This window comes from Urocitellus parryii, chromosome 2 (genome assembly GCF_045843805.1).
Source record: "Urocitellus parryii isolate mUroPar1 chromosome 2, mUroPar1.hap1, whole genome shotgun sequence".
Taxonomy (NCBI): domain Eukaryota; kingdom Metazoa; phylum Chordata; class Mammalia; order Rodentia; family Sciuridae; genus Urocitellus; species Urocitellus parryii.
The window spans coordinates 147,238,697-147,310,785 of record NC_135532.1 but is presented as its reverse complement, the minus strand read 5'-3'; the positions used below and the strand labels follow the sequence as shown (position 1 = coordinate 147,310,785).

Below are 72,089 nucleotides of genomic sequence, written 5' to 3'. Positions count from 1 at the left end.
AATGGGAAAGAAACATTAATAACCCTAGACTTACCACTTAGACCTTATTATGACAAATAGTGGGAAATAAATCAGATAAAATTCTAGAGTCCTTCTATCTCAATGAATTTTCTCATGATTTAGTGATATAAGATACATCAATATATTCCTTCTCAGGTGAAGCATAAGTTATTGCATCTGACTCCTAAACAAACAACCAAAAATATTCAAAAATTCTAATGAGGAATTTGGATTTTAACGTCATTAATTCCATTTGGGTGTATCACTCTGACCCACTTACAAAGAGACCCAAACAATTGCTACATTTAAGAGGAATTCAAACAGGAGAAGGCTGTGTTCTATCACTTGGGTCATATGATTTGGGGTCCAGTGGTGTTTCAATTGACAATGGCACTTAAGAAAGCTTGTTGAGCCTGTGGCAGGCCAATTTAGGTGAATTATAATGTGGAACCATAGGATGTTGAAGCAAACCCTGTTTCAGCAAATATTCACTCTCTTTATGAGAAACAGTCATTAGCATGTGATTGAACTTTAGTAGAGGAAATGATTAATCTTGAACCACCAAGTTACCTGTGACCTGAGATTCTTATCATGAAATGGATGCTATGTTACCTACCAAATCATATGTTGGGCACGCCATCATCAAATGAAAGTGGCACATATGTTTGGAACTAATTACAAACTGAAGGGACTATGAAGTTACTTGAGAATACCTAATTTCCACAGTCCCACTTTTGTAATACTGACTTCTCTCTTCCACCTTGAATGTATGGCAGAAAGTTTGTATGGTCAGTTGAAGAGAAAGAGAAGACTCAGACCTGGATAACAGAAGTTTTTGCCTGATAAACACACAGAAACTCAAAATGTAAATCTGTAGCACTGTCACTCTTTTATGAAACATTCATGAAAGATACTTTTGAAGGGAAATCCTTTCCACAAGCAAAAACTCAAACAGTATTCTTAGTTGTTTACTTGGTTTTCAAGGACACATGGCCTTGAAAATTATATACCAATTATATACCAATGAATTGAGTTATCACTAGTGGACTGTCTCAAATGGGGCCTGAATGGAACCTGATTGGAAAATTGCTGATAAGAAAATTTCAGGCAATGTGTGGGCTCACTTGGTCCAGCTGAAGCCCACCAAATAGCTAAGGAGGGTGTGGTGATGAAGTTGAAAAGAGACCTCTGGAGACCAATTTCAGAGAACTCAATATACTTTATTATTGCATAAGCAAACCTTTTATGCATAGCTTGTTACTGGGCAAAGTAGCTGAGAGTTGTAATAATCCATGAGCTAGCAACACATTTATGAGCAGCAATCAATGAGCTAATAGGTCAGTGGCAGAAAAGCAGAAGGGAAGGAACATGCCGTGCATCTGAGGGAGGCCAGGTTACCATGGTGATGGGGCTGAGCATGGTTAGTGTTCTAACCACAACATCTGAATTCATTGTGCTGAACCCTGAAAGCCCCTCACATAGGCAGCATAGACTGCTTCCAACTCATGGGCCCAACATTTCCCACTTTGAATTTGCTGCAAGTACCTCAGCAACCACGGACAGCTCTCTGTTCAGTGCTAGCTATTCTTTGGCATAATTATCTAATGATGCAATAAAACACAATGAGTAAGACAGCAAGCAGAACCAATATAATAACATTATAGGGGTAACCAATTTAAAAAGCATGTTTTCCCAGTGCTCAGTCAATCCCTGAAAGAAAGAGGAGGCTGTTATGATAGACACCTTGGTATCATTGATTTTGACAATGGCCTTAGTGAGATTATGCATAGTCAAAACATAGTTATGTCCAAGCATCCTTAATATACTGAGAAAAATTGGAGAAGTGTGAGGTTATGTTTTCCGACATAGCATAATGGGTGACACAAATACTATGAAATTCAGAGTCACAAGTGAGCCTTTGCAACATAAACAGTATATCTAGTTGTTTTTGGAGGAGATCTAGTTTTTGCTGGATTACTAAAATAGCAGTTCATGACAGTTTATTTAAGTCTTTTCGAATGACAAAGACTTCTGCTGAGGTAATAGACAAATTGTTTACAGCAGTGGCAGTCACCAGGGCAATAATCCCAGCAATGATGAGGCCAATTGCATGCCTTGTCTGGTGCAGAATCTTATTCAGAAGATTCTTCATCTCCATGTCCCATGGACTTCTCCATTCTCTGGACAGGTTCACTGGAAACAAGATTGTGGGGTCACGCTGAAGATAAATATATGTTTAGCTTTCATAGAAGGTGTTAGACAATTTGTGAGCCAGCAGAACTGTACAAGGGATCTCTGTGTGAATGATATTTATGTCATCAGTACCATTGATTATCAGCATAGCAAAGGGTAGTATAACTATCTGCACATAGTAGGTATGGGTATAATTTTGGATAAAGGTAAATCCATGGTTAGGGCCTTTTCTCAAAATTGACCCATTCATCTAGCTGGCTGTGGCCTATTTTATGGGCCTAGTGGCCAGCAATATTGGCATGACATATTGATTTCTTGCATAATGGTTGGTAACAGATTATCCCATGTAGCAGTTACTGCAGTAGCCTATATGATTTTGGGACACATCATGTTGGGGATGCAAATCAAGTCAAGATGGTGCCTGGCACTTTGCCAGAAGGAGTGGTTTGTGAAGCAATTAAGCCATTAAGATGATGAGGACTCCTTATTGGCTGAGTACTGTATCTAGATGATGTTAATTAAGTTAAGCTGTGTGTAATTAGTTAAGTATATATACCTCTGCTGTCCGGCAGAGAAGCGGCTCCTGCTACCTTGGGTGCCCGCTGCTACTTTGAGTTCTCACTCAGTTCCCGCTGAGTTCACTCGCAAAAAAGGAGTTCCCGCTTTCAACCTTCAAGTTGCTTGTCACCTCTCGGTTATTTTGCCCAGCCGGACTTCGGCAATATCAGAGGTATTCCAGGGAGCTGTGCCTACCCAGGTGCATAGGTATTGTTCTTCCCTGGAGATAGTCCTTTTATCAAGGAGATAAGGTCTAGATGTGATGCACTGATTCCAGGGAATGTTATCATTATCTGAGGGGGGCTTTCCAAAAAGAGTCTTAGAGCATGTCAGCAGCAAGGTTTTTGGGGGTTTTTTGCATTTGCCATTGGGGGGGGGTATCTATGGCTATTGGCAGCATTAACTATAACTCTAAGGTCAATGAGAGATAGCCCAACATATGACTTGTTATATTTATCTACAATAGTTTCACTAGCAAGAGCAAAACAAAGGGGGTTGTCTCATTATCAACTATTGAGAAACAAATTGGCAGAGTAGGCATGGGGATACTCATATTCCACTGTACGGCTGTTACTTGACAGATAACTCAGGATCAATAAGTTAGAATTATTGGAAAAGTGTTTAGGTAGGGCTCCTTCCCAATTGGCCACTGCTAAAAGTAGTGGCCTAGTGACCAAAGCCTAATTTACCTGATAGGAAACTTCACTGCTAGCAGTGAGTGCCACACACAATTGGATCACCATCATAGGCCCAGGGATGAGGTTGCCACCAAGTGATGGGGCCAATCTGGTAGTTTGGTCAAAAGACTTTAATATCACCCCAGGTTACTTTATGTGAGGTCTCTATGCCTTGTTGAGTCCTTTGTTTGTGAGGGTTTTCCTCCACAATTAGTTTCTTCCTCTTGACTGGTGGTTCTGGGGGTCCAGGGCTTGACTTTTCTGGCAGGCACCCAGATGGGGTGAGGCTCCTGTTAACAAATGCAAACCCTTGTCCCATTGTTAGGAGGGGGTCCAGACTATTTCATGCATTTGTTATAGGATCCTTTCATGAGACCATAGGTAGATGGGAGAGCCTTGTAAGGGGGACCCAATGCTTATGGGCTGTTGTTTCCATAGAAAAATTTTAAATTTAAAGAAGATACAGCTACATCGATGTTCATAGCAGCACAATTCACAATAGCTAGACTGTGGAACCAACCTACCTATTGCCCTTCAATAGATGAATAGATAAAAAAAATGTGGCATTTATACACAATGGAGTATTACTCTGCATTAAAAAATGACAAAATCATAGAATTTGGAGGGAAATGGATGGCATTAGAGCAGATTATGCTAAGTGAAGCCAGCCAATCCCTAAAAAACAAATGCCAAATGTCTTCTTTGATATAAGGAGAGTAACTAAGAACAGAGTAGGGATGAAGAGCATGAGAAGAAGATTAACATTAAACAGGGATGAGAGGTGGGAGGGAAAGCAAGAGAGAAGGGAAATTGCATGGAAATGGAAGGAGACCCTCAGGGTTATACAAAATTACATACAAGAGGAAGTGAGGGGAAAGGGAAAAATAATACAAGGGGGAGAAATGAATTACAGTAGAGGGGGTGGAGAGAGAAGAGAGGAGGGGAGGGGAGGGGAGGGGGGATAGTAGAGGATAGGACAGGCAGCAGAATACAACAGACACTAGTATGGCAATGTGTAAATCAAAGGAAGTGTAACTGATGTGATTCTGCAATCTGTATAAGGGGTAAAAATGGGAGTTCATAACCCACTTGAATCAAAGTGTGAAATATGATATGTCAAGAACTATGTAATGTTTTGAACCAACAATAAAAAAATAAAAAAAAATTTAAAAAAGAAGATTTTAATGTAAATAAGGTTTTGTTCATTGGTATAGTTTTTCCTCCTCTGTTTTTGTAGCATGGTCTTTAATTCCTTGTGTATTCTTTCTATGATACCACGAGCCTGAGGGTATAGGGCATGCCAGTTAAGTGCTTATATGCCAATTGGTGCAAACTACCTGAAATGTCTTGCTAGTATAGATTGGCCCATTGTCAGTTTTAATAGACACAGGAACACCCATGTTTCCAAAAGATTTAAGGAGATGGAAGAGGACCTCTTGTGGTTTCTTCTGTGGAGGCTGTGGCCATTACACAGCCTGAATAGGTATCGATGACTATGTGAATGTATTTTAAATTTCCAAAAGATGCATAATGAATGACATTCATTTGCCATAAAGCATTAGATTTTAATCCTTGGGCTTCACTCAAGCAGGTTATAAAGGGCCAATGGGGAGAAAGGGTGCACATTTTTTTTTGTAGTCTTTGACTCTTTGCAAGCCTCCTTAGTCAGTTCTAGAAATAATTTGTGGAAGCTCTAGGCATTCTTGCCAGAACTGTCCTGTTCCTCCTCACCCCAATAAGTGGAGCTCCTTCTTCCTCTATTATTACCTTGTTCCTGTTTTAGTAGAACTGCCATGGCTGAGGCCAGAAGAGAGGCTTGAGTTGCTTGTGTCTCTATATCCTATGTGGCCAAAATCCAGTCATCAAGGGTATCATTACCACTGGTGCAACAGTAGCCCTATGCTCCCTATTTAATCCTTCCCAGATTAACTCCTTGGTTAGGGCTTCCCTAGCTTCTACATGGCATACTTTCCCTTCCACTGCCTTGTTTACTCTATCAATAAACTGCAACAAGTCTTTAGTGGATTTGTGCCTTAGGCCCTGTATAGAAACTGTACCTCCCCTAGCTGGTAATTTCCTTCAGACTCTTAAAGCATAGAGCTGCACCTGATCAAAATAACTTGATGGACCACTAGGGGAACTGTAGATTCCCTCTCCCTGGAAGAATTCATCTGGGAGGTTAACATTTGCAGTGTGGTTGCAATCCCCCTGTTGTTCACATGCATCATAGAAAAATGCCTTCCACGTTAGTTATGTCAAGGGTTCAAGGGAAGCTCTTGCCAAGTCTTTCCAATCTTGTGAGAAGTTTAAATTTAGACTAAGTGTCTCAAGAACTTGTTCATCAAAGGGATCTATATGACCATCCTCCTTTATTGCCTTCTTAAACTCCTTTAATGTAGCTATGTCATGAGAATACCAGTGCAGTGGCCTCTCGGTGGGGTTGATTTTGACTAAGCACGCAGTTGGCATTTCCTGTTCATAGGTACCCCATGCTTGGTCCCTTGTTCAACATAAGTCTGAGAATGGATTAAGTTCTGACCATGGAGGTCCTAGTCAAGGTCCAGGGGGCCTACAAGTCTCTCCCTTTAATCTTTTACTTGTAATTGTTCCATTACATTTGACAAACAGGGGTAAATTTTCTTTGGCTTAATTGTATCTGTCCCTTTTCTGTTTCTTGTGGTTCAAAAGGTTTTGTATCAGAATTTATCTGTGATTCTTTCTCCCTTTTTTTCTGTTCTCCCTCTTGTTCCTCTATCTCTGATGATGAGTGACCATAACCAGGCAGGGTATTGACCCTTTATACCCCAGAGATTGCTGTATTGCTGTGATAATTGGGGAAAAAAATGAAGAGGCAGGGTATACCCCTGCCTAATTTATCCTTGCCTTGTGTTAACCATAACTTTTTCCCATATACTTGGGTCAAACACATCAGCTGTTCTCATCCAGGAATTGGTATCAACTACTACATCACAAAATTTATGTGCATCCCTTTTATTTAATGTTAGTCCTCTTGCACTAAGGAGAGTACCCAGCAGCTGTAGCTGCGAGTCCTTAGTAGAGTTTGGCAAATTGCCCAACCTTTTTCTATTTCCTCAAGGTCCAACACCTGAATTTACTGGCTTACCTTAGGTCCCTGTTTGGGCACTAGATGTGGGCTCACTCATTCCAGCTAGAGGAGTGTATGGCAATGAAGTAAAAAAGAGACCTCTGAAGACCAGTTTCAGAGAACTCAATCCACTTTATTGTTGCATAGGCAAGCCTTTTATGCATGGCTTGTTACCGGGCAAAGTAGCTGAGGGTCTAATAATCCATGAGCTAGCAGCACACTTATGAGCGGCAACCAGTGGGCTAATAGGCAGAAAAGCAGAAGGGAAGGAACATGCTGTGCACCTGAGGGAGGCCAGGTTGCCATGGTGATGGAGTTGAGCATGGTTAGTGTGCTAATCACAACATCTGGATTCAGTGTGCTGAACCCTGAGAGCCCTTCATATAGGCAGCATAGGCTGCTTTCCAACTCATGGGCCCCAAAGCAATGTATATGGATAGATGTATATGAATGTGCAAAGATGCTGAGACACTTGTATCCCATATGAATGGACATAAAAAATAATAACAATAGAGGAGCTGAATCAGATACTATTATAATGAAATACCTGAGGTTGTACACTGATAAAGAAACAGATTACAATTTTGGAGACTGAATCCAAATAACATAGAGTGATGAGAGCATCCCCTGTCTGCATGAGGTCATTATGAATGTCATCATCATGGCATAATGGGTGAAAAGGCAAGATCATATTCCAGATCAGAAATCAGAGAGAGACAGAGAGGGCCTGGTAACAATTTCTGACATGCTCCACCTCTTAAAAGTGCCACCAACCCTTAATATCACTACACTACATACCAAGTGTTCAACACAGAAATACTTTAGGGAAGCAACCTATTTATCTCTGCCATAGCTTTATGCCCCTCACCACATGGTTCAGATCTTTCTTAAAAGTAAAAACAAATTTATTCTACCTCTAATTATCCCAAAGTCATAAATCATTCTATCATCATTCAACAGTCCACATCCAAACTCAGATGATCCTCAAGGTAAATTCCTGTCTGCTGAGAGCCCCTGTAAAATCAATAAGTTGTACAATAATATGATACAAAGGAAACACTGAGTTAAAGCAAGCACCCCTTTTCCAACAGAGAGAAATAAAGCAAGTAGAGATGAAGAATCATTTAAGCTGCACTGAAAACAAACAGAACAAACATTATATCATCAAGCTCCAAATATGGTATGAACACTGAAGTAAGTGATGGGGAGCCCATCCCTATGGCTTTGCTGGTCTTCTGACTCATGGCTATTCTGTATCTGGTGCTTGTGACAGACTAGTTTGACACAATCCTGACGGCTCTACCTTTCTGAATTACCACCGTAGTTCCTATTCCACAATTCAGACATCAACCCATCTGAAGGCCTATGTTGGGACTTCAACTCTGTATAAAGTTGCTGCATAATCTCCTATATTTTCATCTGAAATCTTGGTATAATCCACCATCTCCCAATATCTCTTATATTCTGCAGACCTGAACAATGAGCTCCACATGGACGTGGCCAAGGCCTACCACTGACACAAGCAATATTTTGGTCTGTTTGAATCAAATTTGCCATAGCTGTGTAGTGTTTAATTGGAAAACCAGAATCCAAAAGTTGGGAAACAGAATCACTCAGAGTATCCCAGGACTCTTTCCCCCAAACATTCTGCTTTGGAAGATTTCTGAACCTGTGATTGAAGATGAGACCTTAGTCATTTGAGATGTCCACAAGGCATCTTTTCAATTGACCCAGTGCAAAGCGAATGAGCTCTTTTTATCTGTTATAGGATCTTTAGCATGCAACCACTGACTTTATCCTTACAAGTTCTTTCTTCACTCTTTCCATGGACAGCATGAGAATTTTCCAATGTATTCATTCTGCTTCTGTTTCCTTCAAATCAGGATGAAAGCACCCAAAAACATTCTGATAGACACTCCTGTTTTTGCTCAGAAATTTCCTTTGAACTTCCACAAAGTCTTAAGGCATAGACATAGTTAAACCATGTTCTTTGAAATAAGATATGTGCTCTCAGGGATAATTTTTGTAAATCTCCAGTATTAACAGTGGTGGCTGTGAAGAGAAAGCTGTGCTCTATTCTGAGGTACTCATTACATATGGAATAATAGTTTTCAGGCTTTGCCTAACTCCCACTCCATTTATCTATTTTTTATTTATTTATTTATTTATTTATGTATGTATGTATGTATGTATGTCAGTTATACATGACAGTAGAAAGATCTTCAATTAATTGTACACAAATGGAGCACAATTTTTAACTTCTCTGGTTGTGCTTGAAGTATAGTCACACCATTTGTGCAGTCATACTTGTACATAGGTAAATGATATCTGTCTCATTCCACCATCTTTCCTATCCATTTGCTCCCACCCTCACTCCTCTTTTGCCCCATCCAAAATTTCTCCACTTACCCTACTCTCCCCCCCCACTACAATATGGATAAGCATTCACTTCCCAGAGAAAACATTCAGCCCCTGTTTTTTTGAGATTAGTTTATTTTGCTTAGCATAATATTCTCCAACTCCATCAATTTACCTGCAAATGCCATAATTTTATTGTCTTTTAATGATGAGTAATATTTCATTGTGTATATATACCACAGTTTCTTTATCCACTCATCTATTGAAGGCATCTAGGTTTCTTCCACAGTTTAGTAATTGTGAATTGTGCTGCTATAAACATTGAAATAGCTATGTAACTGTAGTATGCTGTTTTTAAGCCTATCAGGGATAGACCAATGAGTGGGATAGCTGGGTCAAATGACAGTTCCTTTCCAAGTTTTCTAAGGAATCTTCATATGGCTTTCCAGATTGGTTGCACAAATTTGCAGTCCCACTAGCAATGTATGAGTGTGCATTTACCCTGACATCCTTGCCAACACCTATTGTTGTTTGTATTCTTGATAACTGCCATTCTGACTGATGTGAGATGAAATTTGCATTGCTCTAATTACTAGAGATGTTGAACATTTTTTCATGTATTTGTTGATTGATTGTATTTCTTCTTCTGAAAAGTGTCTGTTCAGCTCCTTAGCCTATTTATTGATTGGGTCATTTGTCTTCTTAGTGTTAAGATTTTTGAGTTCTTTATTTATCCTAGAGATTATTGCTTCATCTGACATGTGTGAGGCAAAAATTTTGTTCTAAAATATGGGCTCTCTCTTCATCTCATTGTTTCTTTTGCTGGGAAGAAGCTTTTTAGTTTGAATCCATCCTGTTTGTTAATGTTTTATTTTATTTCTTGCACTTTAGGAGACTTGTTAAGGAAGTCAAGGCCTCATCCAACATGATGAAGATTTGGGCCTACTTTTTCTTCTATTAGGTCTAGGGACTCTGGTCTAATTCCAAGGTTGAGTTTTGTGCATGGGGAGTGGTAGGAGTTTAGTTTCATTTTGGTGCATATGGATTCCCAGTTTTCATAGTACCATTTGTTGACAAGACTATCTTTTCTTCAATGTATGTTTTGGGTACATTTGTATAGTATGAGATAACTGTATTTATGTGGGATTGTCTCTGTGTCTTCTATTCTGTACTATTGGTCTACAAGCTTTTTCTTGTGCCAATACCATGCTATTTGTGTTACTATAGATTTGTAGTATAGTTTCAGTTCTGGTATAGTGATGCCACCTGCTTCACTCTTCTTGATAAGGATTGCTTTGTCTATGCTGTGTTTCTTATTTTTCCAAATGAATTTCAAGATTGTTTTTTCTACATTTATAAGGAATGACAATGGGATTACATTGGTGAATAGGTGTTCCCCTCCATGCAGGTGTGGTATTCCTCTCCATAAGGTGGGTCAGGTCTCTCTGGGGCCTCAATTACTCTATTTTATAAAGCAGTAGTTTGCCACAAGTGACTAAATGACTATAAGTGTTAAGGTAGAATAACTCAATATCTTGTTTGTACCAGTAAATAACTACAATCTTCTTAGCATAGCCATAAGATCAAACTGATAAATTAATCATGCCAATAAAAGACACCACCAATGAACCTATCAAATCAGAAGCACACAGATACATAGGCACATCAAATTAATCTCAGGAAAAACAGGGCTATGTGCTCATTGAACATATCAGACCACTAAGTGAATCAAACTCCATACCAAAGGCCCATAAAAAGAGAAGTATCTCAAGACTTGACAGGGCAGAACACTGACCCTGTTTCCTGGTCACTTATTAGGAACCTTGCCCAAAAAGTTAACCACAGTGATGAAACTCAGATCCTCTTTCCTCATGAATATTTCAATTCATTATGATTTCTCCTACCCATAATGACTACACAGGCCCACTTCAAACTGACATCTCACCTGACACTCTGAAACTGTCATCCTTCGGGACCCTGGCCTATAATTAGTTCTTGTGCTTTGAGAGTTCTGAGCTTCAAACAAGTTATTAGGCAGTTCTTAAATTTTGCCTGACCACCTACAGTGGTAGTTTTACTTTGCATTTGCTCTCTACCTTTGCTCTCAGTTCATCCTCCTGAGGACCTATGATTTCCTTAACACTTTTTTAGTATGTTTAGTGTGTGTGTGTGGGGGGGTGTTGCATAATTTGAGTGCTATAGATAATAATAGTTAAGATTAGAACAAAAGAATCTATGATTGTCCATCTTACAACCATTTAGAGATACAGGAGTATTCAGTGAAATGTCACCACTGAAAGTTGTCTTGCTTATAAATTTATTGTTATTCAATAAGTTCTAACTTTGTCTAAAGACATAAACATATTTGGTCTATGTTAATGAAATAGCTCTCTCACAATGCATCTGTATTTTATAGTTATCTTTAAAAGATATAGTAATATTATGCTCAAAATGTGATCTTAGCAAATTATATATTCTATCTCTTTCTCAATATTGCAAACAATAAAAATGATGGATATAAAAATGCATAGGAATGAATTTATAACAGAAGTGAGAGTGGGATCAAACAACTTGTGTTGACATTTTAGTAAGTTTCAATAAAGTTTAAAATATTGTGTTTGTTCTGAAGAATAAAACAGAATAGATTAATTCATAGACCAAGAATATATAGGAGAAGGAGCAGAGGAATTTAGACTTATTGGGAGGCACCCCAAATGCCTGTTCCATACTTACTCAAACAAAATTGAACCTTTATGGGTTGGATATCTTGCCTATGTACTCATAGCTTGATGAGTACTTTCTTGTTCAAGAAAAGCTCAATTAGAAAAATAGCTCTTTCAAAATGTAGACGAAATGAAAACCATTGTCTTACACTACTAATATAATCTCTAGGTCATAAAAATGGAAAACAAATAGTAAAACTCCATATAATTGGCAGTCAACCCCAATACATGGAAAAATTACTCAGTGACAAAAAATAAATAAAATTTTAAAATTACTTAAACATAAGCAGCAACTGAATTCATGATTCTTGCCTATGTTCAACTAAAAACAAGCCTGCAAACCACTCTGGAGCAACTGTGATCTGAGTCTCCAGCTTATACACCTGTATTTGTATCAAAGATATACTCAAGTTCTTTTCAGAGTATCTACATGAATATAGCACTTAGCCTATTTATGAATCCTCATTAAAGGACATACAAATATTAAAATATTTTTATTTGTTTTCTCTTTAAATATCATAGTATGCTTTGAACACTCACCTACATTTTCTTATGTTATTAAATTACATTCAAAGAGTTTGCCAGATACTAATGACTAAGTTGTTAAAAAAAATCAACATGGACCAAAAAAAGAAAAAATACACTTCCAAATATGACTTTTGTGAATTGTTTTGGTAACAAGAAAGTGCACTCTATGATGAGAACTAAACATTTCTTTTCAATGTTTTCATCAATGAATCTATGACTTGCTTGTTTCTCAAGCTGTAGATAATGGGATTTAACATAGGAATTATAACCATGTAAAATAGAGAGAAGATCATATCTTGATCATTTGCTTGTGAAGATGCAGGATGCACATACATGAAGAGAAGGGGGCCATAGTATAAAGACACAATAAAGAGATGAACTCCACAGGCGGAAAATGCTTTTCTAAGGCCCTTTTCAGACTTCTTTTAAAAAATTGTATAGAGAACAAATGTATAAGAAACAAATATTGTTATAATGCTGAATACCTGAATTGACCCAGAGAAAATAAAAATTAATAAGTAATTAATAGAAGGATCAGTACAGGAAATCTTTAACAATGCTACAATGTCACAGTAAAAGTGATGTATTATGTTGGATTTACAGAAGGTTAATCTGAATAGAAAGCTTTCGTGAATTAAGGCATGAAGAAGCCACCTACAAATGATAAAACGATTAGCCAGATGCATAATCTATTGGTCATAATCACAGGATAATGTAAAGGGTGGCAGATGGCTACATAGCGATCATAAGCCATTGCTGCCAGGAGAAAACATTCTGTGGTTACACTGACTCCAAAGGAAAAAAAAATGTATCTTGCATTCAGTGAGAGAGATCATCTTGCTCTTGATTAACAAATTGACCAGCATATTTGGGGTCACTGTTAATGTTATCCAAGCATCCAGAAAGGCTAAATTCCCAAGGAAAAAGTACATAGGTATATGAAGGTGAGGATCCCTGCAGATGAGGGCAATCAGGTCAAGGTTACCCATCATAGTGATGAGGTAGATCACCAAGAACACCAAGAAGAAGAGGAGTCTCCACTGTGGTTGGTGTGTAAGTCCTGTGAGAACAAACTCTGTCAACAAGGTTACATTTTCCTTTTCTATTTCCTCACTTGTTGTTACCTGAAATGAAATGAAGTGGATGTAAAACGAACATAACAGTTAGTTGACAAAGTGAAAATATTAGATAGAGTTGAAATGAAACATACACTTGGAAGATTTCCTTTACATTTGTTTGCTATGTTATGATTTTTAAAAATTGGAGATAATTGAAGAAATGGCAAAATGCAATGATTTTGATTCATGGAATATTCAGAAATTAATCGGTCTAGGAAATAAGGAAGACATTCTAAGCATGTGATGAATTTATGTGGACACTGGACTGTGCTAGAAAAATCCTGAGTCTGATATATGATGCGAGGTCAACAGAAAAGACCTTTCCCAGTCCAGGACTATGTAATGACTTGAAGCCTGTGAAAAACCTTAAACTTAGATTATCAGGCAAAAATTATATACTGAAAACTTTTAAGACAATTAGGAGCAATATAAGTTGTCTGTAAAATAATTTTTTCTGAACGAAAAAAGGCTACAAGAAGAAATTGAAGTGGGGATCCAAAATGGCGAGCCAGAGAGAGGCAGCATTCTGTGTCGCTCCGTGACCCGGGTCTCAACTATTGGGAATACTGCTTCTCTGAGAGTGATAGAGGACCACTCCACAGCTCTCCCATGCAGGAATCATGGCAACCATGCCTGTACAGTGCACCAGGACTCAGCATAAGAGCAGGACTCCAGACTCCCAATTACTTGCCCACAAAGGTCTCATGGGTACATTAGCAGAACCACTGACATTAGCACCGATGCAGAATTTCCAGATGCCTCTCCCATACAGAACACTCAGCCACTACACAGGTGCAGGAACTCCTGCCACCACTTCTGAGTGGACCCCCATCTACAAACGTGGGGCTCCCCTGGTTGCCTTCATCTTGGGACTCAGCAGCTACTGCCATAGTCCCCTATGCACACAGTAGCCTACCTGCACCTGGGGACATTGCACAGGCTCTGAAGACAGCTGACAGCTGCAACACTGCACAGCACAGAGCTAATCTCTGAACACGTTGCACAATGCCATCGCCCGGCTTCCCCCACTCAACCCAACATCCCATCGCTGAAAGCAGCCACCTCCATCTTGGGTCACCTCTATCACCATCTTTAATTGGGGCAACTACCAGTTTGGAACACTGAATATTCAGGTACCCATAGTTTCAAATTCCTCTCAATCCCCAGGAGCTGCTAACCTGGCATAGTGACTGCTCAATACAAAACAGCCTTCTACAACAGATGCACAGCAACCAGACCTCCAGAGAGAAAGGCTCCTGGTTAGGAAGTAGAAAGGGAGCGGGTTCAGGAGATACACTTTAGAGACTAATTTAGAGGGCAGGAACTGTGAGGTCTACAGGCGAAATGAGGAGATAAGACCCAGAATCCATATCACAGAAGAGGAACACAAAGGAGATCCTTGAGGTGCAGTATTCCATCAGGACCCGCAGGTGCCATACCCCACCTTCAGGTGCTGCTCCCAAGACCAACCCTCACACCCTGGTAAACCCCCACCATCCTGAGGGCAGAGATACTGGCTAAGAACAGACAACCTCACCTATTGGATGAGAAGGGAAGCAGGAAAGATACTGACATACAAACAACATTAAAAGACAAGGTAAGAACATGCCCCAAACAAATCAAGGTACTACATTATTAGAATCTATGGCCAGCACACCAGAAGAAATTATAGAGAAGGAGTTCAGCATGTACATAATTAAAATATTCTGTGAATAAAAGGAAGATATCAGAGAGCAAAAACAGGCAGCAAAAGATAATTTTGATAATAATAGTGTAGACCACACAATGAAGACAGTAAGAAACCATGAGCAGAACGTTTAAGAAATATGGGATAGCATAATAAGATCAAATTTAAGAGTTATTGGGATAGAGGAAGTCATAGATTTCCAAATCAAAGGAATGAACAATGAAATAATATCAGAAAATTTCCCAAATATGAAGAATGAATTGGAAAACCAAATACAAGAGGCTTACCTAATGCCAAATGTACAAACTCACAACAGATATACACTAAGCCACATTATAATAAAAATGCCTAGCATACAGAATAAGGAGCCACAAGAGAAAGGAATCAGATTACATATGGGGGAAAGCCAATTAGGTTATGTGTAGATCTTTCAACCCAGACCCTGAAAGCAAGAAATCTTGAAACAACATATATCAAGCTCTGAAAGGAAATGGATGTCAACCAAGAATATTTTTTTTAAGAGAGAGAGAGAGAGAGAAGAGAGAGAGAGAGAGAGAGAGAGAGAATTTTTAATATTTATTTTTCAGTTTTCAGTGAACACAACATCTTTATTTTATTTTTATGTGGTGCTGAGGATGGAACCCAGCACCCCACACATGCCAGGTGAGCGCATTACCGCTTGAGCCACATCCCCAGCCCAACCAAGAGTCTTAATCTAGCAAAATTAAGCTTTAGATTTTATAATAAAATAAAAACTTTTCATGATAAATAAAAGTTAAAAGAAAGCCTGCACTATAGAACATACTCGGCAAAATATTCCAAGAAGAGAAAATGAAAAACAATGATGAAAATCAGCAGAAGGAGTTATTATCCTAAAGGAAAAACTAATCAAAGGAGAAACCAAGTCAAGTTAAATACCAAAAATAAACAAAAAGGGCTGGGAATACAAATCACGTCTCAATAATAACCCTGAATGTTAATGGCCTAAACTCACCAATCAAGACCTATGCAAATTAGATTAAAAAATATGCTGCTTCCAAGATACTCATCTCATAGGAAAAGTCAGACACAGACTAAAGGTGAAAGGTTGGGAAAAATCATACCACTCACATGGACTTTGGAAGCAACCAAGGGTTTTCATCTTCATATCAAATAAAGTAGATTTCAAGCTAAAGTTAATAAAAAGGGATAAAGAAGGTTATTTCATACTGCTCAAGGGACCCATACACCAACAAGACATAACAATTATAAATATATATGCCCTGAACAATGAAGCATCTACGTTCATCAAACAAACTATTCTCAAGTTCAAAAGTCAAATAGACCACAACACAATAATTTAGGGGGACTTTAACACATCTCTTTCACCACAGGATAGATCTTTCAAACAAAAGCTGAACAAAGAATCTATAGAACTCAATAATAAAATCAATAACTTAGACTTAACTGACATATATAAAATACTTCATCCTTTGACAATCTAATACACTTTCTTCTCAGCAGCACATGGATCCTTCTCTAAAATAGACCATATATTATGCCACAAAGCAACTCTTAGCAAATACCAAAATGAAGAGATACTACCCTGCATTCCATCAGATCATAATAAAATAAATTTAGAAATCAATGATGAGATAAAACATTAAAAATACTCCAAAATCTGGAGACTAAGTAATATGCTACTTAACAAATAAGGGGTTGCAAAAGACATCAAGGAGAAGATTAAAAAAATTCTTAGAGGTAAATGAGAACACTGATACAAAATATTGAAATCTCTGGGACACTAGGAAGGCAATACTAAGGAGAAAGTTCATTGCATGGAATTCATTTCTTAAAAGAAGAAAAAGTCAATAAATAAATCACCTAACATTACATCTCAAAACCTAGAAAAAGAAGAACAAACCAACACCAAAAGCTGTAGAAGACAGGAAATAATTAAAATCAGAGGGGCTGGGGATGTGGCTCAAGCAGTAGCGCGCTCGCCTGGCATGCGTGCAGCCCGGGTTCGATCCTCAGCACCACATACAAACAAAGATGTTGTGTCGGCCGAAAACTAAAAAAAATAAATATTAAAAATTCTCTCTCTCTCTCTCAAAAAAAAAAATCAGAGCTGAAGTCAATGAAATTGAATCAAAAGAAACAATTGAAAAATTTGACAAAACAAAAGTTGGTTCTTTAAAACATAAATAAAATTGACAAACCCTTAGCTACACTAACAAAGAGAAGGATGGAGAAAACTAAAATTACTAACATATGCGATGAAAAAGGAAATATCACAACAGACACTACAGAAATACAGAAAATAATTACAAATTATTTTGAAAACTTACACTCCAACAATATAGAAAATATCAAAGGCATCAACAAATTTCTAGAAGCATATGAGTTGCCCAAATTGAATCAGGATGATATACACAATTTAAACAGAACATTTTTAAGCAAGGAAATAGAAGACTCCATCAGAAGCCAACCAACCAAGAAAAGTCCAGGACCAGATGGATACTCAGCTGAGTTCTACAAGACCTATATAAAAGAACTAATACCTATACTCTACAAATTATTTTGTGAAATAGAAAAAGAGGGAGCACTTCCAAACTCATTGTATGAGGCCAGTATCACCCTGATTCCAAAACTAGGTAAAGGCACATCAAAGAAAGAAAATTTCAGACCAATATCTTTAATGAACATAGATGCAAAAATTATTAATAAAATTCTGGCAAATTGAATACAAAAATATAGTGCATCACAATCAAGTGAGGTTCATCCCAGGGATGCAAGGTTGATTCAACATATGGAAATCTATAAACATAATTCACCACATCAATAGACTTAAAGATAAAAATCATATCATCTCAATTGATGCAGAAAAAGCATTCAACAAAATATAGCTCCCATACATGTTCAAAATACTGGAAAAACTAGGAATAACAGGAACATCACAGAAGCTATCTATGCTAAGCGCCAGGCCAACATTATTCCAAATAGAGAAAAATTGAAAGAATTCCCTCTAAAAATTAGAAGAAGACAGGGCTGCCCTTTTTTCACCACTTCTATTAACTTAGTTCTTGAAACACTGGCCAGAGCAATTAGACAAATGAAGAAAATTAAAGGGATATGGATAGGAAAAGAAGAACTCAAATTAGCACTATTTGCTGAGGATGTGTTTCTATAACTAGAAGACCCAAAAAATTCCACCAGAAAACTTCTAGAACTAGTAAATGAATTCAGCAAAGTAGCCAGATATAAAATCAACACCCATAAGTCAAAGGCATTTCTGTATATCAGTGACAAATCCTCTGGAAGGGAAATGAGGAAAACTGCCCCCATTTACAATAGCCTCAAAAAAAAAAAAAGAAGGAAAAGAAAATACTTGGGAATCAATGAAAGAGGTGAAAGACCTCTACAATGAAAACTACAGAATGCTAACAAAAGAAACCAAAGAAGACCTTAGAAAATGGAAAGATCTACCCTGTTCTTAGATAGGGAGACTTAATATTGTCAATATGAAGATACTACCAAAAGCACTATACAGATTTAATGCAATTCTAATCAAAATCCCAATGGCATTCCTTATAGAAATAGAAAAGGTAGTCATGAAATTCATCTGGAAAAATAAGAGACCCAGAATAGCTAAAGCAATACTCAACAAGAAGAGTGAAGCAGGTGGCATTACTATACCAAAACTTAAACTATAGTTCAGAGCAATAGTAACAAAATAGCATAATATTGGTACCAAAATAAAGTTGTAGACCAATGGTTCAGAATAGAGGACACAGAGACAAAATACACATAATTACAGTAATCATATATTAGACAACTGTACCAAAAAATATATTGGAGAAAGGATAACCTCTTCAAAAATGGTTCTGGGAAAACTGAAGATTCATATGCAACAAAATGAAATTAAAACGCTGTCTCTCAACATGAGTAAACTCAGCTGAAAGTGGATCACGGACCTAGGAATTAAACTAAAGACACTGTTCCTAATAGAAGAAAAAATAGAATAGGCTAAATCTCCACTATGTCAAGAATGTGGGGGGAAAAGGCAAACTCATATATTGTTGGTGGGACTGCAAATTGGTGTATCCAATATGGAAAGGAGTATGTAAATTCCTTGGAAAACTGGGAGTGGAAACACCATTGACCCAGTTATCTCACTCCTTTGTCTATACCCAAAGGACTTAAAAACAGCACACTACGGTGATGCAGCCACATCAATGTTTATAGCAGCACAATTTACAATAACTAAGTTATGGAATCAACCTAGATACCCTTAGTAGATGAATGGATAAAGAAAATGTGGTATATGTACTCAATGGAATATTACTCAGCATTAAAAGAGAATAAAATCATGGCATTTGCAGGTAAATGGATGGAGTTGGAGAATATAATGCTAAGTGAAATAAGCCAATTCAAACAAACCAAATGCTGAATGTTTTCTCTGATATAAGGATGCTGATTCATAATGGGGATGAGGGAGCAGCGTGGGAGGAATAGAGAAACTTTAAATAGCACATAGGAGAGGAAGGGGAAGGGTGGGAACATGGGGATAGGAAAGGCAGTGAAATGAGATGGATATCATTACCCTAAGTACATATATGAAGACATGAATGGTGTAACTCTACTTTGTGTACAATCAGAGATGTGAAAAATTGTGCTCTATTTGTGTAATCTGAATTGTAATGCATTCTGCTGTCATATATAACAAAATAGAATAAATTTTAAAACAAGAAGAAACTGAAGTTTGAGTTGTTAATAATGTAGTTGTTTCTAACATTGAAGGATCCCAAGACAGATTACTTATCAGAATTGTCTGGGCATCTTTACTACCAAATATGAAGAATAAGAGGTTACTGTAGCAATAGACTTACAATTTAAGAATGAGATTTGGAATGCATACTTTTAAAGGCTATTGAGATGTTTCACATGCATGAAAAATGCTTCACCTTTATGATAAGACTTTAGAGTAAAAAAGGCAAAGATACATTAATTCAAAACATTAAGAATGCCCTATCAGTAGGACTCCATGAATATTAGATGAGAGGCAGATAGTGAAAGAGTGTAGTCACACAGTAACTTAAAATGAGGTTGAGAACTGAGATTCTTTGGCAGTAAGTGCAAGGAATGTCCTCTGAAAATCCAGGTGGCACATAATCAGTACTATTACAAATCCATCTTTTAAAAATAATGATATATAAGTCATTGGGAGTAATTTAAGATGTAGCTGTGTATGTGCCACACATCTAAGAGTTTCAAATGTAAAAGAGAAATAGAAAAGGGATTTGAGAAAGTTATAGTAAACCAGTTATGAAGTGCACATTTGTCATTCATGAGAAGGATTGCAGTTGATCCCTTTTTCTACCACATAAATTTTGATGATGAAGAGACTATTACTCCTCTACAGCTAGAAACTCACATTTCTAACCCTACTGAACCTAGAGTGAGGGGATTTAATTGAGATTGGGACAGTTAAAGTGGCACACCAGACATTTAGAATTTGGAGAGTGAGAGACAAAGGAAGAGGGATTAAAGGGAATTTTGGAAATGCAGGCAAGGCATAAAAAGACTCCAGCAAATGTGTCCCACACTCAAAAATGAAATTGATAGTGTGGGATGTGACATTCCAATGATCAACAGCAACATCAGCCAGCTGCATTAAGATAGTATAGGGAAATGATTTTGGCTGCACAACTTTATTCTATTCATGACTATTTTTTCAGGTTATTCCTACCATCTCCCTAGCCTTTCTCTATTAGAATCAATATCCATTCAATAAAAATCCCTTTGTGTTGTACCTAAGAGTCCTGTTGTACCCAAGGTCCAAACAAAGAAAAGACAAGAGAGAGATCAGAAGGAAGACACTGATCAGAGTGATGAGAGAAGAAGAAAAACTGAAAAACTGAGTGAGAGAACGTGGGCATAAAGAAGGGACAATGATCAGGCAACAAAGTGAAGTACTGTGACAAATGCCAGAGCAAATATTCTGCTCGGACAGTAAGTGAACAGAGATCACTGACTATGAAAATAAGAGATTTGTGGTGGAATTAATGAGAGTCCTTTCCATTTAGTTATAGATTAAGGTCAGAGAATTAGAAGAGTGGGAAGCAATTGGCAGTATAGTGAGAACTTCAAGTGATGTGGAGAAGAGCTAGAATTTGTCTTCTGCTGTAGGTAAATGAAAGATAAATTTCTTCTACGAATTTTAGAACAAACTATTCCAAGCAGGAAAAAGGGGGAAAATGAGGAGAGGAATAAAGGGGGACAGGAGAAGTGGGGAAAAAATCGAGTTCTGGAAAGGAAAAACAATAGGAAGAAAATGAAAGGGACATATATGGGCAAGTGTGGAAAAGACAAGCCAAAAAAGACTGGGACATTTTTTTAAAAGGCTGGAAAGGGTTGAAAAGAAAGTCTCAGAGGCTTGAAGGTAAATATAGGTCTTAACTGGGCAGTTCATCAAGAAATGTGGATTCTTCATCATTAATCAAAATCCAAATTTTAATTTTCTATGGAATTTGCATATGAGAGATTTGATTTTAAATTTTACACACAAAATTTCTCTTGTTCATAAATATATCTAATATGTATTTTGGATCATAAACATGATCTAGAATGCTTTCCATATTTAGAAGTTGGTTTGTCTTCAATATTATAGTGATTAGAACTGAATCACATGAGAATTTCTGTTCAAGTGATCAAAGAAAGGGAAACATTATTATCAAGCCTTAGAGATTTGCTGACAAAGGTTGGGTTATCTCACAGACATCATGTGGGGAACTAAAACTGCTAAGTGAAAAATTCTCCTCCTGTACCTAGTTAAGCCTAAGAGGTATCAGAGTGGCCAGTTTGCCTCTGACCCAGACATTTCAAAGGATTTATAAATTTTCTGGTCACCTAATCGGTGCCATTTTCCAAAGTGCAGGACTCGGACTTTCTTATCTCAAGGAATGATGCAGTCAGATCTTCCCTTTGCCATTTAAATTTTATAAAAAATATTGTCCCTTTGTCTCAAGTGGAAAACTGGTTTGGTTTTGGAATTGATCCTGCATCTCCCAATTTGAAAATCAACTATGCCTTAATAGAAACATCTCTACCTGTATTTTAACATAGTGTGTAATTTACTTGAATGGAATTTCATCTCTAATAAATTAGCCTTGTTTAGCAGATAGTTTTGAGATAAACATTAAAACTGAAATTATCTGTATAAATAATCACACCAATAATTTTACTGGTTATATGTGTTTTAATTGGGGATGGTGTTCATTCCATAAGTCACAAATCAAAAAATAATTTAAAATTTTCAAATTTTGTTTGTGTGTAGATACTTTTTAATACATAAATGCTAGAGAGAGAAGTAGAGAAAGATTTTAAGTATGTGTCCTGATTTTATATATACATATAAAATATGTTTATGTATATGGGGATGTTAATATACATATTTAATAAAATTATGTTTGGAAGTGAGTAAAAGAAGAGAAGCTAATATTTGATTGACACCCTGAAAGTTTTAAGCACCATATGTATTTAATTAAACAATTAATCTTATCAGAAACATAAAGTGGCATATTTTTTTTTTGTACCAGGGGTTGAATTTGATCACTAAGCCACATCCCCAGCACTATTTCATATTTTATTTTAGACACAAGGTCTCACTGAGTTGCTTAGCACCTCACAATTTGCTGAGGCTGGCTATGAAGTCACGATTCTCCTGCCTCAGCCTCCGGAGCAGCTGGGATTACATCAGTGCTCCATGTCTCCCGGCACAAAGTGATATCTTTAAGAAAGAAATATCTGTAAGAAACATAATTGAATTTTTAAACCCAGTTTTAAATTATTGCTCTGGTTCACCAAAATGTTTCTCCTATGTCCTTATAGTTAGGTTAACAACATAATAAAAGATGATTAAAGGAAACAAATCAGTTTTCCAGCTAATTCTTTTGTTTATCCATATTTTAGTCATGAAAATAGCATTTACAGAAAATTCAAGAGTAGTTTTCCATTTCTACTTGTTTTCTTTACATCTTCTAAACCCAATTATAAATTATTATAAATTAACAAAATTTTAAACTTTTTATATAGAGAACAATGAATATTATAGAAACCATTTATCTTACCCATCCTTTGAAAGAAACTGTGGAGATCCTTAAATGCTTTGGGCTTTGTAATGTAGAAAAAATACAATTAGAGTGCAAGAAGAATGAAAATATAGAAAGAAATTCTGAGCAGACTGATTCATTTTAGAATTTTCATTTCCCAAGCTAAGGAATGTTTTGTATATAAATTTGTCATTTAAAAAAAAGAGAGAGAGCCAACTAATTGTACATTCTATGATTTTTGGCCCAAGAGAAAGGGGAAGGGACCAATTCCCCAAGAAAGCCAGAGGATTCCCTGTAGGATACAGTGAAATTGTTCTATGGAGTATTGTGTATTTGGACACTCTACAGAGTAGTTCATTCAAATTGTTCCACAAGGTATTACAAACTTTGAAGTTGAAAATATTAAGTCACTATAGATAGTTCTAGATTTAACACATGGTATTATTATTTATGCCACCACTTTGCCCCACAGGTGGCACTTCTGGCATATTGAGGTAAATTTTAGTTTGTATATAAAATGTAGTGTTCTGAATTCTTTGATTGTATGTGCTTCTTTTAGTCAGCTTTTTACCACTGTAACCCAAAGACCTGATGCAAACAATTAGAGAATGAAAAGTGTATTTGTGAGTTCACAGTTTCAGAGGTCTCAGTCCATAGATGGTCAACTCCATAGCTCTGGGCCAGAGGTGAGGAAGAACATCATGGCAGAAGGATATTGTTGAGGAAAGCAACTCAGAACATGGCACCAGGAAGAAGACAAAGGATTTCACTCAGCAGGACAATATATACACCCCAAAAGCATGCCCCCATCCAACTACACTTTACCTGCCTACAGTTACCACCCAGTTAATCCCTATTAGGGGACTAATGTATTGATTAGGTTAAGGATATCATAATCTTATCTCTAAGCCCTCTTGCATTGTCCTGTACCTGAGCTTTTGGGGGACACCTCATATTTAAATCCTAACAATTCTCATTACAACATGAATTTTCTAAAGGTAAAGATCTAGATTCTATCTAAAACAAAATAATCATCAAAAAAAACCTATAGCTCAATAGTCAAACATATATTTAAGACTACCAGTTTAAGCCGAAATCTAATGAGACATTATAGTAGGCCAAGGTCAGAGGGAGGAGCAAAGGAAGGGAAAAGTAAAATGATCTCTATAGGAAGTGATACACAGCTCTACTTCCCAAACTTCAATGCCTATACATTTCATGGAGATTTTGTTAAAATGCAGATTCTAATTTAATAATTACAGACTGAGGCTCAGGAGAGTTTATTTATATAAGGGAAATTCTTGTAGACCCTTGGAACATGAGCTGATTATTAAGTAGTCTAGATCACTGGAGAAATCAAAACATGTAAATGTGATTGATCTGAAAAGTGAGAAGCAGGTAAGAGCCAAAAATGGCCAGGAAGGCAGTAGAGGAAAGATTATACAAGGCTTAGAAGGATAGGCCAGCCTTTTTGTTGTTTAACCTAACTTAGTAGAAAACTTTTGATGAATTTTTAACATGGTATTTGCATCCTCAAATGTTCTCTTTGGGTATTAACAGTGGTCTTTAATAAACATTCATTAAGTAAAGAAAATAATTTACTTATTTTAACACTTAGATATGAATAGTAGTATATAAATACCTACACAGTAAAAGTTTGTTGTTATTGTTTTGACATTGCCTCCATGTGAAAAAAAAAGGGGGCAAAAGGAAAGACCATATAATTCATTAATCAATTAGTTAACTTAGAACATTGCTAGTGAAAAGGAAATACGTGGGGGAAAAACAGCCTATATAAGTATATAAGTATAGTCACTGAATAATTTGAAGAAACTTGAAATAAACTATATTACAGGCAGACATAGCTATTAACTTAAAATTTGACTTGACTCCCCTTTAAAAATTATTTAATTATGTCTTCACAAAACATATTATAATTTTTGACTACAAAGTTCTACACTAGTATTTTAGGATAAATAATATTTTTAACTGTATTTATTTTAATAAGTAAACTATGATCTGTCCTTGAGGATTTAATTTGCATTTACCAAATGATTAATGATGTCCAGCATATCTTTGTGTTCTTATTTGAGATGAATATGTATCTTTAGTGAGTTGTCTCTTCAAGTGTTTTTCCATTTATAATTGAGTTATTAAATTCATTTTATATAATTTGAGAGCTTATCATAGATCCTATGTATATGCAATTTTTTAATTAAATATTTAACTTGCTAACATCTGGAAATTTGATTGCCTTTGCCTTGTAGAACATATTACACTAGACACTTGTACCAATGCATTTTGATAGTTCTAGTAAGAATTACCAACTATCCTTCTAGATATATGGAAAAATTTCATTGAAAACACTGTCAGTTTTATTATATATTATTCCTAGATCAGTTTAAGAGAAACAACTATTTTCAGGGAAGGAGTACATTTGAGATAGTCTTTGGGAAATAATACCTTTACAATTTTAAATGAATTAATGATGCTATTAGTAGTTTCTGGAGAGAACTTTATGAACTAAAGCATATGGTGAAGAGAGTAATGTGTATCCAGAAGACTTAATATAAATTAAAAAATATATGCTTACATGCAATCTGTACAGTCCCAATAATATACATCTATATTCATTCATATATATTTACAATTATATTTATGTACTGAGATCTGGACATATATACCACACATGTATATAATTTGGTAGCAAGGTAACATTAAAAGCTGTTTAAGAATTATATGACTTAGTCATAGTTTTGTATGAAAGAATCATCTGACAGCGATGTTTGGGAAATAAGATTATAAGCAGGATGGTAGAGGAAATAAGTAACTAGAATTTTGTAGAACACACGTGAGTAATTTTTAGAGTGACATCCTGACTGTCATAAGTAGTATGAGTATGGAATTTTAATATTAAAAGAAAGGCAGTTCCTGGTGTTATAACTAAAAATAATTATTTTAAAAAATAAAGGCAGAGTATGAATAAAAATGTCTAGTTGAAATGTAAAGAGTATGGAGTATGAGGAAATCTAGTATTTATATGAACCCAAAAAAAGCCCAAGCATGCTCATTTTTATGTCTTTCCCAGAAACCCACTAGAAATTAGCACATCCTATCTTAAATTATTTGACCTTAGGTAATAATCATTTAAAATTACTTATCTTTCATAATATATTCTAATAACTATTGAGATGTTACTCCATTCCATTTTTTACTGGATTTATTTTTAAAATTTTTTTCTAAAGAATGAGATAATTTCCTTCCTATGCAATCAGCTTTCTTTTTTTCTCTACATCTATGCTAACTTAATTTTTCAGTCTTATTTCTTAGCTTTCTAAATTAGTGAAGCTTTTCACATTGACTGATATCATACAAATAGTTGTAAAAGCCCTTTAAAAACCTCATAAATAAAGAGAGGCAACTCACTTCCTCTTGTTACTAGGAAACAAACTGAGCTAAGAGCATCCTCTTGGAGATTAGGAACTGCCTCAACACCCTGTTATTTTATTACTACATTCTTATTTCAGTTTGTTTGGTTTTTTTCGCCCTGTGATTCATCAGTTGAAATTCTAAAGGAAGTAAAATTCATAATTTCCCAATACAGTGGAGATAAGGAAGTTCAAAGAGTAGTAGTTTTGCTGTGATTTTTCATCTTCTCAGCAAACCACAAACGTACTAACACAAAGGGGTAGAGTCTCCAGCCTATGGTATATGGTTAGGTATGTATATTATTATTCTAAGTCATTTTGGAAACATTTACACTACTTTAGCATTTAGTGCCTTAATAAATTCACATTGAAGAATGCTTAAGTAAAACGTTATTTTTCTGCTTTATTTATTATGGTGTGAACATGATTAAAGTTTTTGAACATTTTCAAATTAAAGATACCAATACTTTAAGAATTTAGGGGGAGATATATCACTTTAAGTCATTTAAATGCTTGAAAGATTGATTTAGTCAGAATGAAAAGGGGGCAAGACAGTCATGATTGTCAAAAACTTTGAACACTTAAATATTTTCTTCCACTTTGTAGGTTGTCTGTGCACATACACCATTGATTAATTTCTTTGCTGTGAAGATGCTCTTTTTTTTATGTATACATAACAGTGGAATACATTGCAATTCTTATTACACATATAGAGCACAATTTTTCATAGCTCTGGTTCTATACAAAGTATATTCACACCAATTTGTGTCTTCATACCTGTACTTTGGATAATAATGATAATTACATTCCACCATCAATAATAACCCCATGCCCCCTCCCTTCCCCTCCAACTCCTCTGCCCTATCTAGAGTTCCTCTTATTTTGATGTAATTTGTTTGTCTGTTTTTAATTTTATTTCCTGTGCTTTTGAGGTCTTCTCAAAATAAGTTTTGCCAATTCCAATCTTCTGGTGTATTGTTTTCTTCCAGTAGTTCCATAGCTTCAAATCTTATTTTTAAGATGCACATTGGATCATTTCTTTACTTCTATTTTAGATAAACAACTATTGGTGAATTGTAATGCTACTGATTTTTCATGCTGGATTTGTATCTCAAAATTTTACTAGATTCTTTTATTGGTTCTAATAGTTTTCTGGTAGAGTGTTTGAGGTTTCTTATATATCAGATCATGTCATATGTCAGTAGTGCCAACTTGAATTCCTCTTTTTTTCAATTTGTATGCCTTTTGTTTCTTTCTCTTACCCAACTACTCTGGCTAGGATTTCAACACTGTGTTGAATAAAAGTAGTGAAGGTGGGCCTTCTTGTGTTGTTCCTAATCTTACAGAGAAAGTTCTCAGCATTTCCCCATTTAGTATAATGTTAGCTCTTGGGTTATTATAAATGGACTTTATTATATTGAGGTCCGTTTCTTATGGTTTAGTCAGCTTTTTGTGTCTGTGACCCAAAGACATGACAAGAAGAGGAGGAAAAGTTATTTGGAGCTCACTCTTTCAAAGGTCTCAGTCCATAGAAAGCTGAATCCACAGCTCTGGGCCTGAGTGAGGCAGAACATCATGGCAAAGGAAAGCAGCTCAGGACGTGGCAATCAGGAAGGGGGAAGAGACAGGGGTGGGGGTGGAGAGAGAGAGAGAGAGAGAGAGAGAGAGAGAGAGAGAGAGAGAGAGAGCGCTCTGCTAAGAACAAAATATAAACCCCAGAAGCAAGTCCCCAGTAACCCATCTCTTCCAGCCTCATTCTATACATCTTCAATTAGCCCAATTAATCCCTATCAGTGGATTAATCTACTGGTTGAGTAAAGACTCATAATCCAATCATTTACATCTGCAAATTTGTACACTGTCTAAAACATAAGCTTTTGGTGGACACCTCACATCTAAACCATAATACCTTCAATACCTATCTTGTTCCGAGTTTTTTTTTTTTTTTTAATCATGGAAGAATTTTGAATTGTTTGAAATGACTTTTCTGAATTCATTGTGATGGAAATGTAATTTTTACTCTTCATTCTATAGATGCAATATATGACAATCATTGGTATGCATGTGTTGAGCCATTCTGACATCTCTGGGATGAATCCCATTTGTTCATGTGGAGTGTGCTGTTTCACTTGGTTTGCTAGTATTTTGTTGAGGATAATTATGTCTGTATTCATAAAGTGTATTGGTTTGCTGTGTTCTTTTTTGCTTATATCCTTATCTGGTTTGGGTATCAGTTTTATTCTGGCCTCAGATAATGAGTTTGGAAGAATTCCTTTCTCTTCCATATTGAAGCAGAACTTAAGGAGAATTGGTATTAGAACTTCTTTAAATGTGTGAAGGGACTCAGAGAAATGTCATCATGTAGTGGGCATTTCTTAGATGGGAGGCACTTAGTGTCTTATTCAAGCTTATTACTTTTTATTATTCTGTTCAAGTTTTCCATTTCTTCATGATTCATCTTCATAATGTATATGATTTCAGGAATTTCTCCATTTCTTCTAGGTTTTCAAATTTGTTGTCATATGATAATTCATAAAAAATCTCAAATGATTCTCGGTATGTCTGTGGTTTAAGTTACATGTATTCCTTTTCATCACTGATTTATTTGAGTGCTGTTTCTCTTTGTCTTATTCTATCAAGTGTTTGTCAATTTTGTTTATCTTTTCAAAGAGCCACCTCTTTGTTTCACTGATCCTATGCAATTTTTTTCTAGTTTTGATTTATAAAATTTCTTCTGATGTGATCCTTATTGTTTATTCTGTTAATTTTGTTTTTGGTTTATTCTTTTTTTCTAGTTCCTTGAGATAACAGCAATAGGTTGTGTATTGGAAATTTTCTGGGTTTTTGTTTATTGGTTTATATAGGCTTTGATTTTTTATAAACTTTCCTCTTAGTTCTAATTTTGCTGTATCCCTTAGATATTATTTATTCTCCCTCTCTATCTCTCCCTCCTTCCTTCCCTCCCTCTTTAAAGACATTTTAAAATTTCTTTCTTGAGTTCTTCTTGGATCCATTGGTTATTCAAAAGGAAGTTATTTACAACAGGTTCAGAGCAAAAGGGTGCAGATCGCTAATCTCAGCCATTCAGGAGGCTAAGACAGGAGGATAACAAGTTCAAGGCCAGCCTCAGCAACTTAGAGAAAACTTGTCTCAAAATAAAAACATAAAAAGGGACTGGGAGGTTGCTCAGTAGTAAATTGTCCCTGGTTTCAATCTTCCTCCCCTCAAAACTTAAATTGTTTAACTTCCATGCGTTTTTATAATTTCCAGATTTTCTCCTGTTATTTATTCTAGTGTAATTGTGTTTTGTTTGGAAAGATTTGATACTATTTCAAAATAGTTTGTGTGTACTGAGTGAGATATTTTGTGGCCTATTATAAGATCTGTCTTGAATAATGCTCTGTGCGCTGATGAGAAGAATGTATATTTACCAGCTCTTGAACCGAATATACTATAGTTAACTGTAAAGAAATTTGATCCAAAATAACTGCTGTTTCTTATAGATTTTCTGTGTGGATAATCCAACTACTCTCTGGTCATTTCAGGCAACTTATTTTGAATAATATTTGAAATTATGGTTTCTTGAAAACAGCTGATGCTTGTCAGAGTGAAATATGAATTTGGCATTCTGTTATTATTTATTTATCTTCCCATTCTGGCTTTCTAGAAACTCCAAGCAGGCTGTTTATTTTCTTTGTGCTTTCAGTCACTTTTACAATTTCAGCAGTAGATGGAGCCAAAGTCCATATTTGGCAGGAGTTTGCTACTGGTGTCTTTGCCTTTTTCTCCATTAGAGGGCAATCCAAGCCCAAATTCATTCCAAATGCAGTTGCACACGTTACTCAGATTGAACTAGGGGATCACCTAGAAAAGGTGGTCCTTCCCTCAAGTATCTCCTTGGGATTAGAATAGGTCCAAATATTTAATCTGCAGCATCATCCTGTGGTCAGGCAATGCAGGATTCTGCTCTGCCATGATGGCAAAGCTTGGGGCTCTTATGATATGCCTGTGGCCACTGATGCCACTGAGTCGTAGCTTACCGTAGCTTACCAAAACCAAGAAAACACCAAGTAGAACCAAGGGCCACACTGCTATTGTCTATCTATTACTGAAATTGACTTATGACCAACACCCCAATAATCAACAACAGATGTTGGCCAGAACAAATCTGATATACTAGAGCTCAATGTCTTCCCCTGACACCATGTAGGCTCGCTGAACTACATGTCAAGCAACACTGAATTCCAGGGCAAAGTATTATGCCTACAGTGCAGTCTTACCTCCAGAAAATTGGGTCTTGGGCCATAATCTTTTTTGCTCATTACTGGAGTAGTATTGATGAAGTCAGTCCCTGATGCTACTTAGGCTGATGCTAACCTGAGGGAAAACTGAATCTCGAAGCCACATGGATCTGTGCAGTCTTAGGAGTATACCAGGAGCTATGCTGCTGCTGTCAGTGATGCAGGCCAAAACATAAGTTGGTCCCACTGGGACACAGGTCATTGCCTGATGCCATAGGAGGATTAGAACTGTGTCTGTGAACATGGCCTGGTGATAATTGTGCTGCCTGAGGTTGGAGAGTGTGCACTGGGAAGAGTTCCTTGGCACCAAGGATGATGCGAAGCTGAATAAAGCCTAAATCTCACAATCACAAGGATCTGCATAGTCTCTTAGAATGGGTTTATGTACCCCAGTCAAACTCCAAAACTGATGATACACGAGCATTGTTAATGTTAGTCTAAATAAACATTTTTCATGAATTAAGGTATAAAGAAGATAACCCACAAATGGCACATAGCTGGGTGCAGGTCTACTAGATCATGGATTTGACTATTGACTGACTGCACTGGCCTTCCCTACTACTGCCTATTTTTAGTTTATTTCTTTAATATCCTTATCTTTTCTAAGTTAAGAGCCTATATGATTTCAATAAATTCATTTCCTGTTGCAATAAAGAGTTCTGGCTCTAACAAAAAAGAGACAAGGAGAGATCAGAAAACATTGCTTAGAAGAATGATCTGGAAAGTTGAGTGATATGGACTCAACTTTCCAGAGAAAAGATATTGAAGGAGGAAAAGGTGAAGTACACTTTTAAAGGTCAAAAGTAATGTGTGGTGTGACAAGAAATGACTAGAGAGTACTGAGAGTGGAAATTAAGATATTTTTAATGACTTTTGAGAGAATAGTTTCTGATTTTTTTTTAAATATTTTTTGGAGGATACTAGAGATTGAACTCAGGGACACTCAACCACTGAGGCATATCCCTAGTCATATTTTGTATTTTATTTAGAAACAGGGTCTCACTTAGTTGCTTAGTGCCTCACCATTGCTGAGGCTGGTTTTGAAACCCAGATCTTCCTGTCTCAGCCTCCCAAGCAGCTGGGATTACAGGCATGAAACACCAGTCCCAGCTAGTTTCTAATTTGTGATGGAATTAAGGTCAGATAATTATTCAATTGAATTGGAAGCAAGAATAAAGAGCATTATACAGAGTACTCTATGAAATCTGGAGAAAACTTGGCATTTATTTACTTCACCTAGAAAGATGTAAACATTTTCCACTTACAACATTTTAATGAAAATTTGTAAATGAGACAAAATCATGGAGAAGGGAAAGTAAACAAGACAATGAAAGGGAAATTTTGTGTGAAAAGAAATAGGAAGGAAGAGAATAACAGAGAAATATAAGGATAATTCTAAGAGAGACATAACAAAGAAGAAGTATCAGAGAAAGGCTGATGACAAAGGAAGAGGACAACATTTGGGACAAATGTTCATCATAACCCTGAAGATTGTTATGATATGTCAATCATGACAAGTCTCTATTTTATTCTAAATTCAAAGTTTATTTTCCTATGCAATTTGCATATATAGGAGAGATTGGACTTTTATTAGCTTTTTCCCTGCTATGACTAAAAGGACCCAACCAGAACAACTTTAGAGTAGGAAAAAGAGGAAGCAGCTCCCATAAAGCTGAGGAAGCAGAAAGACTCCACTCTCCAGATACAAAACATATTTCCTAAAGCCACACCCCCAATTCCTCAACTCCTCCAGGGAAACCCCCCCTGCCTTGCCACTCAATGAATACCAGCAGGTGATTAATTCACTGATTGGATTAAGGCTTTTGTAATCCAATCATTTCTTCTTGGAACTTCTTGCATTGTCTCACATGTGAGATTTTTTTGGGGGGACACCTCACATCTAAACCATAACATTCTGCCTCTGATCCCCAAAAGTTCACACTCATATGACAATATAAAATACATTTAGTCCTTTTCCAAGAGTCCACATAGTCTCAACAGTTCTGAGGTTGCTCAAAGTTCAAGTCCAAAGCCCTCTCTGAGGCTCAAGGCAATCTTGCATTGTGAGCTCCCATAAAAATTAAAAGAAATTTATAAGTATCCAATATATAATTGTACAGAGTAAACATTTCCATTCACAAAATTAGGGACATAGAAAAAAAGCCACATGGGCAAACAAGTCCCATAGCTTCATGTTCAGCATCTGGGACACATGGCATCATGATGTTCTCTCCAAAGGGCTTGTGTAGCTCTGCCCTGGTGGCCATGTTGGCTGCAGCCCAAGTGGCCTTTCTGTTGGCTTGTCTCAGCTCAATTCCTGTAGTCATCCTCAGCAGAGGTTTCACCATATTGGCATACGTTAATCTTGGGGATCTCCAATGCAGCTTTAGCTTCCTCCTCACATCTCCACACTTTGATTTTTCAGGGGGTATGTAAGGAGCATCTGCCATAGACTGTAGTGAGCCGTTTCTGTGTACTGTGGCCGCCATTACAAGATGGCGCTGATAGGCGCCGTGGCCTGTGATAAACAACTCCTTATTTTGGGAGAGTTGGCACGTAGCTGTAAAACACCCTATGAGAAAGATCCACGTGGCAATTGTGCATTGGGGCTTTATCTGCTTTATTAGGGCTGGGGCACGTAGCAGTAGTAGTAGTAGTAGTAATAGTAGTAGTAGTAGGAGTAGTAGTAGTAGTAGTAGTAGTAGGAGTAGTAGTAGCAGTAGTAGTAGTAGTAGTAGTAGGAGTAGCAGTAGAAGTAGCAGTAGGAGTAGAAGTAGAAACTAGAAGACATGTCAAAATAAAGGCCTGAATAAACTGCTGAAGGAAGAATCCTGTGTCGTGTTTCCTTTGCTGGCGAGGGGACGCGGCAATAGACATGTTGGGACATGCTGGGACTCACAAAGTTGCTGGCCATAGGCATGATTAGTCATGTCTGGTTGCAACTGATGAGGAGTTGTAAGGGGCCCTAACCATAGGCACACTTAACAATGACTGGATAAAATTGATAGGAAGCACAGCTCCATGGACATGTGCAAAGAACCTGCCCTGTTACAGTACATCACCTCACTGGACATACCCAATGCACATTGACTTTAACTGGGTGTAACTAATCACCAACGTATACGACCAACTTGGAACTATATTTGAACCACTTGTCCTGCCACATCAATGAGGCTACTCTGAGGACATCAGTGAGACTGGCTGCCTTGCTTTCCATCCTCAGATCAACTCCACCATTCCCTGACATCCAAGCATCAGCTAGAGAGAACCACCAGACAATGACAGCATGTGCTTTTCAGCTAAGAGAAGTCACGTGGCACTGGAGAGGTATTGTGGGGCTCGTGGTTGCCCTAGGATTGTGTGGTTTAGTTAATGTGCACTAAATGCCAGTTGGGGTGCTCCAGCACACCAAACACTTTTGGCATTAATCATTTATGTTTGATGATTGGAGTGATCGAATATAAACTTGCATTTAAAGACAATCTGCTTCTGAGTAATTATTAATAGCTCTGCTCATGACAGGGTGTCTTCAGGGACTCTAACCCTGGTGCACTTTGCCTGGCCTTCTAGGCATCCTGAATTCCTGCAGAACCAGCACCATGGGGCTGATGCCAAGGTCTGCCACCAGCTCAAGCAATAGCCAAGCCTCCTGGGACCCTTGCTGCATCAGGTTTTGAGTGGCTGAGTAAGTTAACAAAATCTTCCTAGGCCACCCGGTGCAAGGATTTACCATTGGTCTCTACTCAAGAGAATTTTCACCTTACTCTCAAGAGCCTGAGATAGGTGTGGTCTAGCCAGCTCCTGAGATGCCCTCAGGCCATCTTTGGGCCAAGTCTTCAGCATTTCTTTAGTGGTGGTAGTGTCTTTAACAACTGTAACTTCCTTAGGCCCAGTTTTATTTCCACCTTTTAGGACCATCCTTTTCAAACCTTTCAAAACCTTTCAAACATTTCTGCTTTGCTTTCTACTCCTTATTTTTACAATAAATTTGATTAAAAGTTGCCAGCAATATCCATGACACTGCCTGAATATTATGCTGTCTAGACATTTCTTCTGCCAGATTAATCAGTCCATTGCTTTTAAAATCAGCTTTCTTCTGCTATTCCCTTTCATGTTTTGTGTATTGTAATTTTTATTTTGCCTTCCTCATTCCATTTTCTTCTCTCTTTATAGTCATAATTTTAATAAATATTTTATCTCATATAATTTTGGCCCTTACCATTTTTGATGTTGTCAATATTTTGGATATCACACAACTAAACTTTAATGAATACTACAACACAAAAAAACAGGGAATATAGAAACCACAGATGGTGACTAAGTCACAAAAAGGCATAGCTATTGAGGGTCTGTAGACACACTCCTTGATATTTCCAATTATCTGGCAATTATCAAGAATACAAGTAACAATATGGGTGAGGATGTGGGGAAAAGGATACACTCATACATTGCTGTGGGACTGCAAATTGGTGCAAGTACTCTGGAATAAAGTATGAAGAGTCCTCAAAAAACTAGGAATAGAACCACCAATACCCAGTTATACCTCTCCTCACTATACATCCAAAGGAGTTAAAATCAGCATACTAAAGTGACATGGCCACATCAATGCTTATTACAGCTCAATTCTTAACAGCTAAGCTATGAAACCAACTTGGGCACCCTTCTACAGATGAATAGATTTTAAAAAAAGCTAGAGGGGGAGGCGCACCTGCATAATGCAATCAATCCCTGACAGGGAGTTCGCAGAGCCAGGCCTAGCCCCTCATTTTGCTACTATGCACAATAAATCACATACACAGCCCATGGATGGCTCCTGACACCCACCCCCTCCAGCCACTCCCCACCTGCCTTCAGTTACCACTCAAGAAGAAAATGGGATGAGGAAGGCAAAATAAAAAATTACAATACAAAAAACATGAAAGGGAATAGCAGAAGAAAGAAAACCAAAATGAAAAAGAAAAAGAGGCCAAGAATCAAAGAATATTGTTTGATATTTGCTTTTAATTTTAATACTGTATAATACTGTATCTCTTCCATTGTTTTTGTTATTCATCTCCCCCTTTTCACAAGGTGCTCAGGATTGAGATTTTTGCTATTAGAAAGGGGAAAAAGAGAAAGAGTACATAAAACTATAACAACAATAGATCATAAAAAGAAAGAGTAATAATAAAAGAGAAAAGAAGCAACACACATAGAGACACACACCAATCTGCAAATGCAATCAAAGTCTTAAAGAAAAATGAAAGAATTGTTTTTTCTAGTAAGGGACTTAACATTGTGAACAAGGGTGAACATTTACTACCTACAACAATCATCTCTTCTTTTCCTGTTTTTTTTTGGGGGGGGGTTTGGACATTTAATACCTACAACAATCATCTCTTCTTTTCCTGTTTTATTTTTTGAGGGGAGTGCTATACACCTTTTACAGAGAACAAGAGTGGTGTTTATCTACCCCTTTCTCTTTTGTGTTATTTTACATGCACCAGTTGGAATAGTTTGTGACCAGAGCTGGTAGAAATGACTCTCAGCTTCCCTGATCCTAGGTATATGGTAGCACAGAATAGCAAATTCCATCTTCTGGAGTTTACTGTGTCCATATTAAGTCAACACATTCCCAAGTGGGTTTTGGTAATATCCTAAAACACCCTTGCAGGGTGAAACAATCAATCACCATGAGTGGAAGTACCATACGGTGCATTGCCCACGAATAGGGCAAAGAGAGTCCCAGTCCCCTAATGCACACATGCACTCTTCTTGCTTCCTGACAGCCTTCATCTGATCTCCTGAGCCTACAGAAACAAGAGCAGAGGAAGCTCTAATCTCTTTTACATCTTTGATCCAAATTTTGCCACATACTTTCTTCTCTGTGCCTGCTTCATTGGCATTCTGCTAGCACTATGCTGAGCCACATGGTAGATTCTGGAGGAATAGCCTAGTAATGTTTGCTATGATCCTCAGGAAAAGAAAAATACAGAGACTTATATTTCCAAAATAGTAATCACAGGTATGATCTCAACCACAAGATTCCCAACACTGAACCCCATTTATTAATTGAGAAATGTGGAACATTTCTAAGTAACAGTCTGCTATACAGCTTTTCTGAAGTACCAGATTAGCTAAGTTCAGATTTCTTTTCTGTTCTGCAGCTGTTTCCACACCCAACTCATCTACTATTATCTTCCTCTATTTTCTTTCAAGTTACCCCTCTGCCATGATGTGGTTCTACTGCTATAGTCTTAGCTTATATGCACTTTCTCAATCTCTGTTGCAAAGACCAGAATCTTTGGAGCTCTCCAGGTATCTAACTGCCAATATTGAATTTCAAGTTATGCCCTCATACACCCACTTTGCTGACTAGCTTTTTATTTTTTTTTTCTGTTTTAAATCCAAATCACAGAGAAGCTAGGAAGATCTCCTTATATTTTTTCTCTTAAAGCACAATTTTAATAAGGGAAAATGTCTACATTACCTTCAGGAACTGACCCCAAATAAAGTTGTGCATATGAAACTGTACCTCAATCTCCAGACATAAACATAGCTCTACCAGTTCCATCAGAAATCTAATGAGAAATTGTAATAGGCTAAGGTTAGAGTGAGGGTCAAAGAAGAAGAAAGACAATGAACTCCTATGAGAGGCAGAACATAAAATCTGCTTCAAAAACTTCAATGCCTATAAATTTCCTAGATATTTTGTTTAAATGTAAATTCTGTTTCATTAGTTATGGGCTAGGGCTTAGGAGTCTTTATTTCTAACCTGGTGATGCCTGTGGACCCCTGACACGGCACATGACTTTGTAGTCTGGATTGTGGAGAAATCAAAAGTTGTAAATGTGACTAAGCTGAAAAGAGTGAGGCAGGGAGAGAACAGATGTTATCAGGGAGGCAGTAAGATTACATAGGGCTTAAAAAGCTAAGTTGGGGACTTTATTGTTTACTTTTATAGAAAAATTGTGAGAAATTTTTAGCGTGATATCCACATGCTCAGATGTTCTATTTGAGTAGGAGCAGTGTAATATAATAAATAATCACTCAGGAAAGAAAGCAGCTTATTTATGGTAAAATTTAGATTTGATTTCTGAACAGTGATATGTAAATACATATACTGTAATATTTATTGTTGTTGTTGATGTATTAATAACCTCTAGTCTCAATGATGGAGCTCATATTTTCTATTGGGATGTTTATTGATAAATTAGATTAGAATTTTGCTAGTAGAAAAGAAACAAGTAGTGATCACCAGCACATATAAAAACAGAGATGATGTGAATGTATGGCACAAAGGTAAAGTTAACAGTATGGGGCATAGAGGTAGCTATTAACCTAATCAAAATGAGACTGAAATTGTCTCTTTTAAAAGCATGTAATCATTTTATTTATTTATTTAGGGTCCGGGGATTGAACTCAGGGGCACTTGATCACTGAGCCACATCCCCAGCTCTATTTTGTATTTCATTTAGAGACAGGGTCTCACTGAGTGCTTACTGCCTCATTCTTGCTGAGCTGGCTTTGAACTCGCCATCCTCCTGCCTCAGCCTCTGGAGCTGCTAGGATTACAGGCATGCACCACCGTGCCTAGTATGCAATCATTTTTTTACCTTACTTTGTTGCATCTTTTCAGTTACAAAAGTTCTACATTACTAATTACAAAAGGGATAATCATTTTTTGTTAATCTTTTTTGTTTTAATTAGTTATATATGACAGTAGAATGTATTTATGCATTTTGATATACATAGATGGGATATAATTTCTCATTTTTCTGAATGTACATGTTGTAGAATCATTCTGGTCATGCAGTCACATATATACACAAAATAATAATGTCTGTTTCATTCTACTATCTTTCTTATCCTCACATTCCCTCCCCTCCCATTTCTTCACTTCCCTCTACCTAATATAAGGTAATGCTATTCTCTAGTGACCCCCGCCTTATGGTGAATTAGCATCTGCATATTGGAGAAAATATTCAGCCTTTGGTTGTTTGGAGGGTTGGCTTATTTCACTTAGCATGATATTCTCCAGCTCCATCCATTTTCTGGCAAATACCATAATTTCACTCTTCTTTAAAGCTGATTAATATTCCATTGAGTGTATAAACCACATTTTCTTTATCCATTCATCTATCGAAGGACATCTAGGTTGATAACATAGTTTAGCGATTGTGAATTGAGCTGCTTATAAACATTGACATGGCTGCATTACTATAGTATGCTGATTTTAAGTCTTTGGGCTATAAACCAAGAAGTGGGATTGCTGGGTCAAATGGTGGTTCCATTTCAAGTTTTCTGAGGAATCTTTATATTGCTTTCCATAGTGGTTGCACCAATTTGCAGTCCTACCAACCATGTATGAGTGTGTACCTTTCCCCCCACTTCCTCTCCAACATACAAAATATTACTTTTAACAGTTGCTCTTTTGGTCATCTCAAAAAGCTAGCAATTTAATTTTCTCAATAAACTATATCTGAAATATAACCTGCTGCTTTGGCCCCTCCAAAGACTCAAAATACCATAGTACACAAATAATTAGTCTGAAAGGGACTGTTGATTTGATTTAGACAACATAGGTATTCTGGAAAAACTTGTCTCCTTCCATGCTTGGGAAATGTGATGTTAGGAGCTGAATTTCTAACCAGAGATGTGTTGCTGAACGATCATTCTCTCACAGCTCTGAAGGGTTCCTCCTTTGACATTCCTGATCTTACCCATGCTACTCTGTTTCAAAAACCTTTACCCACTGCCCAGAGGATTAAGTCCAAATTTGCCACATTATTCAAGCTTACCTCAACTCTGTCCTCTTGCTTCCTAATCTTTATGTAGAGCCCCCAGCACTAATGCTTGACTCATCGTAACAGGTTAGGTTCATCCTTTCCCCAACTCATGCAGTTTGTCAGACCTGGAAAGGCCTTCTTGTTCCCGTATGAATCCTACTTCATGCCCCAACTTAAGCCTATTTCTGAAGGCTATTGTGGATTCTCCTGTGAAAATCCTTTTTGGCACCCACATTTTGCAAGTCTTCCACTATCTCATCTTCTTTGTTGTCTCCACAACTCACCCGATACCCAAAAGGCATGGGAAAATCTGATACTGTTTTGGATCCCATATAGCCTTTTGGGCATGGGAGTTAATTTCAAAAGAGAACCAAGAACTCAGACACTTGATGATATATTGAACAGAAGGAACTACAGAGCTTTTAAACAGAATAATTTTAAGGTATTAAAGTTTATGGATGGAATTATAGAGCTAGGGCCTCCTACCTTTAAAAAATAATTAGTTTGAGAAAGTAATAAAGTGTTGACTTTTTTTCTTTAAAACAATTTTAGTTCTAACTTAAATCTTATAAAACTCTTGTACTCCCACCCCTAGTCCCACAACTAAACTTATACCAGCTGTAACTGAAAGTGACTTTCCCTCCTCAAACTGTGCTTCCAGAAGCCAAAATTTTCCCCCCAAATTCTCTAGCTTCCTCCTGTTGTGCTGCTGTTGCTGCTGCTGCCACCCAGGTATTCTCCAGAAGGGATAATCTTTTGAAGTGTACTAATTTTCACAGACAAAATGTAATATCTCACTTTTATTTGCATTTATTTTGCTGTAATTTGCATGTAACAGATGTTATTGGACATGAATATATATCTTCAAGTCTTTGTCCATTTTTAATAGATTTATTAAATTTGTTTCATATATGTTGAGCATCTGTCATGTATCTGTCATATATATAAATCGTATCAGATGTGGAATTTGCAAATATCTGTATGTTGATTTCCTTTTCTTGTAGAAGAAATTACCTGAGACCATTAGAACAACATATCTGTACCAATAAGCCCAGTAAGAAAGAAGTAGTGATTACTCTTCCTGGCAGTATACAAAAATTCTATAGAAAACATTGTCAGCTGTATCATATATATGTCTTAGGTCATTTTGAGCAGAACAACACTATTTTTGTTGAAGGGGAAATATTGAGAATATTAAACTTGGGAAAGAATACCATTTCAATTTCAACTCAATTAGGGGTTGTTGAAGTAGCAGGAAACTCACTCTGAAGATAACTATGAACAAATGTGTATGCAAAGTCTTTCCAGAAGGCTATTAGTGACACATGTGGACTATAACCAAGTATTCCTTAGAGGAAGTGGTTACAGAGGTATGTCAAGGTTGTTTTAGAAAGACATCACATTATTCAGAGTGAGCAAATAAAGTTAAGAAAATATCTACATACATGCAATCTGTACATTCACAAGAACAAACATACTAATCCAAACATTCATATTTATATATTTGATTCTAGATATAATTTCCATGTATATGTTTATATATATATATATATATGTGTGTGTGTGTGTATATATATATATATATATATATATATATATATAGAGAGAGAGAGAGAGAGAGAGAGAGAACCTAGTAGCAAGACAATGTATTAGAAGTTGTTTAAGAAGCATCTGACTAATTAGAATCATACATGCAAAATTATCTGGCGGCAATGTTTGAGAAGAATATTTGTATAAGCAACATAGGCAAGATAAGTCACTATAGTTTGGCAAAACACAGAGATGAGTAACTTTTAGAGTGAGACTTTGATTAGTATCACTAGTAATGTGCATGGAATTTCAGTATCAGGAGGAAATGGAAGATGGGAATAAAAATGGCTCACTCATTATATTTACAAAGGATAGAGTAAGACAAAGGTAGCATTTAAGGGGCTTTTCCAGCCCCAAATGCCCAGGCTTTCTCATTTTCATGTCTTTCACAGATACCCATTGGACATTATGACATCCTACATCTTAACATCCTACATTCTTAACATTATTTGTCTTCAGTAATACATTCTAATAAATTTTGAGATGTTAATTATTTCCTTTTCTGAATTGCTTCTTTTTTATTTTCCAGATGCTTTAAAGCATTTTCTTCCTATTTTGCCATTTACCTTTCTTCTTTATATCCATGCTAACTAAATTTTTCATTTTGTTAGCTTCCTAAATTAGTGAAGCTTTCAAATCGCTTAATATCATACAACTCAACCTGCAAAAGGCCTTAAAGTGTCAAAACAGAAAACTTGCCTCTAACAGATTGAGCACTCAGGGTTAAAACCTGCCTTCAGCATCTTATTTTATTTATATTTACATTCCTCCTTCAGTGTATTTCTCCATGTGATATGTCAGCTGAAGTTCTACAAGGGGTAAATTCAAATTTTCTCAATAAATTGCAGATAAGGAAACTCACAGACTAGTATATTTCTGTGATTATCATCTTCTCAACACACAAACCTGCCGACATGATGGAGCAAATACCTTATGAGTCCCCAGACCAAGGTAGAACTGTGAGCTGTAATATTATCCTACTTATGTAATGTAGGAAGGAATTACACTATTTTAGCCCTTAATACATTAATAAATTTACAATGAAGAACACAAAAACCAATGAAATGATATTTTTTCTATTATTATTTAGCTGATAGGAACATGATTAAAATTTTTTAACATTCCCCCAAAACATTCCAATATTTTATGTATTTTATGGAGCACATAACCTCATGTTGTGGTTTGGATCTGAGGTATCTCCCAGAAGGCCACATTAGGCAATGCAAGAATGTTTAGAGGACCAATTATTCGATTACTAGAGCTGTAACTCTGTCTGGGGACTCTGTCTTATCCTGCTGCCCCTTCCCTGTGTCTCTTCATATAAACTGCCATGATTTGAGCTGCTTCCCTCTGCCATGCCCTTTTACCATGATGTTTTGACTTACTTCTGGCCCAGAGAGTGTAGTCGTATCACCAGGCACTGAATCTCTGAAACTATGAGCTCAAAATAAACATTTCCAACTAGTTATCACCACGACTGGTTATTAAAAAAAAAGAATTGCAATTCTCATGAAAATATTCTTCACACTTTGTTATGAATAGATATTTTGTGTTCATAAATTTACATATTTCATATATGCATACATATAATATCTTGTTTTCTTTCATCTTTCATTTCCTTTTCACATAATATAAGATGTATTGATTTTATGTCATAGTTTTTAAGTAATTTTAAAGTTCATCAAGTATTTTAGTTGTGGGATATCAAAAGGAAAACATAAACATCAGCTGATGTTTTAACTGTAATTCTTGGGAAAGATTTTTGTGATATTTTCTTTGTAGGAAGTATAGTTATATCATGGTGTATAGAATGATGCCTTTGTTATTCTTTTTATTAGGAGATATGTATGGTTTAAGAAAATTTGTATGGGTGACAAATTGACAAATTTTGTAGCTGTCAGATGAATATTTTTGTGTGAATCTTACAAAACTCCTGTGCTTCCTTCCACCCCTATTCCCACAACTAAACATTACACCAGCTGTAACTGAAACTGACTTTTCCTCCTCAAACTGTGCTTCCAGAAGCCAAAGTTTCCCAAAAACATTCTCTAGCCTTCCTCCTGTTGTACGAACCGTCATGCTATCTATTTAGAGTCTGAATGGAGCCTACAAGCATATGAAGGTTTAATTCATTCTCTGTCTGACATATCTCAATGTGTAGTTTATTTGAGTTCCTCTCTTACCTCTATCCTCCTGGTTCTGAGGCCTTTATACTTATTCTGAAATCCATACTGTTCTCAGGCTTTTGATTTTCTGAGTCCCCAGCTTCTAAACTGCACAAAACTGTAATTTCAAACTTAATAATCATGTTAGACAATACCTTAGAATAAATCATTTTCTCTCATGCTCTACCACTCCCCTGGTTCCTCTGAATAGATAACATGTTACATACAAACACAGATATAGAGGATACATACATACACACATACACACACATATACATAATATCTGTTTTTCTAGACAGCTCTAATACATAAGGCAATGTTCACTAAATTTAGTGCATTTGATTTCTTCTCTTCAATTTTGGAGGGAAAACCCGTGGTGTAATTGTTAGTTAGAGTCCTCACATAACTCTTACATCTAAATACCTTCTCAAAATTATTAAACACTATATTAGTTTTGGCAACTGGAACACGTTCTATAAAAATTTTGAGAAGCAGTTCCAAACATTGACCAACAATGACAGTATTTTTGAAACTGATAAAGATAACTTTTTTTAATTTACTGAAATGTGGTCATTGGCTATCATTGATGTCAATCTTAATTTGAAAGAAAAAATTATAAAATTATCTGTCAATATTTCCTCCTTGAAACAAGACATGTCCTTTTGAATCCTTCATCCCTCTATCCAAAACATGGAAGAAAATATGAAGAAAGGAGTAAAAACTTAGAATATTTACACCATGCTGGTGTATTACAGAATATGTAGTGTTGGAAAGTATATTTGGACAGGATTAATGCATTTTGATATTATAAAAGTTTTCTTATCTGCATATTGAAAACAAGGATTCTAAGTTTGGACTCACCTCAACAACATAAATATTGCTCAATAAGACACTTTAGTGATGGAGTTAATCATTCTGGGTTTGCACAACTCTCAACATGATTCTGTTGCACAAAATATATTTAAGACTCAAAGTTTCAAAAAGATCCCACACAAACTCCTAAAAATATCATAAACAAGATTTTTGTATGTTTTCCTATACACATATGTAATAAAATTCTGAATACAATTCTGCCATAGCTGGTCCACAATCCAGATTTTGGGAAAAAGTCTATTTTGATTGATGTCTACTTGAGTTTGCTTAACTCTTAAAAATATTCTTTTTTAACCTTATAGCATAATTTTTCAATGGTCTCCTGCACATTAGATTTTGTATGATGATAAAAAAGTACTTATATAGAAAGATGAGTTCTAAATTATTTTAAACATCCAAGGCAAGAAATAAATAGATAATCACAATAAAGTATTTTCACTTTTGTTTTCAGAATATACATAAAATAATTTTAATTCAACATCAACAATATTCCACTCAACTAGGTGAATTTTGCTAAATGATATCATCCTTTCCATCTAAATATTTATTAAGTTATATGCATGTATTTTCATAATTTAAGGCAAAAAGCCAAATATTGAATTTCTTCTCAAAAACAAGGAGTTGGAATACTGTGGATTTTAATTCATTCTCAGTTTTCCACTGAAATGGAAAAAATAGTGCACAAAAATTAGAACAAATATGCAACAGAATTGAGAATGGGATCACACCCAGGGACTAGTGATTTTAGTGAATTTCTGAAGGCAAAAAGTAGGGGGAATAAATTTTAAAAGAGAGGAATCAGGAGACCTGACATGTACCAGAGAATACTGCAAAGGAAGTCTGACTTGGTGACAGGTCCCTAACCACTTGTCCCTTACTCACCAAACACAGAAGACTTGACAGGTTACACACCCTTCCCATATATTCATTTTTTAATATCTACCTTCTTCTCAAAAGAAAAGCAAATTATAGTAATAGTTCTTACTGATAGCAGAAGAAATAGAGTTGATGATATTATCAGTTTTGTTTTTCTGGTATAACAGTGACTACACAAGCAAAAACCTAGGGAATTCATAGAAAACCATCAATGAGAATATTATGCAGTACTAAAAATAAACAAACTAGGGGATGGAGTTGTGGCACAGTGGTAGAGTGCTTGCCTAGCATGTCAGAGGCATTGGGTTCGATTCTCAGCACTGCATACAAATAAATGAATAAAATAAAGGTCTATCAACATTTAAAACAAATTTTTAAAAAACTACACATATACAATGACATGGGGTTCTCTGGGAAGAAATGGAACAAAAGTTTAAAGGTGATGCATTTTTCTAATTTCCTGGGATTTGCTGGTATGTCTTAAGGAAACAAAAAAACCCAACTGATGTACTCTAATCTTGGGATATGAAATTCCAGACATACAGAACAATTGAACTTAGTTTAAACAATTCCATGGGTTGTGTCTCTTCAACCAAACATATAACTAAATAAATGTTCTTAGAATTTTATCATAATCTATTCCTGGATTCAATCCTGGTAATAAAAAAAAAAAAAAACACTTCATTTTTAGTGCACAATGCTTTATTTGTAAAGAAATGTGAATTGACATAGAGTAGTGATTCCAAGCCCATGACTTTCCAGGAAATCACTTCAAGATTGGAAAAGAATGATATATATTTCTGAATTCTATACATTGTGCTATAGATTCCTTTTGATTTTTTTAAAAAATCACAATTTACTGATATAGGTTTCTTATGTGTAAGCCACTGTGCTATGTATGCAATAAAGTAAAAAGTAGTAGAACTACTCAATTGTAATCTACAAAGAGCTTTTGGATCCCAAAAAGTTTAGCCAGGGATGGTTTTGTCCTAAGAAGAATAAACAAACTGCTACATGTTTCAGTGAAGGAAGAAACATCCTCATTTAGGTAATCTGGAAATACACCCCAGAAGTTTTACATTAGAGATAGACCTAGGCACTACCCTACCATATCATCTTACCCTGTATCACATATTAGCTAGTATGCATTTGGAGCCCATTATGTGAACAACACATTTAAATAATCTAAATGTTATTGAATTTTCTTTTTTGCACATTTTAACATTTTTAGGCAGATTGAAAACATTTCCTTCCTATGCTGCTATTTTTATTTTTTATCTAAGACCACACATATTTAATTCCTGAACCAATACCTTTTCTGAATTAGGAAGAGTCTTCCAATTGTCCAGAAGAAAAAAAAAAAGCAAGAAAGTTCCAAAAAATAAAAGTTGCCATTTTACAAAAAAATAAAAAAAAATTGGAACGAAAGACATTTTGATGACTGGTACATTTGATGGCTGAGATTTTCTTTTACTATTCAAATACCAATCTGTCACAACTGTGGAATAAATGTGAGAGAAATCCCAGGCTTTACAGCAGTACTCCTTGTATAAAATGTTATATTGAGGTCCTCTTGAGATTAACCACATTATTTTAATATTCAGTGTATTTATAATGTGACAACATATAAGCCTATAAATTTTATCACATGTGTTGTGCTTTTCTTATTCAACTGTAATTTAAAGAGTTGATAAAATTCTTTACATGTTTAAGAATAAAATCTAAAAATATTTTAAAGAACAAAGTAGACACAAAATCTTAATTAAGATTCTAGAAAAATATGATAACAAAAATCTTTCAACACTCCTGAAAACATCCACAATTTAACTCCATTGTTTTGTGATTATTTTAATAAAAGGGTAACAGATATTAACAGGAGATTGGAACATTTCTTTTCAACATTTTTATTATTGAATCTATGACCTGCTTGTTTCTTAGGCTGTATATCACAGGATTTAACACAGGAATGATGACAGTGTAAACTATAGAGAAGAACATGTCTTGATCATCTGCTTGTGAAGATGCAGGATGCACATACATAAAAAGCAGAGGAACATAGTATAAAGTCACAGAAAAGAGATGGGCTCCACAGGTGGAGAAGGCTTTTCTCATTCCCTTTTCAGACTTCTTTTTTAAAATTGTAAAGAGAACTAGTGTATAAGAAATAAGAATAGTCACAATGCTGAAAACTTGAACTGAACCAGAGAAAATAAAAAGCATTAGATGATTGATAGAAGGATCAGTACAAGAAATCTTTAACAATGGTATAACCTCACAGAAAAAGTGATGTACTATGTTGGAATTACAGAAGGTTAATCTGAGTAAAAAGCTTTCATGAAGTAGTGCATGAAGAAAGCCACCTACAAATGACAAAACTAGTAGCCGTAAGCATAGTCTGTTGGTCATAATCACAGGATACAGTAGAGGTTGACATATAGCTACGTAGCGATCATAAGCCATTGCTGCCAAGAGGAAACACTCTGTGGTTGCGCTGCTTGCAAATGAAAAAAACTGTACCATGCATTCAGCAAGAGATATGTTGCTCTCTTCTAGGAAATTGACCAGCATCTTCGGGGTCACAGTTGACGATATCCAAGCATCCACAAAGGCTAAATGCCCTAGTAGAAAGTACATGGGGATGTGAAGGTGAGGATCTTTCCAGATAAGAGAAATCAGACCAAGGTTCCCCACCATGGTGATGAGGTATGTCACAAAGAACACCAGGAACAGGATGATTTTCCACTGTGGTTGGTTTGTAAGTCCTGTAAGAACAAACTCTGTCAGCAAAGTTGTGTTTTCTTTTTCCATGTCTGCACTGGATGTTGCCTGAAATAAATTCAGTGAAGATGAAAATCAAGCAAAAACATTCACATAGGATTTTAATCAGAAAACTGGAGAGGAGTCTAGATGAACTCGTAGCCCCAACACTCCCCTATTGGCTCAGACATTGACTTTTTTAACAAGACTCCTAAAGTGAAAGAGGTAAAATTAAAAATTAATAAATGATATGCATCAAAAAAAGTTTCCTCACAGCAAAGGAAACACATGAGCTGAAAGAGAGAACCTAGGAAAGGGAGAAAATCTTTTGTTCCTGTTCCTCAGGGTATTAATATCCAGGGTATACTAGGAGTGCAAAAAAGTTAATACCAAAAATACAAATCACCCAATCAATAAATGGGCAAAGGAACTGAATAGACCCTTCTCAAAAAAAAAAAAAAAAAGAAGTGTCAACAAATACTTGAAAAAATATTCAACATAATCTATCAATTAGAGAAATGCAAATTAAAACTGTGCTGAGATTCCATCTCATTCCAGTTAGAATGGTAATTATCAAGAATACAAGTAACAATGAATGTTGGTGAGGATGTGGGGAGAAAGGTACATTCATATATTCTTGGTGGGATTGCAAATTAGAACAACCACTCTGGAAAGCTGTATGGAGATTCCTCAAAAGAATAGGAATGGAACCAAAATATGACTTTCTCCTACTACTCAATATACCTTCAAAGGACTTAAAATCAGCATTCTACAGTGTTGCACCCACAGCAATGTTTATAGCAGCATAGTTCACAATAGTTAAGCTATGGTATTTAGGTTCAGTTCCCCTCAACAGATGAATGGATAAAGAAAATGTGGTATATTTACACAATGGAGTATTACTCAGCTATAAAGAACAATGACTTTATGGCATTTACTGGTAAATGGATAGAACTGGAGACTACTATGCTAAGAGAAATAAGTCAAAATTAAAAGGTTAAATGTTTTCTCTGAAGTTAGTTCAAAATAAGGTGTGGGGGGGATAAAAGAAGTAAGATCAGAGGAGTAAACAAAGAGGAATGAAAGAAATGGAGAGAGGATAGGATAGGGAAAGTCAATGGGATGAATCTAAATTTCCTGTGTGCATATAAGAGAATGCCACAGTGAATAGCATCATTGTGGACATCCACAAGATACTAATTAAAAATAAAAACTATAAGTAAATAGTAAAAATATCAATAGGGTAAAGGGAAGGAAGAGGATGTGAAAGGAAGGGAGAGGAAGGAGAAGTATTGGGGACTGAATTAGAACAAATTATATTTCATGCTTTTATAATTATGTCATAGTATATTCTATTGTATATTAAAAAAGAACCAATGTAAAAAGGAAAAATCATAAACTTTTAAGAGTAACTTTTCCTTTCCACATACAAGAAAATCATTTTTTGAGAATGAAAAATAGTAAAAAAAATTATAATTAGTTCATTTCAATAAATGTACATGAAGTAACAGTTTCAGAGAATGTCAAAGGCCTTCTAAGCTTTTAAAAAATCAATCAGGAAGTACTGAATATGGTTGGAAATTCTGTGTCCTGGACATGGTTCAGAATCTAGAAAAAAAATCATGAATGGTCTGGATTATAAAATGAATTGAATGTCATCTGAAGCAATTTGAGCTTTATTCTTCTGGCAAGGATATTTTAAGATGTACTAGGATATTTTAAGATGTAGAATGAGGTCATAAAATATTTTCTAAATTCAATGTTTTGTAGTATACAAAGTGGCCATACAAAAGAGACCATGGATCCAGGAACACTGATTTGGAAGCTATTACTACTTACTATCCAGGGAAAACCAAAGCAAATAATACATCTCATTGAACTACATGAGCATCTTTACAGAAGATAGGTTGTGAGACATTACTACAGAAACTGAGTCAGTGATTGAAGAATCTGTTAAGAATCTATACCTTAAAAATACTCCTCTGATGATGCAAACATAAAGTGTATTTCCTAGTCTATATGTGATATGATCTATGTAGTAATTAGAAGAATGAAGAAGATATTCAAAAGTATTCAGGATGTAGAGGACTCTATTATAGTTTAACTATAGTTAGTGAAGGAGAGAGCAATGAGTTGGTATCTAGGAAGACAATCATAAAAAAAAAAAGAAGAAGAACATAAGTTCATCTACAAATTCATGGAAGAAGCATCCTCTCAACCATCAGGTGAGATTAACTTAGTGAATTGAGTTTACTATATACTAATTGAAGTAATGGCCTGGTAGTTGGAGTCACAGTTATGGGTAACCTACTCATCAGATAATGTAGTCAAGTAAAAGGCAAGGAAGAAAAAAATATAAAGAGGAAGGTATATTAAAGAGGTAATAATGTGGATAGATGTCACTTATTAGATGCCCACATCCAAACCCCTTTTCCTGCTCTGTGAGTTTTTCTGGTGGGCAGAGGTAATTTGCAAGAAGCCCAAATGGCCAGAAACCTACTTTATCATAACCCTATCACCCTAGTAAAGGTGACTCAGTCTAGGTTTTCCCAGTGAAATCTACATATGACTTGGAGTATGGAGAGAAGAAGGTCCATGGCAAAAGAGAATTTGGGTTGCAAAGGCAAAGGTATCAAGACTCCAGCAAAAGCATCCTGCATCTATGGCCATGGCAATGTCAGTGTAAGTTTTGACATCTGTGATCCACACTGGTAATAGTGAGATGTTCAGATGTGTTGGGAGATGCTCTTTGCTATTGATTGTCTGACTGGTGCCCTTCTGTTCCTGACCATTTGTCCACATAATTGCTCCAATCTCTACCATTTTGGGCATTGAGCCTATTTTCATTTAATATAAACTCATTGCTTTTCCCAACTCAGAAACCTGAATTGAAGAAGAAACAAAAAAGGAACAGAAAAAAAGTTACTAAGTAGACTGACCTGAGAAGTAAGGGAGAACTGCAGAGCTGGGAGTTTTGAACATGAAGTGTAGAAAGATAATCAAGAAAAAATAGTGAAGAATTGAGGAAAAAAATCACAATAAATAAGCTAGTAGGAAAAGGAACTAAAAGAGATAATTGAGTGTGACAAAAAAGAAATTTTTAGCAAATTTAGTCAGAAAAGTTTGTGTTATGTGATAGAATTAAGTTCAGTGAATATTTTAAAGTGCATAGGAAGCAAGTAGAACAACAGTGAGGAAAATGAAGGATTGCATTCTAAGTGATTAGAGAACAGTTGGCATTTTCATCCTGCAGGCAAATATATTTTCCTGTACACTGTTTCTATAAAAGTTTTAAAAGAAAGAAGAGAGGAAAGGAAGAAGATGAGAGCGTCAAAAGATCAAGTCAAATGAGAATTTGCGGTGAGTGAAAAGAAAACAAGAGGAAGGAAGAAAAAAGGCAGAATATAACTGAGATATATGTGCGTCTGTGTAAAATCCCAGTATCATGTGTACTCATAATGCATAGATTTAAAGAAAAAAAAATTAAAGCTATCAATTATTTTTAAAAAGTCAAGGAGAAAGGAAGTATTCAAGAAATGAGTGAACATGAAATAAAAGGAAAAGGCTCAGAGATTTGTGTGAGGGTATTTATCTTTTCTCTGGAATTAATTAAAAATTGTCAACCAAAGGAATCTTGTCTTTTCCTTCAATTCAAAATGCATTTTTTAAAATTGCTTTATCTTTAAATATGAGCACATCACAAGAATTATAACTTAATGATTAGAAATATTTAACTAAATACTAGTAATATGACCAGAGAATTGGTTTTAGGTATTCTCATCACCAATACCTACAAAAAAGTAACTCTATGATACGATTGAGTGCTAATTTGCTTGACTTGATCAATCAATTCACTACATACATGTATATCAAAACATCATGTGGTAAAAATCAAATATACACAATAAAACTTTTCAAGTTTCTTTATCTTTGTTGTTACAGTGACTGAAATAAACTTTCTCTAGAAATCCTGCTTCTATCAATTGATAGCATTTTGGTCCCCCACAAGCATTTTTAGTAAAATATATAGTAATCAACTACAGGATCCTGGAAAATGCAATATAAATAATTACAGTACAAGTGTGCTCTATTTGGAACAAAATACTCTCCATGAAATTCCTTTTCACTTGATAATTCAACAGGATCAAATTCAACTTTTGTGGAGGTATTTCTTAAATCACACATGCCGGAAAGAGCAGTGAAAGAACATTTTCATCATCTTTTTTGATAAGTACATACAAAATTATCAACAAAATATTGTCACATGCTGGTGACAGCATAGAATTAATATTTAAGTGACATCTTGAACATTTTAATCAGAAGGCATGATGAACCAAATCCTATGGGTCATTTTATTAGAATCGTTTGAAACATTTCTTACATAAGAATCAGTATGAATTGAAACTTTAAATCTACATGTGAATTATTTAAAGTTCCAGAACTTGAAATAAAGTCATTATTTTTAGATTAACTAGATAACAAAGGTATTACTACAGAGAAGAAATCAGTCTTACAGCATTTTTGCTTCTCCAAAGGTCAGCATAAACTTAAATATGAAGGGGATTGCACTGTTTTCCATTTTTGACCTAGTTTTTGGTTATCTTTTAAACCCAATCTAAATTGTTACAAGTTACACAGTTTTTCACCTTTCCTATAAAGAATATTAAAACTACAGAAAATATTTTAGTCTTACCGATAAATTGAAAGAGTACAAAGTTCCTTAAAATTTATTAGGTTTTGTAAAGCAGGAAAAAAAGACAATAGCACAAAATAGAAAATAACAAGCATAACAATTCTTTGCCTGCTCATTCGTTTCAGAGGTTTAATTCCCAGCCTCAATAAAATTCTATTTATGTAGGTTTACTTGAACACAAGAGTCAACTAGTTATATAATTCTGTGACTATTTTTTCTACAAATGCAAAGAGTGAAGATTTTTAAGTCCCCTAAGAGTATCAGAGAGTTCCCTGTAGGACCATTGAAGTTGTACTATTGGGCACTGTGGAGTTGGATATGTATGAGAAGTTCAGTTTGCTCTACAAGCATAAGAATGCTGTGAAATAAACATAAGTGATTTTAAAGAGTTCTAATTTTAATTTAAAAATGCACTTTAATTCTATATTTTACCCCACAGAGGACACTTAAAACATGTTTATGGAACTATAGTTTATTTATAAAAAGTATCATTCTGAGTGCTTTGATTAGTATGGTGCTGTCTGAACTCATCAGAACAACATTTTAACAAGAAAAAGAATTGAATTCCCTTCAGGAGCCAACCTCAAATAAAGTGGTCCTCCTCATGCAAACTGGAGCTTATATTCCAGACATATACCAAGCTTCCCCACTTTAATCTGAAACTTATTAGGCAATTGTTAGAATGAGTAGCTAAAGAAAATAAAAGATAAGTACCACAATTGGATTTGACCCATATCTTCCTTCCTAAACAAAAATGACAATGAATTTCATATAAATATTTTTAAATGCATATTTGTTTCAGGAGTTCTGGGTTGTGGCTCTGGGGTCTTTGTTTATAACAAGGTGATGACAGTGGATGCTTGCTAACTATATGGCTTTCATGATTTTAGGACCTAGATTATGAGAGGGACTTGATCAATAGGAAAACTAAAAACTCTAAATGGGCTAGTCTGCAAAGGTAGAAGTCAGAAAGAGGCAGGTGGTGCCAGGGAAGTCAGCATCCATCAAACCTCCAAAGACCTGGGAAGATAGATGAAGGACTTTGTTCTTTTCCCAATTTTAAAGGAAAGCAATTCATGAATTATGAGCATGGTAATCCCTAAATGTATTGAATTATAAAAATTTTAGTTTCATTGATTATTTTAACAATGATCTTCTAAATGTGATCTCAAACTGAGAGTATTGACATCACTGCATTGGACAATAGATGACGTTGGTTTTTGTGTTTTCACTAGCTCTCCGGGTGTTTCTAATGCCCAATAATTTGTGGAAAACCACATTTTTAAAAGAACTCTAAAAATTTCTTCTGACAAATCTTTGTTCCTACCTAAGTCCTAATGATATAGTTTCCTAGAACTAAAGATAATTTTGTCAGTGGTATTCTGGGAAAAAAAAGAAGGCATTAAAAATGTATTCATAGAGAGAGAGCATGACTATGAATTATCTTAAATTTCCACAATAAGGAAGTAATTCACTTTTATAATAAAATTTACATTTTGTTACTAGTATTTCATGGAGTGGTTTCAATGCAACATGAGCACTGCTCCAGGCAACTGGGTGCACTAAGTATGTATATCATCCTTTACAACCAAATATTCATTAAACAATACATATGGATTTCATAGTTTCCTTTTGAGTAATTAATAATACCATATTCAAAATTTTGGCTTTGCAAAGTACTTATTTTATTCCTTTTCTAAAAGCTCTAGAGTGACAAAAATGATGTGTATAAAAATGTATAGAGATAAATTTATAACACTAGTGAGAATGGGATCATCAAATAGTGTTAATATTTTTGTAAGTTTCAAGATTTCAAGTACTGAGATTAATTATAAACAATAAACTAGAGCACAAGAATCCACAGACCATGAAGGGTCCTCTGCTGAGGAAGTCAGAATTAGTAGGAGGTCCCAAATGCCTATTCTATACTCACAAAATAAGAGGAGACTTGACATGTTTGTATACCCTGCCTATGTACTTAGAAATTGTTGTTTATCTCTCATTTAAGGATCCAATTAGAGAAACTGATCTTTAAAATGATAGAAGTACAAACCAATGTATTCTTCCAGTCATAAAAATGAAGGAAACAGCCAAAATCCATGTAATTGCAAAGAAACCAACAGAACAATGGAAAATTTATACAAACAATTAAAAAAAAAAAACCAACCTTCAGACATGCAGTAACTGAATTCACGAGATTTGCTTGTGTTTAACAAAACACAGAAGTGCTACCCACCCTGGAGGAAATATGATATGTGTCTCCAGTTTATACACCTCTATTAGTATCAAAGACATCATAATCACATCCTCATCAGAAGAATCTACATGATCTTTTCCATGTATAAAACAACATTGAAGACCACACAATCCTATAAAATGTTTTCTTTTTTTTATTAATTGTAGTATAGCTTGAGCACTTAACTAAATTCCTTATATATTGTTACAGGGCATATACAAATATTTAAATAACTAATGACTGAGTCATTTTAAAAAGAAGACAATTGTAATAGCAAAATATATCTAACATGAACCTAAAAAATACCCAAATATCTTTTAAGAGTTTGCCACTGTTTTTGGTAAAAGGAAAATGCACTCTAGCATAAGATCTGAACATTTCCCTTTAAGGTTTTTGTCAGTGAATCTATGACTTGCTTGTTTCTTAGGCTATAGATAATGGGATTTAACACAGGAATTATAACCATGTAAAAGACAGAAAAGATCATATCTTTATCATTTGCTTGTGAAGATGCGGGATGTACATACATGAAGAGAAGGGGGACATAGTATAAAGTTACAGAAAAGAGATGGGCTCCACAGGTGGAGAAGGCTTTTCTTACACCCTTCTCAGACTTCTTTTTTAAAATTGTAAAGAGAACAAACGTATAAGAGATGAGTATTGTCACAATGCTGAAAACTTGAACTGAACCAGAGAAAATAAAAATTAATAGGTAATTAATAGAAGAATCAGTACAGCAGATCTTTAGCAATGCTACAATATCACAGTAAAAGTGATGTATTGTGTTGGAATTACAGAAGGTCAATTTCAATAAAAAACTTTCATGAAGTATGGCATGAAGAACTCCACCTACAAATGACAAAACTACTAGATGTATGCATAGTCTATTGGTCATAATAACTGGATAATGTAAAGGGTGGCATATGGCTGCATATCGATCATAAGCCATTGCCGCCAGGAGAAAACATTCTGTGGTTATACTGACTGCAAAGGAAAAGAACTGAATCTTGCATTCGGTGAGAGAGATCATTTTGCTCTTGACTAACATATTGACCAGCATATTTGGGGTCACTGTGGATGATATCCAAGCATCCACAAAGGCTAAATTACCAAGAAAAAAGTACATGGGGATGTGGAGGTGAGCATCCTTCCAGATCAGAGAAATTAGACCAAGGTTCCCCACCATGGTGATGAGGTATATCACAAGGAAAAACAGGAACAGGGGGATTTGCCACTCTTGATGATGAGGGAGTCCCGTGAGAACAAACTCTGTCAGCAAAGTTGCATTGTCCTTTTCCATATCTTCATTGGATATCACCTGAAATGAAATGCAATAAATGCAAAAGGAATATACTAGAAGTATTTATAAAGTGAAACTATTAGAGATAAATTGAAAAAAAGCATACGCTTATAAGCATATACTTTATAGTTGGTTGTTACACTCTAATCTATGGAAAGTGTTTGGAGAGAATTGTAGGATAAGAATACACAATAATTTCAGTGCATTGAATATCCAGAAATAAACATATTTAGGAAAAAAAGGAAAGTCATTTAACATGTGCTAAATTTATGTGCATAAAAATTAGTATGTTGGATAAATCCTGGGTCTATCACATGTATGTAGGTTCAAGGAAACAGATCTTTCCAAATGCAGGACTAAAAAACAACCTCAAAGACATGAGGAAATTTAACTTACCTTTAGCAGGCAATAGGCATGCATTGAAAACTTTTAAGATACATAGACATGTAAATTTTTTAAAATACCATTCTTATAGAAAATAGCCTGCAATAGAAGTAACAGGATTCAGATATACTAATAAGGAAGCTATTTCTGTTGGCTCATTATCCCAGACCAGATTATTTATCTGAAATATCTAGGAAGATTTACCACCAAAATATGGAGTATGAGATATTAATATAGAAATGGATTCCATAGTTCAAGAATGAGATTTAGGACTGTTTATTTTTTAAAATGCTATCCAGGTGCTTCACATACCTGGAACGTGCTTTGCCCATGTATGATAAGACTTTAGGAGTGATCAGGAGGAAGAGAAATTAATTCAAAAGAGTTCAGAATATATAATCAACAGGACTCTAAGATATATTAGGAGAATTGTCAGTAAAAAATAATGTAGTCACATGGTGACTTGAAATGAGACTGAGAACTCATATTCTTAGATATTGGGAAGGAATATCCTCTAAAAATCCAGGTGACATATAATTAATAATAGTACATCTCTATCATTGGAAAAATAATGAAAAAGGAGTCATTAAAAGTCCCACACTTTGAAGAGTGTGTCATGTGGAAGAGGAATAGAGAGCAAAGAATCATATATTTATCAGGTTATAAAGTGTTCATGTACCATTTATAGATGTTCATCAGCTGATCATCTTTTCTACCACATCAATCTTGATGACTGACAGAGACTATTTGCCCTCTACAGCTAGAAACTCACAATCCAGTCTTATTGCACCTAGTGTAAGGGCACCAAACCTAAATTTGGCCAGTAAGACCAACCTATCATACATTTGGAATTTGTAGAATAGTAAAAGGAACAGGGATCAGAGAGAATATTGGAACTGTAGCCAAGATAGGAATATCAAGACTCCAGTAAATGTGTCCCACACTCAACAAAGGAATTAATAGCATTAGCTATAACATTATAAAGTTCTACAGAAGTAACAGCAGCCTTCATTGAACCAGTGTTGGACAATGATTTTGGATGCTGATAGATTGCAGTACTTCATTCTGTTCATGCCCGGTTTTTTCAATTTATTCCTCCAATCTCCCTAGCTTTTTTATGATGGAGCACCAATATACATACATAAGCTCATTTCCTGTTGTAACCAAGAGTCAAGTTCAAATGAAAAGAGAAAAGGGAGAGACTAAAACAGTGTTCTGACATAGTGATCAGAAAAACAGGAGGAAAACTGACTGACATGATTGGACATAAAAAGAGGAAGATGAGCAACTGTTCTAGTAGGACAATGATTCAATAGAGATCCCTGACTATGAAAATAAGAGATTGGAGGTGGCTTTAGTAAGGGCATTGTCCAGTTGGGTATAGATAAAGGTCAGAGAATAACAAAGACTGTATGCAAAACAACTGGCCCTACAGTAAGGATTACAAGTGACATGAAGCATTGTCACATGTTTACTGCCATAGACAAATGCAAAACATTTATATTGTAAGAATTTGCAATGAAAGTATTCCATAGTAAGGAGAAGAAAAGACAGGAGAAGGAGAAAGGGGAAAGGATACGTTTTAAAATTTGAGTTTTATAAGGAAAAAAAAGAAAAGAAATAGGAAGAAAATAAAGAGTATATACATAGATAAGTATGTGAAATATGAGGCAGAGAAGAGGAATAAAAAAGAATAAAAGAAAGGCTAAGTAAGAATTAAAAAGAAAGGCTCAGAGACTTGAGAGAAAATAAACATCTTAACTCTGCAGTTCATTAAAAGTTGCAAATTCTTTACTGTTACAATTCAAAGTTTAATTTCCAATAAAATTTGTATATGAAAGAAAGATTTGATTTTTAAATTTACATTAAAAATTATTTTTCTCTTAAATATACTCGCACTGCCTAAAAGTTGTTTTCTTATTTAAAAGTTTCTTTGTTATTGTAGTTATTAGAAGTGATTTACACTAGAAGTTTTGTTTGTTTTGATAACAACAACAAAAAATCAACATGACTGCCGGGTCAGGCGTAACTTTAATCCCAGAAGCTCAGGAGGCTGAGGCAATCCCAACAACTGAGGGTGCTGAGACAGAAGGACCAAAAGTTCAAAGTTAACCTTCACAACTTAAGTGAGGCCTCAAATAACTTAGCAAGAACCTGTCTCATAAAAAAGAGCTAGGGATGTGGCTTAATGGTTAAGTGTACCCCTGGGTTTAATCCCTGGTACAAAATTTTTAAAAAAAAATTAAAAAGACTGTGAGGTATAAAGATTCTGGCTGTGAAAATGTACAGGACAGCATTCTTCTGGTGAGCAAACTCCCTGGGGGTAATAGGCACCTTGTTTTCCACCCTTAGAATATTCTGCAGTTTCCCCCAGGAACTAGTAAGGTAACTAATACATATGCAATGCCTAACTGCTGTGGCAATGACCTGCATGGGAGGCTCTGTGCTAGAGTCTTATCAGCCTCATCCTTGGTCTCAGGCATTCAGCTCCTGGGAATAAAGAAACACTCCTGTTAGACAACCACAATGTTTCACCAAGCTCCACTGGGCCTGAACCTGTCCACATAACAGTAACTTTAAACAGTGAACTTCCTTGAGAGCCACACAAAACTCCTAACATTACACATTTGCAACTATAATAAGTAAGTGAAGAATAAGCTAGAAATGTTGCTAACTCTGTAACCTGCCTAATGACACAATAAACAATGCTGTGCTACAGATGCCAGTGACCTAATGTAACCTATTGATATAAATAAAGCTGGCTGCTTGGACAAGGGGCTTTTCTGCTTTTCTGTCATTCTGCTATTCTGCCATTTTACCTCTGCACATTGCTTCTATATCCTTTTAATTTTCTTTAGCTGGGTGGTCAAAGACAGGCAAATAATGTTTTCCAAACTTAGAAATTTTTGGATAGAGGGTGGGTTGTCTCACAGATACCATGATAAAAATTGAATGTGCCAGGGAGGAGATTTTCCCAATATCCTATAAAGATTAAGAACAGAGTGACCATCTTGTCCCTGACCTGGACATTTCAAAGGACCTACACAATTTATGATAACCCTAATTTGTGTCATTTACCAAACAGCTGAACTTACTTAATCTTTGTATTTTGAAGAATGGTTCAGCTGTATGTACCTTATCACATTTTAATGTTATATAAGACTGTCTCCCTTTGTCTCCAGTGGAATACTGGCTTGGGTTTTTTTAAAATTGATCCTGTATCTCCTAATTAGGAAATCCACTGTGCCTGAATAAAATGGCCTCTACTTATATATTAACCTAGTTTGTAATTGTCTTGCCTAGCAGCTTTACTTTGAGCACATTTTCATCTCCAACAATCATCTTTTAGTAGATAATGTAGAGTCAAGGTTTCAAGCTGAAGCAGGCTGTATAAATGATCAATACCAATATTTTCAGTGGTCAATATATTTTAATTTTGGGCCGACTTTGTTCTATGCAATCTCAAATCACAAAATAATTGGAAATTCTCAAATATGTTTATGTGTGGATACTTTTTTAGGTCATAAATCCTGGATAGAGAGCACAACATGGACATTTGATTCATATTTTCTGATTTCAAACATGTACATATATAAGATATGTACTGTGTTTGTGTATGTTCGTATTTAATAAATATATTTTGGAAAATGAGTGAAAGAACAGAGGAGCTAATGTTCAACTGATAACTTGAATTTTTTTAATCAGAGTATATGTTTCCTTAAAGAATGAATCTTCTTGTCAAAGTTAACCAAGACTTATAAAGAAAAATTATGATTGAATCTTTAAACCCAGTTTTAAATTATTGCTCTTATTCACCAAAATATATCCTTTAAAGTTTTTAGAGTTAGGTTAACAAGGTAATAAACATCATTAGGAGGAACAAATCAGTCATTCAGCAAGCTCTTTTGTTTATCAAGTCATGAAAATAGAGTAAATACACAGATGATTCACTAATAGTATTCAATTCTCACTTACCTTTTGGGCATTTGTAAATTCAAATAATAATTTAAACAAAATTTTAAACTTTTCATGTGAAAAATAATGAATATTACAGAAGTCATTTCTGTCTTATCCATGCCTTGAATGAAATTGTGGAGATCCTTAAAGTTTAGGCTCTGTAAAGTAAGAAAAACAGAAAAAATACAATTGCAATATAAAAACTACAAAAATATAGGTAGCAATTCTTGGGATACCAATTCATCTTGGAGGTTTAATTTTCCAAGTTGAGCCACCCTATGTATATAAATGTGTGCTTTAAGAAAGAGTCCACCAATTGCACATCTCTGTGCTTTTGGCTGAAGAGGAAGGAGTGGAAAACTAAATGCCCAAGAGAAACTGAGAATTCCCTTTAGGACATAGTGAGTCTTTTCATTGTGTATTGTATGTTTGGACATGCTACAGAGAAGCTAAAATTGTTTCTCAGGGTATTACAGACTGGAATTTATAAACATTACATCACTACAGAAAGTTTTAGCTCTAACAATGGGTATTATACTGTTTGCCACCACAGTGCACCCCAGATAGCACTTCTGACACGTTGAGAAAAAGTCTAGTCTATATACATTTTGTTCTTAGTGTACTGATTTGTATGGCTTCATAAGATCTAATGAACATGTGATTTTAATATAGCCAAAAATATAAATTCCATTCAGGAATCAGAAAATAATGAAATCATCATTATGAAAACTAGCTCATTTTCACATGTACTCTATCCAATTAGTTTAATCCTGAAACTAATGAGAAATTTTACTAAGCTAAGGTCAAAGGTAGGAGCAAATGAAGAGAAAAGACAAGAGATCTCTATGGGAGGTAGCATACACCTCTGTTTCAATGCCTATAAATTTCATGGAGACCTTGCTAAAATGCAGATTCTGTTTTTAAAAGTGTAACTATTAAAAACTGGGGTTCAAGAGTCATTATTTCCTACACAGTTATGACTGTGGACACTTAGAACAGGCAGGTGATTATTAGAGGGTCCTGTTCATTCAGGGAGAGATCAAATATGGCCCTGGGAGGCAGTGCACATAAGATTACATGGGGCTGAGATCGCTAGGAAAGGGTTTTTTTTCTGTTTACTCTAATTTAGAGAAAAACTTTTAAGGAGTTTTTACAGAGTCACATGCCCAGATTTTCCCTTTGAGTATTAACAGAACTTGTAAATAAACATTTGTTCAGGAAAATAATCATGATTTAATTGTATTAGCTTTTAGATTTTGTATTTGAATAGTGTATGTAAATAGCCTCACAGTTAATTCATATTGTTGTTTTAACTTAACCTTCACTGATAAGTGGAAGAAGAAAGGGCATATTTTGGGAAAGACTCATTAATCAATTATCTTAATTCCTTAGAATTTTTCCAGTGGAAAAGGAAATATGTAGAGAATGAAATGGCATATATAAAAATGGATTCACTGTGAATACCCTGAAGAAAGGTGGAGTAAACAATTTGATGTGCTTAATTAGGTAGTGATTATCCTAACCATAACTTCACATAAAAGTGACTTCTCCCTTTAAAAGTGCATAATTATTTCTTAAGTCACTTTGTTGCCTATTTTCACTAAAAAGATCAGGGATCTTTTTAATATCTTGATCTGAATTGATTTTAATAAGAAAATTGTGATATCACAGTGGCTTTTACTTGCATGTACTAGATGTCTAATTATGTCAAGCAGTTTTTTGTGTCCTTCTTCAATGAGTTTTCCCTTTGCATCGTTGTCTATTTTTAATTGAGTTATTAAATTTGCTTTATATGTTGAGAGCTTGTCATGCATCCTACCTACATACAAATCTTTTATAAGATATATTATGGGCAAATATTTGGTACATTGATTATCTTTTCCTTGTATAAGATATTATACAAGACCATTGTATCATGCATTTGTGCAGATTGATTCAGGGAACAAGAAATAAAATCTATTCTTCTTCAAGGTAACCTGGAAATTTTTTATGGACAACACTGTCAGCTATTTTATATATACTTGTTAGGTCAATTTGAGTGGAACAACCATATTTTTATAGAAGATATAACATTTGAGGTAGACCCTAGGAAAGAATACCATTTCAATTGTAAATTAATTAGGGGAATATTGAAACAGCAAGGGATTCTCTCTGGAGATAACTGTATGAGCAAAAGCATATAGAAGAGAAAGTAAAGTTCGTCCAGAGGCTTTCAATAACACATTTTGGTTATAACATAGATTGCCTTAGAATTTTAGAGAAAGTGACGCCAGAGTTATGACAAGGTTATTTTGGAGAAAATATCACAAAATTCAGGGTGAGCAAACACAGGTTAAAGAATACATGCATACATACAATATATACATTCACAAGAAGAAATCTACATACCTATATATTTATAATCATGTATATGCATTGAGATCTAGATTTATATACCATATATGTATGTCATCTAGTAGCAAGGTAATTTACCAAAATGTGCTAAAGAAGGATGAAATTTAATCTTATGTATAGTAAGACTCATCTGGCTGCAGCATTTGGGAAAGAAGGTATAAGCCAAATGAAGGCAATAAGTAACTAGAATTTTGCAAAACACACAGGTAAATAGTTTTTAAAGTGAAATCCTGATTGGTATCAGTAGGAATGTGTATGGAATTTCAGTAGTAAGAGGAAAAACAGAGTGGCTCAGGAGGCTGAGCCAGGAGGATCACAAGTTCAAAGTCAGCTTCAGCAACTTAGAGAGGCGCTAAGCAATTTAGTGAAACCCTGTATAAAAACAAAAGGGAGGGGAGCTTGGGATGTGGCTCAGTAGTTACAAAAAAAGAAAAAAAGAGGACAGACAGATGGAAATGAAAATGACTCACTCACACTCATTATAAAGAGTATGGATTCTGAGGAAGCTAAAGATCAAGGACTTTTCAGGCCCCTAAACATTCATGTCTTTCCCAGATACACACTGGGCACTACAACATTATATCTTCTTCACTTTATCTGGCCTTTGATAATACACATTTAAAGCCACTGGTTTTTGGTAATACATGTTAACAATTTTGAGATGTTACCTAGTTAATTTTCTTGCTTGCTTTATTTTTTTCTTTTTAATTTCTAGAAGGCTGACACAATTTTCTTCACATCCTAACACTTTTCATTTCTACATCTATACTCTTTATCCTTCAGTCTCATATGTTAGCTTTCTGAATTAATAAGCCTTTTCACATTGCTTGGTATCCTACAAATAAGGCTGCAAAATGCCTTTAAAGACATCATGAAAGATAGACTCATCTTCTTTCTCATAAAACAGACTGAGCTAAGAGCATCCTTTTAGAATTGCTGCCTTCACTGTCAAACTTTTTTAATAATTACATTCTAATTTCTATGTATCTCTCCGTGAGATATATTAGTTGACTTTATACAAGGTAAAGATTCACTAATTCTCAATAAACTAACAAAAAAGGAATTATGTAGGACCAGTAGATTTTGAGATTTTCATCTGCTCAACACAAACCTGACAACAAAATAGAACAACTGTGAAATGAATCATCAACTTATACAGCACTATCAACTGTATTAAATATCTACTCAAGACATTTGGAACTAAATTATGCTATTTTAGTACTTACTGAATTAATAAGGTCACACAAAGAACACGTAAGTCAGTAAAATATTCTCATTTGTTTCCTGACTTAATTATTTAGCATTTAGTATTGGATGAAAGTTTGATTAAAACTCTTTGAATGTTTTCAAATTAAAATACCACTATTTTAAGGATTTTATTAGGGATCTCACCTTATGTCATTAAAATACTTGAGAGACTTATTTAATGAGAATAAAATAAAAGCAAGACAATTATAATTACAAAAAGCTTGGAACATTTTCCAAAACAAAGACACTGGAAAAATTCTGTGAGTTTTGTTCTAAAGGAAAAAGAGATATTGCTATAAGATCTAAATATTTTTCTTCAGTATTTTTGTCAGTGAATCCATGACTTGCTTATTTCTCAGGCTGTAGATAATTGGATTTAACACAGGGATTATGACTGTGTAAAATAAAGAGTCCATCATACCATTATCTGCTTGTTGAGATGCAGGGAGAACATACATGAAGAGAAGAGGACCATAGTATAAAGACACAGATAAGAGATGGGCTCCACAGGTGGAAAATGCTTTCCTCATGCCTTTGACAGACTTCTTTTTTAAAATTGTAAAGAGAACTAGTGTATAAGAAACCAGAACAATCACAATGGTGAATACTTGAATTGAGCCAGACAAAATAAATACCATTAGAAAATTAATAGAAGGGTCAGTACAGGAAATCTTAAACAATGGTATAATGTCACAATAAAAGTGATGTATTATGTTAGAATTACAAAAGGTTAATCTGAATAAAAAGCCTTCATGAATTAGGGAATGAAGAAAGCCACCTGCAAATGATAAGACTAATAGTCGAATGCATAGTCTATTGGTCATAATTACTGGATAAAGCAATGGTTTGCATATTGCTACATAGCGATCATAAGCCATTGTTCCTAAGAGAAAGCATTCTGTAGTTCCACCAAATGCAAAGGCAAAAAATTGTATCATGCATTCAGAGAGGGATATTGATTTGCTCTTGGCTAACAAGTTGACCAACATATTGGGGGTCACAGTGGATGATATCCAAGCATCTACAAATGCTAAACTCCCCAGGAACAAGTACATGGGGATGTGAAGGTGAGGGTCATTCCAGATGAGAGCAATCAGACCAAGATTCCCCACAATGGTGATGAGGTATATCATCAAGAACAGTAAGAACAATGGGACCTTCAGTCCTTGGCGATCTGTAAGTCCTGTGAGAACAAATTCAGTCAGCAAAGTCGTCACATTTTTCTTTTCCATGTCCTCCCTAGATGTAACCTGAAATAAAATGAAATAAATGTAAAGAAAAAAATCACTAGGATTTTAAATTGTATATTAGCAGAGGAGAGTTGATAAAACTGTACTTTCATCAAAACAGCCTTTTAATTTTCTTTCATGTTAATTACGCAAATTGATGGAAACTATTTGAAAAAATTAAGAAATGGAAACAAATACCTTCAATTACAAAAATGCCATGAAATAATCTACTCTGAAAATGTTCCCGAGGTGATTAAGTGCACATAGAATGATCAGTTGGTGTGTGACAAGACACTGGGAGTGATGTAGACAATAAATAAATTTCAAAGTTGTCAGAATGTAGTCACTAGGACTTAGTCACATATTCAGTGTGAAAATAGTATCTGAAAATTTGTTCTCACCGGACTTACAGATCGTCAAGGACTGCAGGACCCGTCTTTTATTTTCAAAGTGTATTTTCTATGGCATTCATTTATGATTAGGAGACTGACTTTAAATTTTATCTTGTTCATAGATATATTTACACTGTCTAAAATTTCTTTCTATATTTAAATGATTAAACTATATTTAATACAGCAACTAGAACTAAATTTCCCTAGAAATCTTTCTGGTTTCATTTGAGAGCACTTTCTTCTCCATCAGTGTATTTTAGAAGAATAAAATGAATCAAAGGCCAGATTCAGGCATAGAAAATATAAAGAATATGTGTCAATAACTGTACTTACTTTTACATCTTTTGTTTTATTTTTTACTTTTACTATAAAAGTAAAATTATATATGGAATGAATTTCCTTCCATGCAACCACAAATTACAGAATAATTGATAATTTTCAAGTTGAGTTTTACGTGGATACTTTTCAAATCATGCATACTTGACAAGTAAGTGGGGACATGTTCTGCTCTGCATATTCCTGATATACTTGCACATTTATGCAATTAGTATTGCTATATATAAAAAAATATTTAAAGAAAGATATGTATACTTCTATAAATATTCAATTGGACATATATTACAATATTTATATCTCCAAATATTATGTTATTATAATATGAATATTTTGTATATTATATATTTACTATATATATGACCTATATATGATATAGTGATATGATATCATTGAATATATCTTATTCATTTTATAGATCAATATAATTATACATTATATATATTTTTGAATGCAATATATTTAATTTATAGATTGTAGAGGTTCTGTGTTTGGTATTGGGGTCTCTGATAAACTTCAAGATTGTGGCATGCTTGGTGGCTAGGAAATTTCTATGCAAAGGTACGGAATGCCTGGCTGCTGGGAAACTTCCATGTAAAAGACATGGGATACCTGGCCACTATAACAATGTTCTTGTTTCTATGTCTTAATTCCTCCAAATAGTTTCCATCAATTTAAGTAATTAATATGAAAGATAATTGAAGGCTGTTTTGATAAAAGTACAATTTTATCAATTCTCCTCCACCAATATACTTTAAAAAAAAAACATTGATCATAGGCACATCATTCCTGGAAATAAAAGAACTTGCTTGCTTTATAACTACAATCTTTCACTAAGCTCTGGTGCTCCTGGATCTGCCTGCCTGACAGTAACTTCAGACAGTGGACTTTCTTGCAACCTGCACAAAGCTCCTAACATTGTATATTGTAACTGCAGAATCTAACTCTAAAAATAATGTAGTTATGGTACTACTGAGCCAGTGTAAGCTATTGGTGTAAATACACATGGCCCCTCAGACAAAGGGCCACTCTGCCACCTTCCCTGCACCTGTACCTGTCTCTGTGTCACCCTTCATTATTATTCCTTATAATAGATCTGTATACTATAGATATTAGACCTATAAATATTTTCAGAAGAGGGGAAAGTAGAGAAGGGTTCATGTTTACTTAATTGGACTTAAAATTTATAGTCAGAAAATATAATTACTCAAATATAAGAATCTTCACAAATATTTCTTATCTAAGAATCTATGTGCCTTGAATCTTTAAACTTAGTTCTGATTCCTTTAATATTCTAGTTCACCAGAACTTATAAAGTCATTATTGATGGGTTAATAAGATAAAGTCATTGCTACAGTGCTTTGATTCATATGTTCACATGCTTTTAATAAAGGCAATAATGCAGAAGTCCTTCAAGAGCCAATCCACAATTAATTTATCTTACAGCTATATTTTGTTTATCCAGATATGACATAAAAATTAAATCTGATTACTAATTTTTTATTTACCATGCACCCATGGCAATTTCTGAATTCTGGAAACCAAATCTTAACTTTTAAGTTCATAAACCTTATACTTATAAATCTCAAACCTTCTTTACAAATAATAATTAACAATATAAAACAATTTATCTTTTACCAGTATCTTCTAAGAAATTATGGAGATCCTTCAAAAGTGTCAGATTTTCAAAAGTAGAATTATTTCATACTAGCATACAAGTGACAAGAATACAGGTAACAATTCTTTGCACATGAATTCATTTTCAGAGCTCCATTTTCCAAGTGAAGGAAATTATTGCTTATATAATTTTGCTTTGAACGCAGGAGTCAACAAGTTGTATAACTTTATGGTTTTGTCAGGAGAAACAGACCTGGAGAACTGCAATTCCCCAGGAGTGCCTGAAGAGTCTCTGTAGGACAAAGTAAAGACTTTCAATTGGGCATTGTGGATTTGGATTGTGTATGAAACCCAGGTCACCCCACAGGGGAACTGCAGACTTTAGAATTTATAAACATTGAGTCACCATAGGCAACTCTAGTTTGAACAATTGAAATTTTATTTTATGCCACTGTCTTCTACCATGGGTGATACTACTGACAGGTTTATGAAAACTTCAGTTTATAAACTAAATTTGACAACATGATATTATGATCTTAAGTGAGCTAATAATAACATGATTTTAATAAGATCAATGATCCAAATTCCCTTTAGGAGCCAATCCAAAGTAAAGTTGTCATACAAATATAGCTATAGGTTCCAAACATATACCAACTTCCCCCACTTTAAATTGAAATCTGGTGAAAAATTTTACTGGATAAAGTTCAAGGGAAAGAACAAAGAATAGGTAGGCATGGTGGTGCACTACTGTAATCCCAGAATCTCTGGAGGCTGAGGCAGGAGGATCCTGAGTTTAATGTCAGACTCAGCAAATTAGAAAGGCAGTAAGCAGCTTACAGAGACCCTGTCTTTAATTAAAATGTTTTAAAAAGTGAGTGCTAGAGATGTGGTTCAGTGATCAAGCTCCCCAGGGTTCAATCTCCAGTACAAAAAAATAAATAAAATAAAATAAAAACAAAGGTTTTTATTTTGGGAAGGAGGCTAAATGTCTGTTGCCTAAACTTCAACATCTATAAATTTCCTGAAGATATTTTTAAAATGAAGATTCTGTTTAATTAGTTCCAGTATAGGGCTCAGGAGTCATCAGTTCTACCACCATCAATCGATGAATATATAAAGAAAATGTAATATATATACACATATATATGACATATATGGATATGGATATATATATATATATATATACACAAAGATATCTTCATAATGGCTGCCATTTTTACTGGAGTGAGGTGGTATAGTAGAGTAGTTTTGATTTGCATTTCTCTGATTGCTAGAGATGATGAGCACTTTTTTGTATATTTGTTGATTGATTGTATATCCTCTTCTGAAAAAGTGTCTGTTTAGGTCCTTGGCCCATTTATTGATTGGATTATTTGTTTCTTTCGTGCTTATCTTATTGAGCTCTTTGTATACCCTAGAGACTAAAGCTTTATCTGATGTGTGAGGGGTAAAAATTTGTTCCCAGGATGTAGGCTCCCTGTTCATCTCACAGATTATTTCTTTTGCTGAGAAAAAAAAACTTTTTAGTTTGAATACATCCCATTTGTTTATTCTTGGTTTTAATTCTTGTGCTGTAGGCATCTTATTAAGGAAGTTGGGATCTAGCCCCATGTGATGAAGTTTAGGGCCTACTTTTTCTTCTAGTAGATGCAGAGTCTCTGGTTTAATTCCTAGATCCTTGATACATTTTGAGTTAACTTTTGTGCATGGTGAGAGATAGGGATTCAATTTCATTTTGTTGCATATGAATTTCCAGTTTTCCCAGTACCATTCATAAAAGGTACACTCATACACTGCTGGTGGGACTGCCAATTAGTGCAGCCAATTTGGAAAGCAGTATGGAGATTCCTTGGAAAGCTAGAATGGAACCACCATTTGACCCAGCTATTCCTCTTCTCGGACTATACCCAAAGGACCTAAAAACAGCATACTACAGGACACAGCCACATCAATGTGTATAGCAGCAAAATTCACAATAGCTAAACTGTGTAGCCAACCTAGATGTCCTTCAGTGGATGAATGGATTTTAAGAAATGTGGCATTTATACACAATGGAATATTACTCAGCACCAAAAAGAATAAATCATGGCATTTGCAGGGAAATGGATGGCATTAGAGAAGATTATGCTAAGTAAAGTTAGCCAATCCCAAAAAATCAAATGCTGAATGTTTTCTCTGAAATAAGGGGGGTGACTCAAAGTGGGGTAGGAAGGGAGAGCATGGGAGAAAGATTACCTCTAGATAGGGAATAGAGGTGGGAGAAAAAGAGAGGGAGAAGGGGAATAGCAAGGATGGTGGAAGGAGACAGTCATCATTATACAAAATACATGTATGAAGATGTGAATTTGCTGTCAACATACCTCATATAAAAACAGAGATATGATAAATTGTGGTATAAAGGTATTAAGAATTGTAATGCAAAAAAAGGAAAAGAGACAGAGCTCATGTATAATGGCACAACTTGGAGTGAACATACTTTATATACAGAGTTACAAAAAATTGTGCTGTGAATGGATAACTATGAATTAACGCATTCCACTATTGTCATGTATGTAAGAAATAAATTTTAAAAAAGATATCTATACAATTAAATAATATTCATAAAAATGAAGTCCTGTCATTTGTAACAATATGAATGGACCTGGAAGACGTTGTGTGAAATTAAATAAGTCAGGCACAAAGACAAACACTTAATGATCTCACTCATAAGTGGAATCTAAAAAAGTTTATCATAGAAATAGAGAACAGAATCATGTTTACCATAAAGTAGGGAACATAGAGGGGAGGGAAAGAAGGATAGTTCAGTCAATAGTCAACCACTGTTTTCAAAGAACCCAAAGGAAAAGCTAAGAAAGCCTACCTTGAGAGTTTTGACACACACATAAACACATACTGAATATTCTGTTATGGCTAATGCTCAAATAGTGTTCTGGTTTTGATTGTTTATTTTTACCAAAATCCAATCATGTTGTTTCTTTGAGTATAGTCTAGAATTACTTTGTCAGCAATCTCCTGAAAAGTAGAAAGTTTTATAAACTTTTGAAAAAAATTATACACACACACACACACACACGTAATACAAAGTGAGAGAAACCATGAATTCTTTTAAATCTCCAGGTTAAGAAATTAACATGCTTTCATAATATAAAATATTTCTACTGTGCTACATTATTCCCATGTGGTGGTTAAATCTAACATGAGCAGTTTTTAAGTCACCTGGGTGAACTTCCCTATGTGATATCATCCTTAATATGATAAATTATCCTTTGTATGTATCTTTTATATTTCCTTATGCATTAAAGAATACTTAATGGAGAAGAAATCATTAAGATGCCAAAAAAACTTTATTATGGCAAAATAAATAGATGCCAGCTGTTTATATTATCAATCTATTCTTTGGGTCATAACACTAAAAAACAAAACAAATACCCATAAAGTTAATTTTTAAAAAATCCATTAGTTCAATAGGCATATTATGCAGCAAGGGAAATCAACAAACTGTAGATATAAGTAAAATTGCAGGATTTCTGTAAAGAAAAGAAAATAACAGAACATAATATATTTACGCTGTTTCTGAAACTTCATGGGGCATCCATCAGGGGAACAAAAAGAGGGCAGATGATCTGCTATAATCTGTGGCCTAGACCCCCAGAATAATAGAATAATAATATTTGTTTAAAATCACTGTATGTGTGGGGTATGGTGGCACACACCTGTAATACCAGCAGCTCAAGAGGCTGAGGCAGGAGGATCATAAGTTGAAAGCCAGCCCCAGCAACTTAATGAGGCTCTAAGAAACTTAGAGTTTGTCTCTAAAATAAAATGTAAAAAGGGCTAGAGATATGCCTCCATGGTTAAAGCACTCCTGGGTTCAATCCCTAGTACCACATAGAAAGAAAGAAGGAAGAAAGGAAGGAAAGAAGGAAGGAAAGAAAAATTCATGTTTTGTGTCATTTAATCCTTAAGATTGAATATTTTGGGTCTAGGGTTGTGATTCAGTGGTAGAGTACTCGTCAGGCACGTGTAAGGCACTGGGTTCAATCAGCAGCACAACATAAAAATAAATAAATAAAGTTGAAAAAATATTGAATATCTTCTTCATGATATTTTATCATAGTCTATTTAAATATCTACTTTTAGTGAGAAAATATCTGTTGATGTACAAGATGCTTTTGACTGCCATGAAAAAACCCAAGGTCAGTCTATATGCAAAAGCCTTTCAAATCAGATAATCTCTCTGAGCTCATGTTATGATTTTAAAAGATGATATACTTTATTAAATTCTATGTTGTTTTTGTTAACAGATTCATGTCGATTTCACACAAAACAAATTAGAGGTTTGTATGTGTAAACCAGTACTATACACAGCAAAAAATGAAAAAGAGTAGTAGGACATTAAACTGTAACCTGTAAAACTTTACTGGCCATTAAATAAGAATAATGTATGGCAAAGTGTGACCTAATAAGAATACATAAGCTATTAACTGCTTCAAATATGTTAGTTTTC

At 35.1% G+C, this 72,089-nt stretch overlaps 3 protein-coding genes and 1 pseudogene across 4 annotated transcripts; all 4 read right to left on the bottom strand.

Moving 5' to 3' along the window:
- Positions 1 to 12,319: 12,319 nt before the first annotated feature.
- Positions 12,320 to 13,285, bottom strand: LOC113198387 (olfactory receptor 5H17-like; annotated as a pseudogene).
- Positions 13,286 to 46,911: 33,626 nt separating this feature from the next.
- Positions 46,912 to 47,871, bottom strand: LOC113198375 (olfactory receptor 5H17-like). The gene has a single exon (XM_026411048.2). The coding sequence runs from the start codon at positions 47,848 to 47,850 to the stop codon at positions 46,912 to 46,914; it is 939 nt and encodes a 312-aa protein (XP_026266833.2). The 5' UTR covers positions 47,851 to 47,871.
- Positions 47,872 to 55,086: 7,215 nt separating this feature from the next.
- LOC113198374 (olfactory receptor 5H8-like) lies at positions 55,087 to 56,037 on the bottom strand. Its single transcript, XM_026411047.2, has one exon. It carries the CDS (start codon positions 56,026 to 56,028, stop codon positions 55,087 to 55,089), a length of 942 nt encoding a protein of 313 aa, XP_026266832.2. The 5' UTR covers positions 56,029 to 56,037.
- Positions 56,038 to 64,313: 8,276 nt separating this feature from the next.
- On the bottom strand, positions 64,314 to 66,038 carry LOC113198378 (olfactory receptor 5H18). Of its 2 annotated transcripts, XM_026411054.2 has the most exons (2): positions 66,025 to 66,038; positions 64,314 to 65,223 (listed from the first exon to the last, which is right to left on the bottom strand). In XM_026411054.2, the coding sequence occupies exons 1-2, from the start codon at positions 66,036 to 66,038 to the stop codon at positions 64,314 to 64,316; spliced, it is 924 nt and encodes a 307-aa protein (XP_026266839.2). The 2 variants fall into 2 exon arrangements, with proteins under 2 accessions (XP_026266839.2, XP_026266840.2); XM_026411055.2 differs by lacking the exon at positions 66,025 to 66,038 and having other exon boundaries at positions 64,314 to 65,285.
- Positions 66,039 to 72,089: the final 6,051 nt, after the last annotated feature.

Excerpts from the sequence above, each read along its gene's own strand:
- LOC113198375 (XM_026411048.2), bottom strand. The coding sequence starts at position 47,850 with ATGGAAAAAGAAAACACAACTTTGCTGACAGAGTTTGTTCTTACAGGA.
- LOC113198374 (XM_026411047.2), bottom strand. The coding sequence starts at position 56,028 with ATGGAAAAGGACAATGCAACTTTGCTGACAGAGTTTGTTCTCACGGGA.
- LOC113198378 (XM_026411055.2), bottom strand. The coding sequence starts at position 65,243 with ATGGAAAAGAAAAATGTGACGACTTTGCTGACTGAATTTGTTCTCACA.